The sequence below is a fragment of the Rutidosis leptorrhynchoides genome, chromosome 1, assembly GCF_046630445.1.
Source record: "Rutidosis leptorrhynchoides isolate AG116_Rl617_1_P2 chromosome 1, CSIRO_AGI_Rlap_v1, whole genome shotgun sequence".
Taxonomy (NCBI): domain Eukaryota; kingdom Viridiplantae; phylum Streptophyta; class Magnoliopsida; order Asterales; family Asteraceae; genus Rutidosis; species Rutidosis leptorrhynchoides.
In genome coordinates this window covers 370,425,215-370,497,303 of record NC_092333.1, presented here as the reverse complement: position 1 = coordinate 370,497,303, position 72,089 = coordinate 370,425,215, and the positions used below count along the sequence as shown (strand labels likewise).

At 35.4% G+C, this 72,089-nt stretch overlaps 1 protein-coding gene and 1 long non-coding RNA gene across 3 annotated transcripts; one reads left to right on the top strand and one right to left on the bottom strand.

Annotated features, from left to right (window-relative positions):
• Positions 1 to 38,437: 38,437 nt before the first annotated feature.
• Positions 38,438 to 61,550, bottom strand: LOC139870998 (sodium/calcium exchanger NCL1-like). The gene is made up of 7 exons (XM_071858758.1): positions 61,113 to 61,550; positions 41,141 to 41,353; positions 40,624 to 40,805; positions 40,417 to 40,535; positions 40,061 to 40,328; positions 39,325 to 39,630; positions 38,438 to 38,822 (listed from the first exon to the last, which is right to left on the bottom strand). The coding sequence occupies exons 1-7, from the start codon at positions 61,414 to 61,416 to the stop codon at positions 38,574 to 38,576; spliced, it is 1,641 nt and encodes a 546-aa protein (XP_071714859.1). The 5' UTR covers positions 61,417 to 61,550; the 3' UTR covers positions 38,438 to 38,573.
• Positions 41,925 to 46,092, top strand: LOC139870992 (uncharacterized). Of its 2 annotated transcripts, none has more exons than XR_011766628.1 (8): positions 41,925 to 42,220; positions 42,546 to 42,779; positions 42,907 to 43,039; positions 43,147 to 43,189; positions 43,398 to 43,524; positions 44,706 to 44,819; positions 44,921 to 44,982; positions 45,116 to 46,092. It is a non-coding gene; the product is annotated as an uncharacterized lncRNA (long non-coding RNA). The 2 variants fall into 2 exon arrangements; XR_011766627.1 differs by having other exon boundaries at positions 41,926 to 42,220; positions 43,137 to 43,189.
• Positions 61,551 to 72,089: the final 10,539 nt, after the last annotated feature.

Here is a 72,089-nt window from a genome sequence, read left to right as displayed (position 1 = left end):
TGATCAATGATCATCCACTCCTCCATTCGTTTGTAAGTTTTTCTAATGTCTTGCATTTCTCTTAATATTCGGGGCGTGGGACAATCGGGTAAAATTAAATGGCTTAAAAAAATATGTAACGAGGAAAATCCGGTTATCCTAGGACTACAAGAAACCAAATGTGCTCAAGCACCTGACTCTCTAATCGAATCCTTTTGGCATAGCTCAAACCTTATGTTCGTTCAAAAAGACGCAATAGGTGCATCAGGAGGCTTACTTTTAATTTGGGATCCTGCCACTTTTTTATTCGAACAAGCCTTAGAAGGGGAATTCTTTATTGCCATTAAAGGAAAATGGGCGGGTTACGATACTGACATGGCATTTGTAAATGTATATGGGCCACACTCTCACCAGAAAAAACTCAAGTTTTGGACTGAACTATCTACCCTAACCAACCACATTAATGTCCCCCACATAATCTTTGGCGATTTTAATGAAGTTAGATCCAAATCCGAACGCCTCAACTGTATCTTTAAACAAACCTGGGCTGACAATTTTAACAACTTCATAAATAGTGCTAATCTCATCGACCTCCCACTTGGTGGTAAAAAATTCACCCGCATTTGCATCAACAAATTGAAATTCAGCAAACTTGACCGTTTTCTTGTCTCCGAAAGTGTCCTTAAATTGTGGCCAGACATCTCCTCAAAAACCCTAGATAGAGACCTCTCCGACCACTGCCCGATTATTCTCAAAAACTCATTCGTTGATTTCGGTCCAAAACCTACGCGCGTCTTTAATACTTGGTTAAATCTAGAAAATGCTGACGAAATTGTAAAAACTACGTGGCTCCTCCCTGTAGCTGGTAACCGTCCTGACTGTATCTTTCGGAACAAACTAAAAAACGTTAAAATCGAACTTAAAAAATGTAGCCAACAGTTAAGCAACCTTGACAACGAAATTAAAATGCACTTGAACGCCTCCAATGATTGGGAAAAAATCGCGGAATCTAGACCACTTACGGAATCCGAAAGAAATACTTGGATAAATGATAAAATACAACACTTTGAAAAAGAAAAAAAGAAGACTAATATGCTTAAACAAAAGGCACGCATTAAATGGAACCTCGAAGGTGATGAAAATTCCAAATACTTCCATAATTATATTAAAAGACGTTCAAACAAAAACAACATCCGAGGTATATCACTAAATGGATCATGGTCGGAGGAACCCAACATAATAAAAAATGAAGCACTCAAATACTTTGAAACACTTTTCACATCTAAAAAACGAAAAGGAACCTGCCCTTTCGAAAATGATCCTCACCGCTCCTATATATCCCCCTCAGATAATCTCCTTCTTGAAGCTCGATTCTCCGAAAACGAAGTATGGGATGCACTTCATGATTGTGATAGCTCAAAGGCCCCCGGGCCTGATGGCTTCAACATGAAATTCTTCAAAAAATATTGGTGGTTGATTAAAGAGGACCTCATTAATGCTCTAGAATGGTTTTGGTGTAACACCGAAATATCTAAGGGATGCAACGCCTCTTTCTTCACACTAATCCCTAAGAAAGCCAACCCAATCGGATTTAATGAATATCGACCAATCTGTCTAATCGGAAGCTACTATAAAATCCTCACCAAAATTCTCGCAAACCGCATCTCAAAAGTAATACACAAGATAATTGGCATCGAACAAACCGCATTCCTAAAAGGACGAAATATCCTAGATAGTGTCTTGATCGCAAACGAAATAATTGACGAACTCAAAAGGAAAAAGCAAAAAGGTCTCGTTTTCAAAGTTGACTTCGAAAAAGCTTTTGATTGCATAGAATGGGACTTCCTTTTCGACACTATGAGGTACATGGGTTTCGGCACCAAATGGGTCAACTTTATCCGAGCTTGTCTCTCTTCTTCTTCCATCTCCATCCTTATTAATGGATCCCCGACTAGGGAATTCTTCCCCGGAAGGGGAATCCGCCAAGGAGACCCCATCTCTCCTTTTCTCTTCATCATTGCTGCTGAAGGTCTCAACATCCTCACCAAGCGGGCAATCGCAAATGATCAACTCCATGGTATTAGCGTTGGCCATGACAAGATTGTGGTATCCCATCTCCAATATGCGGATGACACGATCTTTTTTGGTGAATGGAGCAAACGAAACGCAAAGAACATCTCTAAATTACTAAAATGCTTCGAAAACATATCCGGTCTAAAAGTAAATCTTAAAAAAAGTAATCTCTATGGAATTGGGGTCCCAAAAAAGGATGTAGAGGATATGGCTAAGTGCATTGACTGCTCGCCCGGCTCAACTCCTTTCACATACCTGGGACTTCCCATCGGCACTCCTTCTACAAAAGCTTCCACATGGCAGCCTATCATCGAAAAATTCGATAAACGTCTCTCTGACTGGAAAGCGAAATCAGTTTCATTTGGTGGTCGTCTAACCTTAATCAAATCAGTTCTCACTAGTATTCCTTTGTATTATTTTTCCCTATTCCATGCACCCACTAAAATAATTAACACACTAGAAACAAAACGAAGAAATTTTTTTTGGGGAGGGTCGGAAGCGGATAATAAAATAAGTTGGATCAAATGGGAACATATCCTCTTACCATATGAAAAAGGCGGATTAAACATCGGGTCTCTAATTAATAAAAACACCTCCCTACTATGCAAATGGTGGTGGAGATTTTTTAATGAAAAGAATGCGCTGTGGGTTAAAATCATATCGAGCATTTATGGGGAAGGGGGGGTTAACTCTAACGTTTTATCTAGAAATGTTGCAGGTCGCACAATTTGGAATGAAATCATCAAGGCAGGTCAAATTGCAGATAATTGCGGAGCTAACTTCACCAACTCAATTTCTAAAGTCATTGGAGACGGATCCAGCACCAAATTTTGGCATGATAACTGGTGCGGAACAGATAAATTTTCTAATCAATTTCGAAGGTTATATATGCTCGAATCCAACAAAAGTGTCTCGGTAGCGGATCGACTCAAGCCAAACAACCCGGCATCAATCACTTCATGGAATTGGACTAGACCACCTAATGGACGTAATCTCACCGAATTAGAAGAACTACAGAATCTTGTTGCAACCATCACCCTCTCCGATAAGCCCGATACTTGGAAATGGAAATTAGATCAAACCGGAATTTTTACAACAAAAGCATTAGCCTCAATTCTCGATAACCTAAGACTCAACACACCGGCAACCATCATTAAAACACCTAGAAACAAACTCATACCCCAAAAAATTAACATCTTCATTTGGAGAGTTCTGCACGGAAGAATCCCGACCCGTGTAGAGCTTGACAAAAGAGGCGTCGATCTTGACTCAATCCTATGTCCACTATGCAACTTACACAGAGAATCTATCGAACACATACAATTCCATTGTTCGAAATCATCCAACGTTTGGAAAGCAATTCTACAATGGTGGAACCTCCCGGACAACACCTTCTCCAATCTTACAGACGTAACCTCAAACAATCAACCACTCAACACATCGAAAAATGGTTCTTACACTTGGCAAGCCATTAAATGGGCCTCCACTTACATCATCTGGAAATTCCGAAATCTCAAGGTCTTTAGTAAAAAAGAATGGTGTGTTGCCACAATACTATCCGAAATCCAGACTCAATCATTCGCATGGATATCCAAAAGATTCAAAAAGTCAATACTCATGTGGCAACAATGGCTAGTCAATCCTCTCTTTTACATCTCTCCAAACCACCAGAGATCTGGCATCGGTTAATCGATATCATAAGTCCTATCCGATAAAGCACTCATGGCTTGGTTCCCCCATTCACACTTGGTTAAATGGGTAGGGTCAGCCAACTTTGTCATCGCAATTGCGGTACTGTATGGATGCCTCTTCTCAGCTTGTCGTTTCAAGTTCTGTGGTGTTAATGGCCTCCTTGCCCATGAAATTGTATATATCTATTCGGTGCATTATAATATTTTGTATAGATTATAGGGCTTTTGTAAACTCTCCGTTATATTAATAAAATTTTTGCTTGCTTTTCAAAAAAAAAAAAAATAGTATTAATTAATAATAAGGTAATTATATGCAACATTATATTATTATGATGTGCAATTGTAATATCTCTGCGTAATGATTTTTTTCCCTAAAAACTAATAAGCTTTATAACAATATCGAGAAACTTCGTAATAAAAATGAAGCTAAAAATACAACCACCAACCACAAATACACCCGAGGTTAACTATAAAATGAAAAATACAAACTCGAATTCGAGAGATTACATTAGAAAAAAACAAACTAAACAACAAGAAACGTAAACCGAAAACATAAGAAAAAAACTGTAAATAGAGATCAAATGCACAATTTTTGATAGACGAATGAAGAACGAATTAGAACTCACGTTGTTTTGAAACTCTTCACGTTAATCATCAAAGTCGGCACCCCTAAATATTAGACACGTTGACTTGTATATACAATACAACTGGCATATCAATTTATTTATAGAGGATATTGTATTTGTAAATGTAATCCTAGTATAGTTGGGAATGTGTATCCATTCCATCTTTTTAGCCGTATTAGTTATTGATAGGCTGGCGAATTTCTGTATATATACACATGTAATCTTTCAATGAAAATCATCAAAGTTTATCAAACTTACATGGTATCAGGCCTTTCTCTGATCTCCATCGTATGGTATCAGGCCTTTCTCAGATCTCCATCGTACTTCTATACAATCTACTGTCTTCTTCTTCCCTCCTCTTTCAATGTCAGAAAACAAATATCACCCTGCCCTTACTATCTCTAACATCAAAAACCTAATCCTAATCACTCTATCACTCGAGACCAACCAATACAATTCGTGGTCAATACTTTTCAAAAATCATTGCCGAGCATATGATGTCCTCGATCATATCATCACCACACCTGCAGATTCATCATCCTCCACCACAACTACAACCAATACTACCCCCACTCATGATGCTCTCTGGTTTCGATTAGATGCACTCGTCCTTCAATGGATATATGGAACAATATCCACTGAATTACTCAACATCATTCTTGAAGATGAGACTACTGCAGCCGATGCTTGGACTCGTTTACAAAGCGTTTTTCAAGACAACAAAAACTCAAGGGCCCTTTATCTGTCTCGTCAATTCAACACCATTCGGTTGGACGATTTTCCCAATGTCTTGGCTTACTGTCAAGAAATAAAGGTAATGCTGATCAACTGGCTAATGTTGGTGACAAGGTGTCAGACGATAGAATGGTTTTGCAACTAATTGTCGGCCTAAATGACAATTTCGATACGGTTGGAACCTATTTCACACAATTAAGCAAGTCAACTTCCTTTTACGAAGCAAGATCCAAATTAATCCTGGAGGAGACTCGAAAACAGAAGCAAGCAGCACTCAATTCATCCAACCCTAGCGAATCGGCCATGCTCACAACCACCACTCCTGTCAATCGACAGCAACCATCTCATGATTCTACTCCCAATTCCGATCGATACGCGAACAATAACCGAACCAATTTCTCCAGAGGACGTGGCCGAGGTGACAGTTATCGAGGCAGGAATGGTCGAGGTCGTGGACGAGGATATACTTCACCCAATTGGAATCAAATGAACTGGAACGAGCCTCCTTGGACTCATTATGGGCCATCTAATTACCAGCAAGCCCAATGGACTCCCCCTCCTTGCCCTTTTCCTACTACACAATAGGCCAGGCCACATGTATCATCTTCTCAAGCTGGAATCCTTGGACCCAAACCCCAGGCCCACTTGTCGACTGCTGCTTCTACTACAGGATACTGTCCGACAGACATTGATAGCACAATGCATACTATGACTCTTAATCCACCAGATGATATTTGGTATATGGATACAGGGGCTACATCTCATATGGCTTCGAGTTCAGGTAATCTCAAGTACTATTATCCTTTAAGGCATTCTAAACAGATAATAGTCGGTAATGGCCATGGCATTCCAATTCAAGGTTTCGGTCATTCTATCTTAACTAATCCCTCTCATCCCTTATATCTACGAAATATTTTGCATGCTCCCCATTTAATTAAAATTTAATTTCTGTTCGGCGCCTAACCACTGATAATAATATATCGTTAGAATTTGATCCTTTTGGTTTTACTGTTAAAAATTTTCCACATGGCACTCCAATCCTGAGATGTAACAGTACCGGTGACCTATATCCTCTCACCACTTCCATGCTGCATCATATGTCTGCACCTTCCACTTTTGCTGCGTTATCTCCCTTATCAAACTTACACTAAATCCAAGTGGCTTGAGATCAAGAAGAGTTAGCAATGTGAATCACTTTATAGAAAGAGGAAGTGTAACGACCCAGGTTTTTCCAACGTTTTATTATTAATAATTTATTATTAATGTTTGCGTTTTAATAAACGTGTTCTTATACGTATTACTTGTTACCTTATTTAACTTTTCATGGCCCGACTTGTCTTTGTGACACACGTACTCTTCACGAATAATATTTTTGAATATTATTTACATTCATGATTAATTATTATTAGTCATTTTTAATTAACTAAGGTTACTAGTTAATTACTTGGGCTTTACTTGATTAATTGTTACATTTTTTGGACTTGGGCCTTTTATTAATGAACATGGACTTGGAAGCCCACCCTACTTTCTTAATGGATTAATTAGCCCATTATTATCATGCAAGTATTACATTAAAACAAAACTAGATTAGTTAGTTCATGAGGAATCTAATTACAAGTATCCTTACACCTTATTCCCATACCCTTTAGCTTTATTACCATTCCAAGCTCTCACCACCTCCCCATATATGAAAGTAGAAGCTTGACTTGCCTCTTTGGGCACCTCTTTTGGCTGTCGGCCTTGGTGTACATGGGGAAGGGTTTTGTTTCAATTTTTGGTTACTTATTCTCTCATTACACTTAATTCTTCACACACACAACTTACTTGAATTTCTTTTCTCTCATTTTCTCTCTAATATTGTAAGTAACAAGGCTTCATTTTTCTCTTCTTTTTCTTGTTTAAAACCGAAGCATATACATACATCATCATCATCAAATTACTTCTTACTTGTTTAGTTACTTGTTGTTGTTTGTAGTAGTTAAAGATCAAGTTATCTAGCTTGAATCTTCATGTAATCTTGGTTACTTTCATCTTATGTTGTAAAGAACCAAGAACAAGAACCTAAACTTTCTAGTTTATGGTTCTACACTTAATGTTTTAAAAGATTTAAAGTTCTTAAGTTTCATATTCATACTTGTGTTCATGTTTGTAGACTTAAATCCTAAGATTCAAACTTTGATTTGAATCTTCCTAAGTATGAAACAAAACATGAACATAATACTTGTACTTTAGTTTATTTCCTTCTTTTATAAGTACTTTAAAGTTTGTGATGTTGTTATTTTGGTCAAGTGTTACTAGTTAATCTTGATCTCATTTTTCTTGAACCAAAGTTAACTTTGTAAGTTCAAGAACATGGAAGTATAACTTTCTAGTTATAACTTCATATACTTGTGTTGGATCTAAGTTTCTATAGCTTATGGTCTTCTAATTTTGTTGTAAACAAGAGCTTATGAGCTTACATACACTTTTCAAGATGAAAATCTAAGTTTCATAACTTATGGTTTCATTAAAGTAAAGATCCAAGTATTATAACTTAGGATCTAACTTAAGAACTTTAGATCTAGACTTTTGGGTCTAGGATCTTCAAGATCTAACTAAGAACTATGTTCTACAACTTAAGATCTTGTTTATGTAGTTTACTTTCAAGTTTGAAGCTTAATATTACTAGTAGAACTCATGTAGGTGTCGGATCTAAGAACTTGATGTAACTTTGGTTCATCAAACTACATACAATTCTTAAGTGAGTTGTGCAACTTATCTTAGACTTACATTAGTGTTATGATGGTCAAACCTTGGTTAAGATGATGCAAACCCATCAACGAGTTGTACACTTGAAGCTATACGCATCAAGGATGAGAACCGTGATGAGCATCAAGCACCGAGAACCCACCGGAACACCCTTACTTACTCTTTTTGGAACTGTTCAGACTACCTGGGCTACTGGAAAGTTGATTTTCATTTATTTCGGTTCGAGTAGATGATTTTCCGTTTAGACCCCGTCTTAATCCGAGTTACGGTTTAGGATATATGGCCTCCCGAAAGTCACTACACCCTTTTAACGTTGTGCTGAAATTTCTGACCTACTCGTAATTAAACCGTCACCACGGTCAAACGAAGACGAGTTTGGTTCTGTAAATTGGTCAACCTCTAGGGGACTCATATACTGAGCCATGGCCACTGGTCTCACCTCATTTCAGTTTGTATAGAGGTCGTGGCGACTAAACGAAGTCAGCCTTTGTTTTAAACCCTAGTCTTGACTTAAAACTTACTTTACACTTTTTGTTTAATGATGAATGATGATGGTACTTAAGACATAATATACATACTTTTAAACCTTTGGGAACGATTTACTGACTTAGTAACTTTTGACTTAGGTTGAGGACCTTCCGGACCAAACTACTTGCTTACTATTCCCGCATATCGACTTTTACTACTTTCCACTGTGAGTTATAGCATCCCTTTTTACTTTAACTATTTTGGAAATTGAGAATACATGCACATTTTACGTTTTACATACTAGGCACGAGTACTTGAACTTTATATATGTGTGGGTTATACAACGGCATAAACTTTCCCCTTAGCTCGGTAACGTTTAGTCATCGGTCTTTGAACCGGTGAACGCGAATCTTAGATATGGATCCATAGAGTTTGACATCCCCACTCGGGCTAGTAGCGCTAGCATTTAACGGGTGTTTAATACTTCGTAAACATACGCACTCGCCAAGTGTACTTTTAGGGGGTGATAAACGTTAAGTTAGTTACCAAGTGCCCACGGTTATACATATACTTTTCATACTGTTTTGAAACGCTGTTGAAGCACTGAAATCTCGTGGCCTATCTTACATTACTGTTATACTTAAACTATAGCTCACCAACCTTTGTGTTGACTGTTTTAAGCATGTTTTTCTCGGGTGCTTAAGGTTTGCTTGCTTCCGCTGTACTAGTCATGCTTTGTAGACACCCGCTGCGCTTATTAGAAATGTCACCGTATGAAACGTTTATTTTGCATTAAAACTATATTACTTTTGAAACGATGTATTTGTAACGACCTATGGGTCACGTACTATTATTGCTTGCTATTCGTAGAAGCATACTTTTGGTTGTTAAACATTTGACGTTGGTTAAAACGTCACCTTTATTCATGAATGCAAACTTATTTTGAAACAGCATATAGTAGTTGACCTTGTAATGATCTTGTTGTTGATGATTCGTACACGATGGTTTTGTACGGGGCATCACATTTGGTATCAGAGCATTGGTTGTAGGGAATTAGGTTGCATTAGTGAGTCTGGACCAACCCGAGTAGGATTCAATAATAGGACTAATCTACAACTTGCTAGTTTACTTGTTTCTGCGGAACTTAATGCATGCTGCTGCTTGCTTTTACTGCTATATGTTATACACTGCTACTTGTTTTCACTACTGCATGATACTATCCACTTTCAATTGCATGCTACTTCTGTACGATTCGTTATTATTGCCATGCTATTTACCGCTATACATGATCTAGACTGTCCTAGTTACTTTGCCTAATACGTGCTTGCTTTATGACTTACTGACATGGAAAAAGTTATTTTTCCTTGTTCAGATGTCAGATATTCCACCTGTTATCATTTTGGAGAGCGACTCGGACTCATCAGCCACCTCGCCTGCCATTGTTGCCGATTCTCATATCCCGTCATCGACACCCTTCAGTGCCTCTGGTGCCTCGTCCTCTGGAGCCAGTAGCCATGCACCCGACCCAGTGGTCACCTCAGACGGAGCCGAGGACCTACAGGAGATTCCAGCTCCACTTGTCCCAGGACCCTCGGAGCCACAGCACCATTCCGGTGGTGCTGTGATTCCCGCGGAACTTGGGGAAGGTTCGGTCCGTAATGAGCATAACCATTGGTGCCGACACCTTCCTGATGGACGTCTCGTGCCGATCCCGCCTTTCAGATACCGACTGATGATAGCTGGCCGAGCAGAGCCACCCGTGCAGCCACCCCCCAGATGATTCTGATGACTCATCATGTAACGACCATACTTTTTCCGTTATCTTTTACCGTTAATTATTTAACGACCGTTAACTGTTATTCGTGTCACGTCATTTCTATGACCTATATTATTATTTTTGTAATAATATATTAATTATTATGTGTTATGTGAATATTCGTATTCATATTTTAAGTTATACGTTTCTACGTGTCGCGGATTTCTATCCGGCGAATCTTTTCGGTTTTCAAACCAACGGTCGAGCTTTTGGGATTTTTAAGTCCTAAATATTTTAAATATGATATTTTTATGTCATATGATTATATATAGTATTTATATATATCTTTCGTCGCGTATTTGTTATCTATCCGAATTTTCAATCGCGTAGACGTGTTTTCGCGTTTCGGGTTTCGTTCGGGCATTCGGGCCACAAGGAAATCTTAATTTATCAAATTAGGCCATGGGGCCCACCCCATAACCCACCATTCAGCCGAAACCACATGGGGGAGGGGTATAGCCTCACTTGTTTCTCCATTTTGGTTTTCATTCTCCATTTTACACTTCCACCCTAATTTTTATTTTTGAGAAAACTCTCCTCTCCCCTCCCATTTGGCCGTCACCCTACACACTCACCATCATCATCATTTTGCATCAACAACTTGCTTGGATCATCATATAATTAACATCAACGCGTTCCTCTCGATCCCCTCTACGCGATTACATCCTTCAATTATTGATTAGGGTATAAACCCTAACCCTAGATTTTTATTTTTTTTCTTCATTTTTCTGTATTTTGATGTTATAATGATAGTATGATTATAGTATGTTGTTGTATTGTTGATTGTATGCGTAGATTCACTCGATAATTCATGTTTTCGGTTTGATTGTTTTGGGACAGCAGCTTGTTTGATCTTTTCTGTAAACTTAACTGTTATAAAAGTGAAATTAAAGTGTCTAGATGAGTTCCTCTCATCAAGACATTAATTTTAGACTCCGGATTCATGTCATTTCGATTCCCGGAGCTCTAGTTATGATTAAAATGATGTTATATTGAGATTAAAATATAAAAACGTATTGTACCAGGTGTGATCCGACTTTGTGACCATTTTTAGAGTATTTAGGGTGTACTAGTGTGTTAGGATTGATGATGGGATGAAAATTCATGTTCGGGTCATCGAAATCCGAGCCACGGATCACCCGTTATGACTAAAACACGTTTTTGAGCGGATTAAAGATCCAAACTGATTAAGGGCTGAAACTCACTACTTGTTTGCTGTTCTTGGGGTGTTCTTGAGCACATTAATGTGTCGGGTGGGTCGGTTAGGCGAAGATATATATAAGACTCGCCGAAAACTGATTCCCGGGACTCAAGTTATGACCCGATGAACTTTTAATTAAAACTTATGGTTATTAAATAAGACTTATGATATAAATAATGAAAATCATTATTAATAAATTACTTGTGATATAAAAAGTAATTATTTTAATTTAAGACTTATGATATATATTTATTATATCATTTAATTATTACTTACGATTTAATTAACATTTTAATTAAACTTATGATTAATAATACTTTTATTATTAATGGAAAATACTTATGATAAGTATTAAACTTATATTTTGAGATTATTATTATAAGACTTATAATAAAGATTAATTAATTATTTAATTATTATAAGGCTTAGTTATTATTTAATTATAATTTAATTATTAAATACTTATGATTTAATGATTATAATTAGAAACGTATGATATGATTAATAATTCATTATTTATTAATAATACTTATGATATAATTTAAAATTTATTAGTAATTAATAATACTTATATTATGACTAATATTTAATTAATTAATTAAATACTTATGTTATATTAATTATATCATTTAAACTTATATTAACTTTAATAATTCATTTTAATTTAATTAAACTTATGTTATGACATAATTAGACATATTTAACTTTAATAAACGTTATAACTTACATTATTATTATAACTTATACTTTTAAAATTAATGTTGACTATGTTTGACTAAGGTTGACTTTTGAGTTGACTTTCGGTTGACTTTGACTTTCAGTTGACTTTTGTTGACTTTCTAAATAAGGAAACTTACCTAACTTAGAAACTTTCCAAAAATATAAACTTTCCTAAAATAGAAACTTTCCAAAAATAGAAACTTTCCTAAAATAGAAACTTTCCTAAAATAGAAACTTTCCAAAAATAGAAACTTTCCTAAAATAGAAACTTTCCTAAAATAGAAACTTTCCAAAAATGGAAACCTGCTAAAAATAGAAACTTTCTAAAAATAGAAAGTGTGTGTCCGTACGCTGTTCCGATCAAACCGATGCATGCTGAGTGTTGTTCTATGTCTACTTGCAACATGTACAATAGCTATCATACTAAGACTTGACCTAAGTTAGTTATTTATATCGACCTGCTTTATTTATAAGTCGGCGTTGTGATCATTCCTGATCACTTTACTTCATTTGCTGTTCGCATATTTGTGTGGTTACTTCGTTTGCTATTAAGGTGAGTTATAGTCCCATTTTTCTATTTAAATCTTTTGGGATGAGAATACATGCAATTTATTTTATATTTTGGACACAAGTGGAGGTTGGTTTAAAATTATTCATTGTGAGTTGAACAAAAATATTCCCTAGTCTGGTAACTGTAATCACTGGTTTCTACTGGTGAACGCGAATCCTATGGATAGATCTATCGGGTTTGACAACCCCATTTCGAGCTAGTCGCGCTAGCAATTTGTTATCGGAATGTTTAGTACTTCGTATTTTGTTGTAGATACACTTGTTCGGTGTATATTATTTATTGTGTTTGGCAAGGGTAAATAAAGGGTTAAGTGGTTACCAGGTGGCTCACGGAAAATGGAATAATGTTTTATTATATGTTTTCTAGCATATAATTTGGTGGTTTAAAAAGGACTTTTATGTTTTCAAACATAAATTTTTTTTATTGTTTAAATTAAATATTGTTTGCAATATTAAACCTATAATTCACTCAACATTTTTGTTGACAGTTACTCGCATGTTTTATTCTCAGGTTCATGATTGATTGCTTCCGCTGTGCTTAGAGAGTCTGCATATTTATGATGGCAGCTTTTGTTAAACATTAACTTGCATTCTATTTTGTTACATTAAATAGTGGTTGTTTGTTGACTTTGTTTTGGTCAACTTTTGGTTAAAGTATTATTGTATAGTTTTTCTAAACTTATACATTTTAGTAGATTTCCTTTATAGGAAATCATTTTTAAATAAAGAATGCAAGGTTGTTTTATTAAATTCATATAGAGTTTCGATCAAGCTGTGGGACCAAGATAACGATGGTCGTCAAGTGTACTTTGACGGGTCGTTAAAGTTGGTATCAGAGCCCAGGTTGTAGGGAATTAGGTTGCATTGATGTCGTTACCCGAGTCAATAGGGAGCATTAGTGAGTCTAGTCTACAGCCCGGCCTATTATATATTACTATATGTGATTATTTGTATCGTATTGGTATGTATATTGTTATCATACATACATTTCTATTATGTTCTGAATCCGGGAGGAACTCCCATTCCGATTTAAACGTATTCTCCGACTCATGTGAGTTCATCTTTTATGGGAACACCTCGGTTAGTGAAACCGAGGGGGGGTGACATTCTTGACTTCTGAAATTCTCGACATTTCTATGTCATAATTTGTGTTTATTGATATAACATTTGAGTTACATTAGGTGTTCTAAAATTCTCGGCATATCTATGTCATCTATTATGGTTATGTATATAACGTTTGAGTTATATTACGCGAGATGTCATTCTTGACTTCTAAAGGCTCGGCATTTCAATGTCAGCTATTGTGTTTGGGTATATAACATTTTTGTTACATTACATGCCATTGTGCCGTTGTGCCTATGTGCTTTGGTTTTTTTGAACCGAAAAACGTCATCCTTGACTTTTAGAGATTCTTGGTACTTCGAAGGCATTTTCATGTCACCATTACTCCTATTCATTACTTTCGATGTCTTTGTCTCTTGTGCTATCCTTAGCACATTGTTAAGAATTTGTTTTAGGGAAATTGTGTTGAAATTCGAGGTTGACCACGTGTCCTGACCTTATGTAGTGATATTGGAATGGAACTATGAGTTAGTGAAATATAATGGCGTCAGGCCAACGTGATTATATTACGTTAATTCATAAAAAGTCCCAATATTGTGACATGAGGAATAGAAAGCGAGTCAGAGAAAATTTATACACCACTCATTCGGAAATTCTAACGTTGTTACATGAGTAAGGAAGATACTCATTATCTTATTTGTTGATATACGAGAGACTCGTCTTAATCGAACTACTTACCCTATGTTTTATCATTCATAACTCGCTTGTTAGTGACAGCTTCGCACGTGAAGAGTTTTGGCCCAAGGACTTATGTCCTGATAATAGTCAAAACAATATTTAACTCATTGGTTTTCATGACCTCGTAGCATTTATTGATTAGATGTCGCAAGACGATTCAAGTCCATCACCCGAGCTTTAACGATCTTACTTCAACTCGTAACCTCTGTAATGCGGATACCCTGCTTTTCATTAAAATTTTTACACATTTGTGCAATTGGGCGGTTCTCACGAGATTTATGGGCGAATAGAAGTAATGAAATATTTTGTCATGTATACTATTTATAAAATCATATATGTACGTATGAATTCAAATGGACTAATTTACCCTTACCTATTTTGGCTATTATACACTAAATTATACCTTCAAAATTATTTTAAAAACCACTCTTGTTGAGTTGTTTAGTTAACTCAAATTGATTTACGTAAAATGGTACACGTTGTACATACTTCTAAATTTACTAAGAGCTTCGTTCCATTTATGGGGTTACATCAGACGTTTCAAGCTTTTTCAAAACTCCTTTGATTGATTACATTAGAATTTTCGCATTACTCTACCGAGTGTTTGGATCACAGTTCTCCTCATCCTCCGTTTAAGGATGAAACTTACCATTAAGTTCATTGATAGAAACTCATACACCACTTTGGGGGCCGGCTTTGTAAATTTGTTGGAGAGTCTTTGCGCTCATTAGATTTTATCTCTTATGGTTGGACATGGCCGAAACGCGGACCGATAAATCAATTTTCTGGGGTACCCTCGATGGTCACCTTATTGTAGAAAAGGCGCTAGGTGGGTTTCTACCCCAACTGTTGTTATAATGGGTATCATGGATATATATTACTCTAGACCGTTTGAGGAGTTTCTACTCTCAATTTTCGCTGTCAACCGCAACACCCTTGTAAACATCAATCCTAGGATTCGATACTTTAGGGTGCACGAAATTATTTTTGGAGATTCATCTAACCTGGAGTCGGCCATTCTTTATAACCCATAATTCGCGTTCTTTTCATCCGCACATAAATTTAAGAATATGGATGAATCCTAGATTGCCTCGCTCATTGTACAAGGAAGTTCACTCTCGTTGAAATATCACACCTTTCGTACGTCTTCCTTTCGGAAATGTAATCAAAATTTACTTTGAAGTCCATGATCCTCGTTATCTCCTTCGAGAGAATTGCCTTAAATATCTATGCCACCGAAGTGACTACTTCATATATTTCTTCCCTCATTGTTGCAACTACATTTCATTCATCCCAGTTCGTCCCCTTGGGGAGCTCCTGTTTTGTTTGTTAAGAAGAAGGGTGGTTCGTTCCGATGGTATAGTGATTATCGCGAGTTGAACAAGCTTACAGTTAAGAACCGTTACCCTCTTCCGAGAATTGATGATCTGTTCGATCAACTTCAAGGTTTGTCCGTTTATTCTGAAATCGATCTTCGTTCCGGTTATCATCAGTTGCGTGTTAAAGAATCTGATGTTTCAAAAACTGCTTTTCGCACCCGTTACGGTCACTTTGAGTTTCTTGTTATGCTGTTCGGATTGACAAATGCATTTGCTGTGTTCATGGACCTCATGAACCATGTGTGCAGACCTTATTTAGACAAGTTCGTTATTGTTTTCATTGACGACATCCTTATTTATTCTAAGAGTGATGAAGAGCACGAAGAACACTTGAAGTTAGTGCTTGATCTATTGAGAAAAGAAGAGTTGTACGCTAAGTTCTCTAAGTGTGCTTTCTGGTTAAGAAAAGTTCAATTCCTTGGTCACATTGTTAGTAAACAGGGAATACAAGTTGATCCTACTAAGATTGAGGCGATCGAAAAGTGGGAAACTCCGAAAACTCCTACTCAGATCCGTCAGTTTCTAGGATTGGTAGGATATTATAGAAGGTTCATTCAAGATTTCTCTCGTATAGCGACACCTCTGACTGCTTTAACGCATAAGGGGGAGAAGTATGAGTGGAAGGATGAACAAGAGACTGCTTCTCAAATTTTGAAGAAGAAGTTGACTACCGCTCCGATATTGTCACTACCTAAGGGTAATTATGATTTTGTTGTTTATTGTGATACTTCGCGTCAAGGCTTTGGGTGTGTTTTGATGCAATGAAAGAAGGTTATTGCATATGCGTCATGTCAGTTGAAGATCCACGAGCAGAATTATACAACCCATGATTTAGAATTGGGAGTTGTTATATACGCACTCAAGAATTGGAGACATTACTTATATGGGGTCAAATGTGCAGTGTACACTGATCACAAAAGTCTTCAACATATTCTTGATCAAAAACAGCTAAATATGAGACAGCGAAGATGGGTTGAGACGTTGAACGATTATGATTTTGAACTTCTATATCATCCTGGAAAGGCCAATGTTGTAGCTGATGCTTTGAGTCGAAAAGAGAGAGTTGAACCTCGTAAGTTTAGGGCCTTGAATATGACCATACGAACAAACCTCGCAAGGCAGATTCTTGCAGCTCAACAAGAAGCCTTGAAGGAGGAAAATTTCGTAACGGGAAGGTCAAAGGCCTAAGTAGACAGTTGAAGTACAAACCGATGGCACTTGGCATTTTGCGGGACGCCTTTGGGTTCCGAAATTTGGTGAAATGCAACAACTTGTGTTAGATGTGGGCATGAGGCTCATAAGTCTAGCTACTCTATTCATCCTGGTTCGGGAAAGATGTATCACGATCTTAAGGAGCTCTATTGGTGGCCTAATTTGAAAGCTGATGTGGCTACGTATGTGGCTAAGTGTTTGACCTGTGCTAAGGTTAAAGCTGAACATCAGAAACCGTCTGGACTTTTGGTGCAACCTGAGATTCCCGAGTGGAAGTGGGAAGGTATTACAATGGATTTTATTACGAAGTTACTGAGAGTTGTGGGTGGTTATGATACCATTTGGGTGATTGTTTACCAACTCACTAAGTCAGCTCATTTTTTTTCCGATTAAGGAAACAGATTCAATGGAGAAGCTTACTCGTTTGTATTTGAAGGAGATTGTTTCGAGACATGGTGTTCCCGTATCAATTATTTCGGACCGAGACAGTTGATTTACATCGAGGTTTTGGCAGTCCTTACAAGATGCTCTGGGAAATAAATTGGATATGAACACTGCTTATCATCCATGGTCAGATGGACAGAGTGAGAGAACCATTTAAACGTTGGAAGACATGTTACGAGCATGCATCATTGATTTTGGTAATGGTTGGGATAAGTACTTGCCGCTAGCTGAATTTTTTTATAACAACAGTTATCATGCAAGTATTAAGGCCGCACCATTTGAAGCTCTCTATGGTAGAAAATGTAGGTCTCCTATTTGTTGGAATGAGGTTAGGGATGCTCAACTCACAGGTCCAGAAATTAAACACGAGACTACTGAGAAGATTGTACAGATTAAAGAAAGATTGAGAACCGCCAGAAGTAGGCAAAAGAGTTACGCTGATAAGAGAAGGAACGATATCGAATTTCAGGTCGGTGATCGTGTTATGTTGAAGGTATCACCTTGGAAAGGAGTGGTGCGTTTTGGTAAAAGGGGAAAGTTGAATCCTCGTTTTGTGGGACCGTTTGAGATTATTGAGAGAGTTGGACCAGTGGCTTATCGTTTGAAATTGCCACAAGAACTCAGTGCTGTTCACGATGTTTTCCATGTATCGAATTTAAAGAAGTGTTTGGCCGAGGCCGATCAGACTATTCCTTTGGAGGAACTTCATGTTGATAAGCAACTTCATTTTATTGAGGAGCCTGTTGAAATTATGGACTGAGAGGTTAAGACTCTGAAGCAGAGTAGGATTCCTATTGTCCGGGTTATATGGAACGCTAGGCGCGGTCCCGAGTTCACTTGGGAGCGTGAAGATCAGATGAAGCAGAAGTACCCGCATTTGTTCCCAGATGCCGAGTCAACCCCTGCACATGCTTAAATTTCGGGACGAAATTTCCGTAACGGGAAGGTACTGTAACGACCATACTTTTTCCGTTATCTTTTACCGTTAATTATTTAACGACCGTTAACTGTTATTCGTGTCACGTCATTTCTATGACCTATATTATTATTTTTGTAATAATATATTAATTATTATGTGTTATGTGAATATTCGTATTCATATTTTAAGTTATACGTTTCTACGTGTCGCGGATTTCTATCCGGCGAATCTTTTCGGTTTTCAAACCAACGGTCGAGCTTTTGGGATTTTTAAGTCCTAAATATTTTAAATATGATATTTTTATGTCATATGATTATATATAGTATTTATATATATCTTTCGTCGCGTATTTGTTATCTATCCGAATTTTCAATCGCGTAGACGTGTTTTCGCGTTTCGGGTTTCGTTCGGGCATTCGGGCCACAAGGAAATCTTAATTTATCAAATTAGGCCATGGGGCCCACCCCATAACCCACCATTCAGCCGAAACCACATGGGGGAGGGGTATAGCCTCACTTGTTTCTCCATTTTGGTTTTCATTCTCCATTTTACACTTCCACCCTAATTTTTATTTTTGAGAAAACTCTCCTCTCCCCTCCCATTTGGCCGTCACCCTACACACTCACCATCATCATCATTTTGCATCAACAACTTGCTTGGATCATCATATAATTAACATCAACGCGTTCCTCTCGATCCCCTCTACGCGATTACATCCTTCAATTATTGATTAGGGTATAAACCCTAACCCTAGATTTTTATTTTTTTTCTTCATTTTTCTGTATTTTGATGTTATAATGATAGTATGATTATAGTATGTTGTTGTATTGTTGATTGTATGCGTAGATTCACTCGATAATTCATGTTTTCGGTTTGATTGTTTTGGGACAGCAGCTTGTTTGATCTTTTCTGTAAACTTAACTGTTATAAAAGTGAAATTAAAGTGTCTAGATGAGTTCCTCTCATCAAGACATTAATTTTAGACTCCGGATTCATGTCATTTCGATTTCCGGAGCTCTAGTTATGATTAAAATGATGTTATATTGAGATTAAAATATAAAAACGTATTGTACCAGGTGTGATCCGACTTTGTGACCATTTTTAGAGTATTTAGGGTGTACTAGTGTGTTAGGATTGATGATGGGATGAACATTCATGTTCGGGTCATCGAAATCCGAGCCACGGATCACCCGTTATGACTAAAACACGTTTTTGAGCGGATTAAAGATCCAAACTGATTAAGGGCTGAAACTCACTACTTGTTTGCTGTTCTTGGGGTGTTCTTGAGCACATTAATGTGTCGGGTGGGTCGGTTAGGCGAAGATATATATAAGACTCGCCGAAAACTGATTCCCGGGACTCAAGTTATGACCCGATGAACTTTTAATTAAAACTTATGGTTATTAAATAAGACTTATGATATAAATAATGAAAATCATTATTAATAAATTACTTGTGATATAAAAAGTAATTATTTTAATTTAAGACTTATGATATATATTTATTATATCATTTAATTATTACTTACGATTTAATTAACATTTTAATTAAACTTATGATTAATAATACTTTTATTATTAATGGAAAATACTTATGATAAGTATTAAACTTATATTTTGAGATTATTATTATAAGACTTATAATAAAGATTAATTAATTATTTAATTATTATAAGGCTTAGTTATTATTTAATTATAATTTAATTATTAAATACTTATGATTTAATGATTATAATTAGAAACGTATGATATGATTAATAATTCATTATTTATTAATAATACTTATGATATAATTTAAAATTTATTATTAATTAATAATACTTATATTATGACTAATATTTAATTAATTAATTAAATACTTATGTTATATTAATTATATCATTTAAACTTATATTAACTTTAATAATTCATTTTAATTTAATTAAACTTATGTTATGACATATTTAGACATATTTAACTTTAATAAACGTTATAACTTACATTATTATTATAACTTATACTTTTAAAATTAATCTTGACTATGTTTGACTAAGGTTGACTTTTGAGTTGACTTTCGGTTGACTTTGACTTTCAGTTGACTTTTGTTGACTTTCTAAATAAGGAAACTTTCCTAACTTAGAAACTTTCCAAAAATAGAAACTTTCCTAAAATAGAAACTTTCCAAAAATAGAAACTTTCCTAAAATAGAAACTTTCCTAAAATAGAAACTTTCCAAAAATAGAAACTTTCCTAAAATAGAAACTTTCCTAAAATAGAAACTTTCCAAAAATGGAAACCTGCTAAAAATAGAAACTTTCTAAAAATAGAAAGTGTGTGTCCGTACGCTGTTCCGATCAAACCGATGCATGCTGAGTATTGTTCTATGTCTACTTGCAACATGTACAATAGCTATCATACTAAGACTTGACCTAAGTTAGTTATTTATATCGACCTGCTTTATTTATAGGTCGGCGTTGTGATCATTCCTGATCACTTTACTTCATTTGCTGTTCGCATATTTGTGTGGTTACTTCGTTTGCTATTAAGGTGAGTTATAGTCCCATTTTTCTATTTAAATCTTTTGGGATGAGAATACATGCAATTTATTTTATATTTTGGACACAAGTGGAGGTTGGTTTAAAATTATTCATTGTGAGTTGAACAAAAATATTCCCTAGTCTGGTAACTGTAATCACTGGTTTCTACTGGTGAACGCGAATCCTATGGATAGATCTATCGGGTTTGACAACCCCATTTCGAGCTAGTCGCGCTAGCAATTTGTTATCGGAATGTTTAGTACTTCGTATTTTGTTGTAGATACACTTGTTCGGTGTATATTATTTATTGTGTTTGGCAAGGGTAAATAAAGGGTTAAGTGGTTACCAGGTGGCTCACGGAAAATTGAATAATGTTTTATTATATGTTTTCTAGCATATAATTTGGTGGTTTAAAAAGGACTTTTATGTTTTCAAACATAAATTTTTTTTATTGTTTAAATTAAATATTGTTTGCAATATTAAACCTATAATTCACTCAACATTTTTGTTGACAGTTACTCGCATGTTTTATTCTCAGGTTCATGATTGATTGCTTCCGCTGTGCTTAGAGAGTCTGCATATTTATGATGGCAGCTTTTGTTAAACATTAACTTGCATTCTATTTTGTTACATTAAATAGTGGTTGTTTGTTGACTTTGTTTTGGTCAACTTTTGGTTAAAGTATTATTGTATAGTTTTTCTAAACTTATACATTTTAGTAGATTTCCTTTATAGGAAATCATTTTTAAATAAAGAATGCAAGGTTGTTTTATTAAATTCATATAGAGTTTCGATCAAGCTGTGGGACCAAGATAACGATGGTCGTCAAGTGTACTTTGACGGGTCGTTAAACATCATCCGACGACTCATCCTCTGACGACTCCAGCGACGAGGATTCCGATGAGGACCCTGATGAGGCACCCGTGTAGCCACCCTCTACCCCGCCGAAGAAGCAGTATCGTTTTGATGGTATCATTATTCCAGGGATTAACGGAGGTAGAGCGTTCATTGACGCACATGGTCAGCGGGTTAGGGTTACCGCCCGTAAGTGGCTTGTGCCGTATCCTGCTGATCCCTTCATCCGTAAGCCTTACCGCTATGCACCATCTACTTCTGGATCCGGACCATCTGCACCACCGGCACCACCCGTACCGACTGCATCGCCTGCCCCACCATCTCCCTCTATCGAGGAACTGACGAGGGAAGTGGAGATCCTCCGTGCTCGGGTTACTAAGCTCGAGGACCAGATGTCCCACGTAATGGACATCCTACAGCCACCATCACCATAGGACATTTGTATTAGATTTCATTATGTAATCTCATTTGTAGTTTCATGTATTACTTATGTACTGTACGAACATATGCGGATGTATGCAACTTATTATTAATGAATGGAACTTTGTGTTGTTTAATTCTTGCACAGTGTTCTATTTACGTTACTGTATGATGACTTTGTGGTATCTGTATCTATTTGCATTACTTAATTAGCATGTGTTGTGTTGATTCCATGCTAGATACCATATACTGTATTATTACTACTTGAATACTGGATTTTGACTTGAGTCAAATTTTTTGTTTAGAACATCAATGGCCAACGGAAGATCAACGCCAACCGCAGCACAGATCGAGGAAATGATCGCTGAACGTGTGGCCGCAGCTTTAGCGGAAAGGAACCCCCAAGCTCCACCAGTTAACCAGCCCATTCGTAATGGGTGCACATACAAAGAGTTTCAAAGCTGCAAGCCCCACAACTTTAGTGGTACTGAGGGGCCGGTTGGTCTCACTAGGTGGTTTGAGAAATTAGAATCTGTGTTCCGTGTTAGTAACTGCTCAGAGACGGACAAAACCAAGTATGCCTCGTGTACACTGTCAGACGGCGCACTAATCTGATGGAACACACTGGCTCAAGCAAAGGGTATTGACGAGGCGTATGCTACCCCTGGGAAGATTTCAAAGGGGCCATGATTGAAGAGTATTGCCCTAGGACAGAGATCCAAAAAATGGAGATTGAGTTTGGGCAGTTGAAGGTTATGGGAAACGATCTCGATGGTTACAACCGTAGGTATCTGGAATTAGCTCTAATGTGTCCAACGATGGTTACCCCGGAGTTTAAGTGGATAGAAAGGTACTTGTGGGGACTTCCTAAGTCCATTAAGGGAAATGTCACCTCATCTAAGCCACCAAACGTCCCGGAAGCAATGCACATGGCGCACACCTTAATGAACCAAATTATCAGCGATGAACTGGAGAAGGCAACATCCGAAGCGGGTAGTAGTGATAAGCGTAAGTGGGACAACAACAAGGGGAGAGCCTATGATCAAACCCCTGCTAAGAGGCACAACAACGGTGGGAATCCCAATCCGAACACCAACTCAAATCCCAACTACAAGGGAAGTCTGCCACAGTGCAAGAGGTGCTACAAGCACCATACCGGGTACTATAATGTTGTCTGTGAAAAGTACAAAAGGACCAGGCATATTGGCAAGGACTGCAAGATCACCACCATGACTGGGAAGCCGAACCCCAATGGACCGAGAAAGTGTTATGAATGCGGACAGACGGGCCACTTCAGAAATGAGTGTCCCAACAAGCGAAAGGACGGCGGACCACCGCGTGGAAGAGCATTCAATGTAAACGCAAGGGATGCCCGTGAGAACCCAGACTTGGTCACAGGTATATTCACTATCAACAATTTATTAGCTTATGTCCTATTTGATACTGGTGCCGACAGAAGTTATGTATGTAGACACTTTTGCTCTAAGATAAATTGGTCGTTAGTTCCTTTAAAGGAGAGTATGCTTGTAGAGGTAGCCAATGGAAAACTAAAGAAAGTTGACCAAATCAGTCGAGGAACTATTATCAACATAGCTGGTGTGGATTTCGAGATTGACTTGATACCCATTAAGATGGGAAGCTTTGATGTTATTGTCGGTATGGACTGGTTGACCAAGATAAGGGCTGACATTATCTGTGGAGATAAAGCTCTTCGCATACCCCACGGAGACGGTAAGCCACTGATTATTTACGGAGAGAGATGTAGCTCGAAACTGAATCTCATTAGTTGCATGAAAGCGCAAAAGATCATGAAGAAAGGACGTCTTGCTGTTTTGGCACATGTGAAAACGTTAGAAACCGAAGAGAAAGCGTGGATGAAGTACGAATTGTGAACAAATTTCCTGACGTCTTTCCAGAGGAATTGCCTGGATTACCTCCACCGAGAGCAGTGGAGTTTCAGATCGATTTAGTGCCAGGAGCTGCACCTGTAGCTCGCGCACCTTATCGACTCGCACCTTCCGAGATGCAAGAGTTGCAGAGCCAATTACAAGAACTACTAGACCGTGGATTTATCCAACAAAGTTTCTCGCCTTGGGGCGCACCTGTTTTATTTGTGAAGAAGAAGGACGGATCCTTCCGCATGTGTATCGACTACCGTGAACTCAACAAATTATCGATCAAGAATAGGTATCCTCTTCCCCAAATTGACGATCTTTTTGATCAACTACAACGATCGAGCGTTTACTCTAAGATCGATTTGCGATCCGGTTATCACCAGTTGAGGGTGAAAGAGAGCGATGTGATGAAGACTGCATTCAGAACTCGTTATGGTCATTATGAGTTTCTCGTAATGCCATTCGGTTTAACCAACACACATGCCGTGTTTATGGATCTCATGAATCGTGTCTGCAAGCCATACCTGGATAAGTTCGTTATCGTCTTCATAGATGATATCCTCATCTACTCCAAAAGCAAAGAAGAACATGAACAACATCTTCGTCTAGCGTTGGAACTCTTGAGACAAGAGCAACTTTATGCAAAATTCTCCAAGTGTGAATTTTGGTTGAAGGAAGTCCAATTTCTAGGTCACGTTGTGAGTGATCAAGGTATCAAAGTTGATCCCGCAAAGATTGAAGCTATCAGCAAGTGGGAAACCCCCACTACTCCGACTCATATCCGTCAATTTCTAGGTCTCGCCGGTTACTACCGAAGATTTATTGAAGGTTTCTCTCTGCTTGCGCGTCCTTTGACCGCGCTGACTCACAAAGGGAAGAAGTTCATTTGGGAACCCGAACAGGAATCTGCATTTCAAACTTTGAAAAAGAAGTTAACCACCGCACCTATCTTATCACTTCCTGAAGGCAGTGACGATTTCGTCGTTTATTGCGATTCTTCGAAAAGTGGTTTTGGATGTGTACTGATGCAACGCACAAAGGTTATCGCTTACGCCTCTCGTCAACTGAAGATTCACGAGCGAAATTACACAATGCACGATCTCGAGCTTGGAGCCGTTGTCTTTGCATTAAAACTGTGGAGACACTATCTTTATGGAACTAAGAGAACTATTTTCACCGATCATAAAAGTCTCCAACACATCTTTGATCAGAAGCAACTGAATATGAGACAGCGTCGATGGATCGAGACATTGAACGACTATGATTGTGAACTTCGTTATCACCCTGGCAAGGCCAATGTTGTAGCTGACGCTTTGAGCCGAAAGGAGAGGATGGCACCTCTTCGTGTTCGGGCACTGAACATCACCATTCATTTGAACCTCAATAGCCAGATCTGAGCAGCCCAAGATGAGGCTCTCAAGGAGGAGAATATATCTCATGAATACTTGAACATTCTCTTCTCTCGATTCGAAGTTAAGGAGACTGGACTCCGATGCTATGCCGGAAAAATTTGGGTACCTCGATATGGAGATCTACGGAGTCTTATACTTGATGAAGCCCACAAGTCGAGATATTCGATTCATCCTGGATCGGGCAAAATGTACCACGATCTCAAGGAACAGTACTAGTGGCCCAATCTTAAGAAGGACGTTGCAACGTATGTTGGTAAGTGTTTGACTTGCTCGAAAGTTAAGGCCGAACATCAGAAGCCCTCTGGGTTACTTCAGCAACCGAAAATCCCGCAATGGAAGTGGGAAAGGATAACAATAGATTTCATTACGAAGTTACCAAAGACGGTGGGCGGATACGATACCATCTGGGTTATCGTTGACCTTCTTACCAAATCTGCACACTTTTTAGCCATGAAGGAAACTGATACGATGGAGAGACTCGCTCAACTATACATAAAAGAGGTTGTATCTCGTCATGTTGTGCCCTTATCGATCATCTCAGATCGCGATCCCCGTTTTGCTTCCAGATTTTGGCGTTCTTTGCAAGAAGCCTTGGGAACCCGTCTCGACATGAGTACTGCGTATCACCCGCAGACCGACGGACAAAGCGAACGCACGATTCGAACTTTGGAGGACATGCTGCGTGCTTGCGTTATTGATTTCGGAAAAGCTTGGGAAAGGCATTTGCCGTTAGCCGAATTCTCTTACAACAACAGCTGTCATTCGAGTATTAATGCCGCACCTTTTGAAGCATTGTATGGCCGCAAGTGCCGATCTCCTATTTGTTGGGCCGAAGTAGGCGAAACGCAAATCACCGGACCCGAGATAGTCCATGAAACAACTGAGAAGATTGTCCAAATTCAAGTGAGACTCAAGACGGCCCGTGATCGCCAAAAGAGTTATGCCGACCTTAAACGTAAGGACTTTGAATTCAACGTGGGTGACCGTGTAATGTTGAAAGTCGCGCCTTGGAAAGGTGTGATCCGTTTTGGAAAACGTGGGAAGTTGAACCCGCGATACATTGGTCCTTTCGAAATCTTGGAGCGTGTTGGACCCGTTGCTTACCGTTTGGATCTTCCAACTCAATTGAGCTCAGTTCATCCTACCTTTCATATATCGAATTTGAAGAAGTGTCTTGCTGAACCGGAACATGTCATACCATTGGAGGAACTTACAATTGACGACAAACTCTACTTCGTGGAAGAGCCTGTCAAAATTATGGATCGTGAGGTCAAAACTTTGAAATGCAACAAGATTCTGATCGTCCGAGTACGATGGAATGCCAAACGAGGACATGAGTTTACCTAGGAACTAGAGGATCAAATGATGCAGAAGTATCCTCACCTTTTCCCGACTCCTCCATCTACCTCAGCTTAAAATTTCGGGACGAAATTTTCTTTAACAGGTGGGTAATGTAACGACCCTGGTTTTTCCAACGTTTTATTATTAATAATTAATAATTTATTATTAATTCTTGCGTTTTAATAAACGTGTTCTTATACGTGTTACTTGTTACCGTATTTAACTTTTCATGGCTCGACTTGTCTTTGTGACGCACGTACTTTTCACGAATAATATTTTCGAATATTATTTACATTCATGATTAATTATTATTAGTCATTTTTAATTAACTAAGGTTACTAGTTAATTACTTGGGCTTTACTTGATTAATTGTTACATTTTTTGGACTTGGGCCTTTTATTAATGAACATGGACTTGGAAGCCCACCCTACTTTCTTAATGGATTAATTAGCCCATTATTATCATGCAAATATTACATTAAAACAAAACTAGATTAGTTAGTTCATGAGAAATCTAGTTACAAGTATCCTTACACCTTATTCCCATACCCTTTAGCTTTATTACCATTCCAAGCTCTCACCACCTCCCCATATATGAAAGTAGAAGCTTGACTTGCCTCTTTGGGCACCTCTTTTGGCCGTCGGCCTTGGTGTACATGGGGAAGGGTTTTGTTTCAATTTTTGGTTACTTATTCTCTCATTACACTTCATTCTTCACACACACAACTTACTTGCATTTCTTTTCTCTCATTTTCTCTCTAATATTGTAAGTAACAAGGCTTCATTTTTCTATTCTATTTTTTGTTTAAAACCGAAGCATATATATACATCATCATCATCAAATTACTTCTTACTTGTTTAGTTACTTGTTGTTGTTTGTAGTAGTTAAAGATCAAGTTATATAGCTTGAATCTTCGTGTAATCTTGGTTACTTTCATCTTATGTTGTAAAGAACCAAGAACAAGAACCTAAACTTTCTAGTTTATGGTTCTACACTTAATGTTTTAAAAGATTTAAAGTTCATAAGTTTCATATTCATACTTGTGTTCATGTTTGTAGACTTAAATCCTAAGATTCAAACTTTGATTTGAATCTTCCTAAGTATGAAACAAAACATGAACATAATACTTGTACTTTAGTTTATTTCCTTCTTTTGTAAGTACTTTAAAGTTTGTGATGTTGTTATTTTGGTCAAGTGTTACTAGTTAATCTAGATCTCATTTTTCTTGAACCAAAGTTAACTTTGTAAGTTCAAGAACATGGAAGTATAACTTTCTAGTTATAACTTCATATACTTGTGTTGGATCTAAGTTTCTATAGCTTATGGTCTTCTAATTTTGTTGTAAACAAGAGCTTATGAGCTTACATACACTTTTCAAGATGAAAATATAAGTTTCATAACTTATGGTTTCATTAAAGTAAAGATCCAAGTATTATAACTTAGGATCTAACTTAAGAACTTTAGATCTAGACTTTTGGGTCTAGGATCTTCAATATCTAACTAAGAATTATGTTCTACAACTTAAGATCTTGTTTATTTAGTTTACTTTCAAGTTTGTAGCTTAATATTACTAGTAGAACTCATGTAGGTGTCGGATCTAAGAACTTGATGTAACTTTGGTTCATCAAACTACATACTGTAACATCCCGCCTTTTTCCGTTAAATTTATTTTTAACACCGTCTTTTTTTTAAAATAATACCTTTCGTTATTTAAATTCGTATTTTCCATTGACTAACGTTCATAATATTCCCGTTATTTAATTATAACATCACTCGTTTACTCGAGCGTTTTTAAAATATTCGTTTGGTTAATTCCCGTACCCGCTTTGAAACTTGAGGGACCGAACTTGCCAAGGGATCAAACTAGTTGACTAGGTCAACTAGTCAATCCCACCACCACCATTCATTATCCACCACTTTCTTTTTCCATTTTCTTAACACTTTCACCATTTTCTCTCAAATCCTCTCAACAAAGATCATCATCCAAATCAAGAAGCAAACATCAAAACAAATTACATATTCGTGATCCTCTCTTCATCCTCTACATTTTGGTACCAATTTCATCTCGTTTGGGTAATATTTCTAAAACACTAAATTTCTCTAAATTCGTTCTATATACTTGAAATGGTGTTAGTTAGTGTCTATGGCTCGTGTATAACATGAATATATGTTTTGTTTGCTCGATTTGTTATTTTGAGTAACTAGTTTGAACATTTTAAATGGGTTTGCTTAATCTTGCATTTTGGATGAGTTAATGTTGTTAAATTGTTAAAGTTCATGTTTTAATTATGTTACTAGTATCGCTAGCTTCGTTTTGATGCGTAGGTTGATTAAGAAAACTTCAAAAACATGATTATTGATTTTTGTGAATTTTGGTTAGGGTTTGATAGACTTTGAAATGAACTTTTGATGCGTTGAATGCTTGTTAATGTTGTTAGTAAGTGTTTAGATGCATTGTATGCTTAATTACCTTCGAAACGGCATATCGTATGTGTAAATTGGATTCCCGAATCATAAAATACGTTTTACGAACTTGAAACTTTGAAAATAAACCTTTCTTGATCAATTGACGAGTTTTCGGTTATTGTAATTGATGTTTTTGCTTGTGAAAGGTAGTTAATTGTATTCCTTGTCAAAAGAGCTTTCCAATGATATAAGATGCGTATTCTAAGTGTTTACGGTTTGCGTTTTGTGCTAAATTGAATTTTGGATCAAGACTTGAACTTTTGAAACTGACCAGGTACCAGGCCACGCCTAATGTCGCGGCGCGACACCTCTGGCCGCGGCGCGGCAATAGCCGTGTTTGGATTCTGACCTACTTTGTCAAATTTCGAAAAATGTTTGCTATGCTACGCACCTCTGATTCACATGTAACTTGTTCTAACATGCTTATATATGAATAAAAACCTCAGAAAAATAGTTCGGGACCCGACCCAACCCCGTTGACTTTTTCGTTGACTTTGACCAAGTTTGACTTTTAGTCAAACTTAACAAAACACTTATACAATCGTTCTAATCTTATTTTATACTTGATTCTTGCATGAAACTTGACAACGTGATTCACATGCTATATAATCGAGTCGTAATGAGCCATAGGACTAATTGAACACATTTCGCCCGATCTTGTGTCGTAACCGGTTAATTGATACAACTTACTTGTTTAGGTCAAGGCTAAGCAACATTCATGCACACGTTTACTTTGTGAAGTACATTTATACTCGTGCACTCGAGGTGAGATCATAGTCCCATCTTTCAACAACTTTTATGCTTTAAACTATGGGATGAGAAACATATACGTATCATAATTTTACACTTGAACACAAGTACGAAAACGAACATTCCACGTACGGATTTGAACAAAAAGCCTCAATTCAATTATCATTAGTTACAGTTGCAGGGTGTAAACGTGAACTTATATTATGTGATCACATGGGCTTGACGAGCCTCATTCGGACGGTTCGCTACCGTTAGCGGATGAAATATATTTTCAGGTCTAGTGTATGTTCTAACACTACGCAAAGGGTGCAAAATAGTTAAGTTTGATAATTGGGTGCCCGCGATACAAACAACAACTTTGGAATGCAAATGATTTTGATAATCATCTTATATTAAATCTTGTGGTTCAAATACAACGTTTACTAAAACACCTATGATTTCACCAACGTTTTTCGTTGACAGTTTTCTATATGTTTCTCAGGTTCATACTTGGCTATTTGTTACATGCTTCCGCTTACACTCATACTTGCTTGGAGTCAAGCATACATGCATACACTTTGATTTCGTGCTTGGAGTCAAGCATACATGCATACACTTTGATTTCGTGCTTGGAGTCAAGCATACATACATACATACGCTAGTGATAGCACCTTTGGATTCAAACTTTTATCTACAGACTTACGCTATTTATAGAAACCGTGATTTTCAACTTACTTTATGTCGCAAGTTTATTTCATTTATACATTACTTTTGTAAACTTAAACTTGTAGTCAATCCGTTTGGTAAACTAAACTTTGCAAGTCTTGTACTTTTCAAATGAATGCGACGTAATTTTGGTCAAACGAGTCTCATATAAGGACTACGACCACGTAACGGGACCTAAGTTAGCGGCGCCGTCAATGACGATTTTGTCGGGTCGTTACAGATGGTATCAGAGCGTTGGTTGTAGGGAACTAGGATGTGCATTAGTGTGTCTGACAGAGTCGTTAGGACGCATTAGTGAATCTAGACTACAACCGGATAGTTAATCATTGCATCCTGACTTGCATTTGCTATAGATAGCACTTACTTGACTATTTGTGCATATATACTTGAATCTTTCTTAGGGGAACTCCATAATGGTACCAAACTTTCATCATACGAATCCGTATTCTGCCACTTCCTGGTAACACACGTAAATTCGAGATTCATGCGCGTAAGGATGACAACGACTTCATTGGTCACACTTGTCCGGGAACCCTGTCTCCCAGATTATGATTCGCCACCGTTTCAACTTACTATCGGTGTCACACCGGTGTTCCTTACTATCTACCACTTCTTGTTACTACCATCACTACTCTAGGTGAGTATCATCATCGCTAATTATCACTACGGTTGCGTACTTTTTGTTATCATGATTCGTTACTCTTTTCGTGCCTAAGGGCATTATCGCTTGACTTGAACCGCAATGACGTGAACAATCATTTATACACTTCCCTCGGGGAACGCTTCTTTATAGTTGCACTAATTCTTTCGATTCAATACGAGTCACGTTAGAGACGTCGTTACACTTTGTTTATTTTAAACTTCACGATTACACGAACTTGAATCTATAGAGTGATGTGGGAATGGAGGTATGAGTTAGCGTAATATAACGACACTCGATCAACGTGGTTATATTACGGTAAGTCATATCAAAGTTCTAATGACACATGATGGTGGTTGGACTCGATCAACCTAATCACCACCATGTGCCATGTACATGACTTTATTTTTCTTGTTTGAACATCCGAAAACTCTGAGAATATTGATAACAACCATACCCGGGACACATCTTCGATTATTATCGAACCATATTTATGCTTCCGAATGAATGACAAATTCTTCCGACTTCAAACATATGTTATACGCGTATACTATCTCGTTTTCTTACAGTTTATCGACGAACTACAATATGCTTGTTATGCTCACATCGAGGCGGAAACTTCTCTCGCCTTACACTCGTACTTCCGTTTAAGGAAATATTTTATCTAAATTCTCAATGGAGAGAGAGACTCTTCACACTATACTAGTATTCGCCTCGAGGGTGAATAGTCCTATCGAACGTTTTCGGAAACCGATAAATCTTTCGCGGCGCGAAATTCTTGAGAAACAGAAACTTGTTCCAACAAACGTTTTCACGTCCTAACAAACTCTTTCAAATATACTTAAAGAGATGTACCTCGTTTCGGATCGAGATCCTCGTTTCACTTCTAGATTTTGGAGTGCCTCTCAAAAAGTCTCGGGACCACGTTTAGACATGAGTACCGCACATCAACCACAACCCGACGGACCGAGCAAACATACGATTCAAACCTTGGAAACCGTAATACGAATTTGTGTTCTCAACTTCAAATTTACTTGAGAAAAGTTTTTGCCTTTAACCAAATTCTCTTACAACGATGGTTATCATTCAAGTCTTAACGTCACACTTTCGAGGACCCGTATAGCCGTAATTGTCGTTTTCTTAAATTGTTGAACCGAAGTAGGTGACAAGCGAACCACCGGACCCGAAATCATTCATGAAACAACCGGAAAATTTTTCAATTCCAAGAAAGGCTCAAGGCGGATCGTAGTCGCCAAAAGAACTATGCCGATGTTAGACGTGAACCTCTCGAATTCCAAGTGGGTAACCACGTAACGTTAAAGTCGCACCTTGAAAAGGTGTAATCCGTTTCGAGAAACGTAGATAGCTAAATCCGCGATATTTTTAGTCCTTTTAAAATCCTGGGGCGTTTTGGACCCGTTACTAGCCGTTTAGATTTTTCAACTCATTCGAGTCTCCGTTCATCCTAAATTCTACGTATCAAACTTAAAGGCGTGTCTTGCGAAACAAGAACTTGTTATCCTCTTCGATGAACTTACTATCAACGATAAACTCCACCTCATAGGAGGACCGATTGAAACTATAAATCGTGAAACCAAACTTTAAACCAACGTAAAAACCCCGACTGTCAAAGTTCGTTGAAATGCCCAAGGAAGTACCTTCACTTATTCGTAGAATTGGCAACACAAGATCTCGAGGAAGAAACAACGACTACTACTTCCAACTAAATTTCGGGACGAAATTTCTTTTAAGGTGTAGGTAATGTAACATCCCGCCTTTTTTCGTTAAATTTATTTTTAACACCGTCTTTTTTTTTTAAATAATACCTTTCGTTATTTAAATTAGTATTTTCCGTTGACTAACGTTCATAATATTCCCGTTATTTAATTATAACATCACTCGTTTACTCGAGCGTTTTTAAAATATTCGTTTGGTTAATTCCCGTACCCGCTTTGAAACTTGAGGGACCGAACTTGCCAAGGGATCAAACTAGTTGACTAGGTCAACTAGTCAATCCCACCACCACCATTCATTATCCACCACTTTCTTTTTCCATTTTCTTAACACTTTCACCATTTTCTCTCAAATCCTCTCAACAAAGATCATCATCCAAATCCGAATCAAGAAGCAAACATCAAAACAAATTACATATTCGTGATCCTCTCTTCATCCTCTACATTTTGGTACCAATTTCATCTCGTTTGGGTAACATTTCTAAAACACTAAATTTCTCTAAATTCGTTTTATATACTTGAAATGGTGTTAGTTAGTGTCTATGGCTCGTGTATAACATGAATATATGTTTTGTTTGCTCGATTTGTTATTTTGAGTAACTAGTTTGAATATTTTAAATGGGTTTGCTTAATCTTGCATTTTGGATGAGTTAATGTTGTTAAATTGTTAAAGTTCATGTTTTAATTGTGTTACTAGTATCGCTAGCTTCGTTTTGATGCGTAGGTTGATTAAGAAAACTTCAAAAACATGATTATTGATTTTTGTGAATTTTGGTTAGGGTTTGATAGACTTTGAAATGAACTTTTGATGCGTTGAATGCTTGTTAATGTTGTTAGTAAGTGTTTAGATGCATTGTATGCTTAATTACCTTCGAAACGGCATATCGTATGTGTAAATTGGATTCCCGAATCATAAAATACGTTTTACGAACTTGAAACTTTGAAAATAAACCTTTCTTGATCAATTGACGAGTTTTCGGTTATTGTAATTGATGTTTTTGCTTGTGAAAGGTAGTTAATTGTATTCCTTGTCAAAAGAGCTTTCCAATGATATAAGATGCGTATTCTAAGTGTTTACGGTTTACGTTTTGTGCTAAATTGAATTTTGGATCAAGACTTGAACTTTTGAAACTGACCAGGTACCAGGCCACGCCTAATGTCGCGGCGCGACACCTCTGGCCGCGGCGCGGCAATAGCCGTGTTTGGGTTCTGACCTATTTTGTCAAATTTCGAAAAATGTTTGCTATGCTACGCACCTCTGATTCACATGTAACTTGTTCTAACATGCTTATATATGAATAAAAACCTCAGAAAAATAGTTCGGGACCCGACCCGACCCCGTTGACTTTTTCATTGACTTTGACCAAGTTTGACTTTTAGTCAAACTTAACAAAACACTTATACAATCGTTCTAATCTTATTTTATACTTGATTCTTGCATGAAACTTGACAACGTGATTCACATGCTATATAATCGAGTCGTAATGAGCCATAGGACTAATTGAACACATTTCGCCCGACCTTATGTCGTAACCGGTTAATTGATACAACTTACTTGTTTAGGTCAAGGCTAAGCAACATTCATGCACACGTTTACTTTGTGAAGTACATTTATACTCGTGCACTCGAGGTGAGATCATAGTCCCATCTTTCAACAACTTTTATGCTTTAAACTATGGGATGAGAAACATATACGTATCATACTTTTACACTTGAACACAAGTACGAAAATGAACATTCCACGTACGGGTTTGAACAAAAAGCCTCAATTCAATTATCATTAGTTACACTTGCAGGGTGTAAACGTGAACTTATATTATGTGATCACATGGGCTTGACGAGCCTCATTCGGACGGTTCGCTACCGTTAGCGGATGAAATATATTTTCGGGTCTAGTGTATGTTCTAACACTACGCAAAGCGTGCAAAACAGTTAAGTTTGATAATTGGGTGCCCGCGATACAAACAACAACTTTGGAATGCAAATGATTTTGATAATCATCTTATATTAAATCTTGTGGTTCAAATACAACGTTTACTAAAACACCTATGATTTCACCAACGTTTTTCGTTGACAGTTTTCTATATGTTTCTCAGGTTCATACTTGGCTATTTGTTACATGCTTCCGCGTACACTCATACTTGCTTGGAGTCAAGCATACATGCATACACTTTGATTTCGTGCTTGGAGTCAAGCATACATGCATACACTTTGATTTCGTACTTGGAGTCAAGCATACATACATACATACGCTAGTGATAGCACCTTTGGATTCAAACTTTTGTCTACAGACTTACGCTATTTATAGCAACCGTGATTTTCAACTTACTTTATGTCGCAAGTTTATTTCATTTATACATTACTTTTGTAAACTTAAACTTGTAGTCAATCCGTTTGGTAAACTAAACTTTGCAAGTCTTGTACTTTTCAAATGAATGCGACGTAATTTTGGTCAAACGAGTCTCATATAGGGACTACGACCACGTAACGGGACCTAAGTTAGCGGCGCCGTCAATGACGATTTTGTCGGGTCGTTACACATACAACTCTTAAGTGAGTTTTGCAACTTATCTTAGACTTACATTAGTGTTATGATGGTCAAACCTTGGTTAATATGATGTAAATCCATCAACGAGTTGCACACTTGAAGCTATACGCATCAAGGATGAGAACCGTGATGAGCATCAAGCACCGAGAACCCACCGGAACACCCTTATTTACTGTTTCTGGAACTGATCAGACTACCTGGGCTACTGGAAAGTTGATTTTCAGTTAGTTCGGTTTGATTAGATGATTTTCCGTTTAGACCTCGTCTTAATCCGAGTTACGGTTTAGGATCTATGGCCTCCCGAAAGTCACTACACCCTTTTAACGTTGTGCTGAAATTTCTGACCTACTCGCACTTAAACCGTCACCACGGTCAAACGAAGACGAGTTTGGTTCTGGAAATTGGTCAACCTCTAGGGGACTCATATACTGAGCCATAGCCACTGGTCTCACCTCATTTCAGTTTGTATAGAGGTCGTGGCGACTGAACGAAGTCAGCCTTTGTTTTAAACCCTAGTCTTGACTTAAAACTTACTTTACACTTTTTGTTTAATGATGAATGATGATGGTACTTAAGACCTAATTTACATACTTTTAAACCTTTGGGAACGATTTACTGACTTAGTAACTTTTGACTTAGGTTGAGGACCTTCCGGACCAAACTACTTGCTTACTATTCCCGCGTATCGACTTTTACTACTTTCCACTGTGAGTTATAGCATCCCTTTTTACTTTAACTATTTTGGGAACTGAGAATACATGCGCATTTTACGTTTTACATACTAGGCACGTGTACTTAAACTTTATATATGTGTGGGTTATACAACGGCATAAACTTTCCCCTTAGCTCGGTAAAGTTTAGTCATTGGTCTTTGAACCGGTGAACGCGAATCTTAGATATGGATCCATAGGGTTTGACATCCCCACTCGGGCTAGTAGCGCTAGCATTTAACGGGTGTTTAATACTTCGTAAACATACGGACTTGCCAAGTGTACTTTTAGGGGGTGATAAACGTTAAGTTAGTTACCAAGTGCCCACGGTTATACATATACTTTTCATACTGTTTTGAAACGCTGTTGAAGCACTGAAATCTCGTGGCCTACCTTACATTACTGTTATACTTAAACTATCCACCAACCTTTGTGTTGACATTTTTAAGCATGTTTTCTCTCAGGTGCTTAAGGTTTGCTTGCTTCCGCTGTACTAGTCATGCTTTGTAGACACCCGCTGCGCTTATTAGAAATGTCACCGCATGAAACGTTTATTTTGCATTCAAACTATATTACTTTTGAAACGATGTATTTGTAACGACCTATGGGTCACGTACTATTATTGCTTGCTATTCGTAGAAGCATACTTTTGGTTGTTAAACATTTGACGTTGGTTAAAACGTCACCTTTATTCATGAATGCAAACTTATTTTGAAACAGCATATAGTAGTTGACCTTGTAATGATCCTGTTGTTGATGATTCGTACACGATGGTTTTGTACGGGGCATCACAGGAAGTTAACTCTTTAATATTGCTCACTGAACCTTTTGTTGAAACTCATGTGGTAGTGGCATGTCTTTTAGCGAGAGGTCAGGAGTTCGACTCCCCTAGGGTGCAGCATTGGACACAAGGTTGCTTCGTAACCCTTGAATTTCACTCAAGGGTGCCTTCCGCACATCGCGTTGTGGGGGCAGTGGGGGAGGGGGTTTTACCGCCCATGCCTTCGATTTGGGTCGGGTTTCCTCCTTGACATCCCTTGGGAGCGGGTTATGCATTTGCGGAAGATGAACGCGTGGGTGGTTTAGTCCCCCTGGGTGATCCCGAACTACTGTTAAAAAAAATATTGCCCACCGGAAAGGAATTTATGCCCCGTTTGGAATTGAATTGAATTTAGACACGTGTCATAATTTGTTTTCTATTTAACGAAGATATCGCCATCAAATACTCTCATTTGTCACCACACACGCATTAAGAGGAAACCCAAATCTCAACGATGTTGGTAGTGCCATCGAAGGTTGGAAACCCCCCCCCCCCCCCCTAAGAGACCTTCCCAAATCACATTGATGTTGGCGGTACCATTAAAGGTTGGAAACTCCCTGCTTGGAGTGAGAATCGAACCCGAGCTGACAGTACCACAAGTTGAATCTCACCTTCATACCACTCAAGACAAGCTTCGGTGGTACAGACGTCGTAATTGGTACTCGAAGACACCGTCAAAACATGTGTACGAGATCCACCAGCAGATTTGGGTCTAAATGGGGTACGAGATTTCGAAGCCCAACTAGCTAAAATACACAACTATCCATGACTCTAACGACCTCAACAACCACCATGTGATCAGAAGCGAATTTAATGAAGGCATACCTACTTCCAGGCCAGCATTTGAGTTCTAGGATGGATCCAAACTTACTAAAAGTTGCTTGGCGTCCGTGATGCTTTGTTTCTGTTTTATTGCGGTGGTGGTCGGCGTTCTCCCGGCCATGGTCAATGTTTCTTTATTTGTAGTTATTGTTTATGGTTGGCAGTATATTTAGTTTTCGTATGTTATGACTTTAGTCGTTCTCTATTTCCTAGTTTAAACGTGTGCTTAGATATGTTTAGTTTGGCTAGAATTTGTTGTGGATTCTTTGTATCACTTGTACTTGTTGATATTCGGATCCTTTTGAATGTTCCTCTTAAAAAAAAAAAAAAAAAAAAAGGCTGATAGATGACCCAAGATAAAAAAAATAAATTACGGAGGATATACGTAATATTAATATTTCAATTAAAAACATAGATCCATCACTTGATACGTTACATAACAAAAAAATATATAGAAAAACATAAATACACATCCATTGTCGTAAATGACTAAATCATACCTTAAAAGCTGTATAAAACATTATTAATATTAGACAATTTGTAGCGTCCAATGATCTGACCTAGGACCAACCCCAAACGACAGTAAGAAGATACAACATGAGTATCGATATAGGGTAAAACAAGTACCCAACGTAGCCGGTCCAAAGCGGGAAAACTGTCCTTGTACTTGTAATAATCCCGAGTGCGACACAAATTATAAACACAACCAGAACTTCAGCAGATACATCCCACGGAACATCTTTTATATATATCGTTAATAGAAATGTTGACAAGCTACTCATATTACTCATGAACACTCCGGAGTAAATCTGCATTTACAATTTTAATTAGGCCAACGTTTTAAACATTCGCTTATAGTGGCGACTCCACCTTATAGGCTGGTTTGGAATTTTTTTACAAATTACTTTTCAAATTGTATAGTAGACTCCTATATTTAACTATCAGACCACATATATTTTTAATATTTATGCTTTTTTTTAGGTAAACGCTGCTACTAAAGTACCATTCAAATATAATTAGTTTTGAAGTTGTTGGGGCTCTAAGTTCCTTTCAAGACGTCTCAGGTTTGAATCCCTCTAGGACGATTATTTAGTGGTGGCCAGGAATGGGTTGGAAACAGCCAGTGAGTAATCCTGTTGGGCTGCATACATCAAAGTATGTGGCGAATTAATCGCCCTCCCGGGTAGCCCGAACAGGAAAACCTTTTGACCTTTTACCCTTTTTTACTCTTTTGATCCTAAACTCGTCATTGTCTGATAGTAACTTACTAGTAATTGGATTAATTGACCAAGATTGAGTAGCAAATAGTACCTGTGAAAGAGTTAAAGATGCGGCGCGTTGAGTCTTTTGGCTTGCTGAGGAAATTGTCGATATGAGACGTGGTATGCCAATGGCACATGGTATTACAAAGTACGGAATCAGGAAAGAAGGAACGTTCGCAAGAGTAGCAAAATTCGCAACATTCATTATAAGCGGTCGTGCAATAAGAACTGCAATAACGATCCCAACAGCTATCATAGCCAAAGCCTCCAAATAGTCCCAAATCGAACTTACAACAGTAACAGTACTTGTAGTTGTCTTTGGTATTAAAGACTGTTGCTGTTCTTCATCGGCAGCCTGTATATAATATAAATACATATTAATTAGGTTCCCGATATTTAAACAAGATTAAACTAGCCCTTGATCTTTTGATTATTAACGAGCTACCTTGGTTGCTTTTATTTACACTACAAGAAAAAAAGACTTTAGTGACAAGGGCTATTCGTTAGTACTGTAATATCACGTAATTGGTCACTAACTCAAGTTAATGACTGAATTAGGTTGATCACTTCTCGTTACTATAGATCCGTCAAAAAAGATTATTAGAGACCAACATGCTAAAATTGGTCACTATAGTGACGATTTGTCTATTCACTAATATCGTATAACGATCAAAAATTTAGTGACGACTTCTTAATAGTAACTAAATGACATTATTAGTGACCAAATACCAATAATCGTTGCAGATGACCATTTTTCTTATGGTGTTAATAAAATAGAAAGTTACCGGTACAGGTTTGACGAAGAAACTTAGAGGGTTATAATCGTTCTTAGAGAGTGATTTTCTTGCATCCTGTAGCCATTTTTTTAGTACTTTAACAAATTCATCTTCTAGAATTATTTCATCCCCTGTGACATCAATTTGATCCATGATTCTGTTAACGAGATCATCGCTTAGTTGTCCATCTGCTTGCACTTGTATTCCTAGCAGTAAAGTTTTCAACTCGGCGCTGGTTACTTTACTATCATGATTTTTATCGAGTCCCTTATATAAACTGCACGTCGATAAATTTATCAGTTGTAAGGATTTTGTTTAACTATAATGGAAAAAATAGTGAAAACTGATTTTCGATCAGTACTAACTCTTTAATAAGTTGCACATTTGGTTTTCCTTTAGTAGAGAGTAGGTTCAATAACTTGTTCTTGACGAATTTTTGTGTCTCGTAGTCGAATATTCTGTTTTGAATCCATGGTTGGAAGATCTACGTTTGCATTTAAAAACAGTTATCGTTACATAAGGAACTAAAACGGATCTACTTTCACAATATTTGATACATAAAAAAGGCTAACCTGATAAACAATGTAGGCAAAGAAGAAACTAAGCGAAATAATGAGGGCGATTATAACAATAACTCGAGTTACTGAATCCGAGTTGATGATTTTGGGAAGCTGAAGAATGAAAAACGGGATCATTGAAATGAGCAAAAGTCTTGCAGTGTAGCTTGTCTCAATATCGGTTGTAACACCATATGCTACAAAAGTTTAACAAAAATAATATACATAAGAGACTAAAACCAAAATGACAATGTATACCAACACTTATAAAGAGCTTGTAAAATATTTTCAAATAATATAGCCTAGTAGTTGGGTCCTGATATCCTCACATAAGGTCTAAGGTTCTTACTTCACTAAAAGTAAATATTGAGTTGGCTGGAGAAAGGGTCGAAAATGATCACAGAATAATCCGGTTAGGCCACGTACATCAAAGTCAAAATCAATACTTCCCACTTCAGATATCCGGTTAGACATAACCACGTTTTATTTGTCCTAATATACTTTATGTATACATTGTTGAATAATGTAATACCTGTTAATTTGGCTAGAAATGATGGTTCTTCTTCTTCAGGAACCTCGGTTATGATGGTGTCATCATCATTATCATCTGCGAGATCATAGCTTCCAAAAACTATTACAGAAGGCCAAACAAGTGTTAAGCTCATGACAGCTGAACCTGCTAGCACACTCATTCCCATTGCAGCACTAGCAGCTGCGCCTGTGTCATCGCTCGATAATCTTGATTCTGAAAACATATCAAACAATATTAATATCATCATGTTACTTGTATAATCTATTAATCTACTTCAATTCCTAATACAGTATACGAATTTTAATTATCCATATTAGTTTGTAACAATATAACGGTTATATAATCTTGTTATTTCTATTCTTATTTTCTTTTATGATATCGTTATCGTGATGTGCAAGATAAAAAAAGCATGTATAACATGTAATCTTCAAATCAAATTTATAATTATAGCATGTATAAAAAGGGTAAATATTACTATCACTATCACTATCACTATATACATTAAAAGAGAGTCTCGATTAGCTAATAATTGTTTTCAAAATCCTCTTAATTACCGTTAGATTAGAAAATTACATTACAATACCCTTTAATCCAACGATCCTTAATCATCTCCTTAAGATATTAGATAATAAATCATTCTTAACCAACATTGTACCCTTAATACACTTAAAAAAAAAAAAAAAAAAAAAAAAAAAAAAGACGCGGATCTAAAACCCTTAAAAATAAACTACCCGGACCTAAAATTTCTATTCGGATCCTACTTATACACATTAGCTAAAGTAAATGCAGATGATATCGTCTTCTTCATCCATCCAAATACCCTTTTCTAATCAAGAACGATTATAATCCGTGCTAACAAAAAATTATCGCTGTGTTTTCTCTTTCAACGTTAGGGTTACCACAGTCTTGATCTTCAAAGAAATCACGCATCAAATATCGCTATGTTTTCTGTTAAACATGTATCAAATTGTATTATAACAACGGGCGTTGTCGATTGCTTCAGATTCTTGTTTATCTTCAGAGTCAATCGTAAATTCTCGATTTGGAATCAACCCCAGAAAGCAATCGCTCCAATTCAAGGTAAATTTCTTATATAAGTCTTGTCTTTTCAATTAGTTGCAAGTCTTATCTGGAATTTTGAAGGGGTTTCTTGAATTGATGAAACTGAATTAGAAATTCGATTTGAGGTTTTTTTTCAAATTGGGTAGATTTTTTATCTTTCAATTTGTGTTACGATTGTGAGTGGGCCACTCCATGTAAACCATTGTTTAAATTCTAAAGCTTTTTACAGAACTTTGAAACAAGGTCTTTATAATATTTTAGGACAATAATTCATAGTCACGTACTACGTAGTTACACATTTAGTAAATATTGGCTCTAACCATACAAACACTGTTTTATGCAGGTACTATGGGATAGAGGTTAGTTATTATACCTACAAAATACTATATATACGAGCCAGGGCCTTGGGATACTCATCATCAGTTTAGTTTGAGTATCAGTTTAGTTCGATCATCAGTTTAGTTTGAGTCAGGGCCTTGGTTATTTGAAGTAACATAGTTTTGTTGTTAATTGGAGACATGGCGGAACTTGAACCCAACTACAGATAGGGTGGGTGCCACTACCTAAAAAATATAAGGTGTTTGATTAAATGTGTATATTTCAATATCGCACAGTCCGTTATATCCTTTGTTGCTATTGTGTTATTAACTTTGGCTGCTCTTTGTTACTGATTTTGTGTTTCTTTTATTATGTTTTTGTGAAAGTTCACTATTGTTTCTGCACAAGTAACACATGTCCAGGTTGGTGTAACTTATAATCGCCGAATTTTAGCGCCTAGGATGATTATTTGTTTCACAATGATCTGATGTGCCGTGTATGAGCTGCTCTATAAATTTGGTAATTGTATTATTGTTAAACTATATACTACCGTCACTGAAATCATTGATAATTATTACTGAAGGAACAATATTAAATCTTTTTTTTTTTTTGCTAGGTATCTATAGATAGCTGGGAGAAGTCTTTATATAAGTACTACCATAAAGCGTTGTAAGTTGTAACAGCCTTAAATTCTCTTAAGTTCAATACCAAAGTGACTATGAAGTAATTGCTTATCTTCTTAGTACCTTCAGTAAAATAATGTTTATGTCGTGGTTGATTACATTTCTTTTTTGCCATTGTCTTTGTTGGCTTTTGTCCTTAAATCTTATATGCCAGTGTCTTGGATATTCCCTACTAAACTTGGGATTTCTTGTAGCTTGCAAGTTGCAGGGCTATTTGAAATCAAAAGTTCAACAAAATGAAACTCCATACATTTACAACTGAATTTTATGAGAAGTCTGCTACAAAATCATTATGAAAAAGAAGTCTTCCATGGTAACATGGTAAGGTTACCGATTTTTCTTTATTTTTGTTATTCCTTCTAATGATGGTCATTTTGATGAATGTGAGTAGAGAGTACTTCTACTCTGATTGATATCTTGGTAATGATAACCTCGAGTCAATAAGGAATCACTCCACTTAGGTTTGTCATGAATCCTATTTATTTCTTACAACTGCTTTTATTTCTTTAATAATTAAGAAAGTGTTATACCGGAATTCTCGGATGTGTGAGTGTAATTGACGACAATGGATTTAGTAAGGTCATCATATTGTAAAATATAAATAGACATGCTTTTATACGTAGGTATTAATTTGGTTCGGTAGATTTTACATGCATTCAAGGATTTCGTTAAAATTCTCATTATAGGGTTTAGATTTAGGGTTTAGGGTTTATATTTTAGGGTTAGAGTTTAGGTTTAGGGTTTTGGGTTTAGATTTAGGGTTTATATTCTAGAGTGTATGGTTTTGGGTTTAGATTTAGGGTTTAGGGTTTATATTCTAGAGTGTATGGTTTTGGGTTTAGATTTAGGGTTTAATGTTTAGGTTTAGGGTTTAGATTCTAGGGTTTATGGTTTATATTTCAGGGTTTAGGGTTTAGGGTTAGGGTTTAGAGTTTTTAGGTTAGGGTGTAGGGTTTAGAGTTTAACGTTTAGGGTATAGATTTAGGGTTTAGGGTTTATATTTTAGGGTTTAGAGTTTAGGTTTAGGGTTTTTGGTTTAGATTTAGGGTTTATGTTAAGGTTTAGGGTTTAGATTTTAGAGTTTAGGGTTAGGATTTAGATTTAGTATAGTTATTTATGAGTTGAGTGGGTTTGACTTGGTTACATTCTTTGTTGTGATTCGTTGATGTACGCTCAACATTGTGTATGTGTATCTGCACGATCAGGGACATCATCTCAAGAAGCCAGCAAGTCTCCATTACAGTTTAAGGTGAAAAAGAGTCTGAAAATTAAATCAAACAAAGCAATCAAGCGAATTACCCCTTGGAGCCTTATCATGAAATTCGTAAATTACCATTGGAATGATAAAAAAAAAAGTTATTAGTCTTATTTGTCATATGAATTAGTTATAAACATGTTAAATATAGACTGTTAACTTGTGAATTCGTATCTATTTATATTGGTATGATTTTGTTTTGTTAGTTGTTATTAATTAAATGTATAAATGTTGCGTGTTTCTGCAGTTTAATCAGTTTCATTTGTTCGGAAGATCATTATCAACGGAATCAGTTGAGTATGCTAAGATTTATAGTATGAAGCTTGGGCTACCAATGAATAAGTTCAGATAGGAGGTTTTGGTGTGTTACATTCATAGTTTTTTTTATTGTTGTTTTGTTTTTGTATTTGTAATTTGTAATTGTTTGAAAATTACAAATTAATATTTAAATTTTGGTTGTAGGTGATGAAACTGAGTACTTTCTAAGGAAGTCTCAGCATGGTTAGATGCTTCTCGTCTTTGAGGTAATACTCTTCTTTTTATTCGATGAATCTTTTAAATATCACAGCTTAGCATCTTTGATCCAGTTTGCTTAATCTTTTATTCGATTGAATCTAATATGTCTTTCTTAATTCATTCGTTTTGATTGTGAAACAGTTTAATGAGTGATTGAAGTTGATCTGATATGGTTTGGCATTTGAAGAATTTTATCTCATTAAGCAAAATGGATGAATTCAACATGGAACGTATGCAAAAGTGATTTCTTTTATCTGCTATACTTTAATTCCATATCTATATGTATTGTTGAATAATGATGTGATGCAAACATCTTGCTTTAAATTTCTTTGTCTTCATGTGTATACGAATGATTTTCACGAAGGATAATAAATCTAATATCAACTTCGTGTGTAATTCTATATCTATATGTACCGTTTTATCTTGGAAATTCCCTAATTTTGAGAGTTTTGCAAGTTTAGATGTTTGACTGGAATTGAAATGGTATTAGATGTATTCTGCGGAGGATTTTGCTGAAGTGGGTTTACGAAAGGGGCAAAAGTTGAAAGATTTAGATATCGTGGCTGTAGAGATGAATATGTGTCTTGACTTACATCCGATTACTAATACATCATCATACATCGTTGTGGAGTCCATGACTTTGGCGAAAGTTGCTGTTGCATTCAGGAAACCCGAGCTTAGGCACCCGTGTGTATTGCTAAAGACACTTGGAGTAAGTACAATTTATTACTCTACAAATTAAATAAGTCGATCATTTGCAATTGTAAAGTGCACTATAGGTTTCAAAATGGGTCGGTCAATGGGTGAGGAGCAGTTGCATAGAATGTGAGTGCTTTTTTGTTATATGTCTAAGTGGATCGGGTCAGCCTAGGTTTTCTTGATAAACATCTAAAAAGTATGAGTCTATTTTTTTGTTCATTAAATTCTGTCAGAAGCACGCATTGCAGTTACAGCTCGTATCCTACTAGGAGCTTCAATAGCTAATACAAATTGGCTTAGTTCAGTTTCTATCTTGGGTGATCCAGAATTCAAAGTAAGTTTCCCTTTACACTATTTTCATTTTTATATGCTATGTTTGAAATAGAGGTTTGATTAGATAAGTTTTGTATTAATAAAAAGTTGGCTTACGTTGTTTGAAAGTACTTTAGTAACTTGTATTTTTGTAATTATTACTTCTGTTTTCCTATTCTTATATATGAAATACCATTTCACGAAGGCAATTGCCGAAGTGTTAACAATTGATAAGGGAGCCCAACGCCATCTGACACTCGCATTATAGATTGATCTTGCGTATAAGTTTCAGTGGATACTGATTATATGTGATCAAAAAGAAAGTTTTTTTTTGTTTTTGTTTTAGCTCATGTATTATGTACGCACACATCTAAGACATTTGTGAATTATTAAGGTGCTGTAATTATGATTTAAATGTGCCCTTGGTGTTTAGAGTTTGAAGTGTGATGTTTGAATACAGGTTATTATGTCGGTCATATTTGCTTACTTTTTGCTACTTTTTTTATGGTTTATATTTCAGGGCTTAGGGTTTAGAGTTTTTAGGGGTTAGGTTAGGGATTAGAGTTTAGGGTTTAGATTTAGGGTTTATAGTTTAGGGTTTAGATTTTGGGTTTAGGGTTTAGATTTGGGGTTCAGGGTTTAGATTTTAGGGTTTAGGGTTTAGATTTGGGGTTCAGGGTTTAGATTTTAGGGTTTAGGATTTTGGGTTTAGATTTAGGGTTTATGGTTTAGATTTTAGGGCTTAGGGTTATAGTTTAGATTTAGGGTTTAGAGTTTAGGTTTAGGGTTTAGGGTTTAGATTTTAGGGTTTAGGTTCAGGGTTTAGATTTTAGGGTTTAGGTTCAGGGTTTTGAGTTTAGATTTAGGGTTTAGATTGTGGTTTGAATTTTAGGGTTTGGATTTTAGGACTTAAGGTTTAAGGTTTAGGGTATAAATTTAGTTTTAAAAACAAACGATTTAATAGCTTTACCAATACTAATACTACTTCTACTATTATTATAAGTTGTAGTATTTCATTATATTCTAAAAAATATTTCATATTTTAATTTGTATTTCTGAGATAATGAATGACGATTTGGATATTTACCAGTGGGTGTGATAGTTAATCACTATAGCAACAAAGACTTAAAGGATATGTTCGTGTTTTTGTGGGTAAATCAGAACAAAGACGTTGCTTCTTATTTACGTTTATAAAACTGTTTGTAACCCAAATGGGTTTGAAATATAACTTGATTTGCACTGAAATTATAAAACACACATGAAATGTCACCATAGACTATTTGTGATAATGAAGTGCTACTTGAAATATTCTTAAACAATTTATTTCAAACCTACTAGTGAAATGCTTTTATTACACCACTCGATTTAAATACATCAATATTAGGATTTTAATTTCTTAATTCTGAGAATTCGCGGTATTAAACATACTGATATGCATGTTAATTTGTAGACATGATTATCTAAATTGGAATACAAAGTGACACAACTTAACAAGGAAAAACAACTAAAAAATTAAGTTTCTAAAGAGATACTTTGTAACTATATATTTTATGTAATATATAAGTAAATAACTAACTATATGACATCGTGTATTTGATTATTGAGTTGTATTAAGTCCGTTACTTTGATTTGAACATCATTTTTTATACATTTGAACATTCTAAATATTATATTGTTTATTTGTGTTATCATGATTAAAGATTGTCTTATAATATATCATTTCATAAAATCCGCGAAAACGCGGGTCTTTAACTAGTTAAATTGAATTGACGAGTTTTAAATGCAAATATTAGTATTTAAGGAATTTTCAATTTAATTAAATATAATTTAATTTTGCAATAGAGGTACATATTAGCAAAATCATAAATCATAAATCATAAATATAACTCAGATCATGGTTATTGACCTAATTGTGGCGATCTTTTCGGCAAGTTGAGGATAGGGGCTGATTAATCTAAAAAACAAAACTTTACACCCCATCTAAAACTCCTCAAGATTTGTATCAAGATTTAATTTATCTTCAATTTTTTGTTCAACAATCTAAAAGGTGTGCCGCTTGTTCATCTCTGCCATCCACAAATCGTGGGAGGATGTGATGTCTCAATGTTCAAGAGGAAGAGTGAGAAGGGACTCTCCATGTCGAAGTCGAAAGAATACTCATGTGACAAGTTGAGTGATGGTCGTATATCATCGTTTCTGATTTTCAACTTCCCGGATACGTGGTCTCGTGTCGATTTTTGGAAAGTGTTCGAGAATTATGGTACTCTTAACGATGTGTATCTAGCCCGAAAAAAACTGTCGAGTGGCCAACGCTTTGGGTTTGTAAGATTTGAGGGCATTAAGGATGAAGATTGCTTCGCTAAAGTTCTTAACACCATTCAAATCAATGGAAGGTGGATTCGAGCTTTTAAAGCAATGGAGCCAGAAAAAAGGATGTTGCATATTATATAAGGAAAAACGTGGGCAGGGACCTGCTGAAGGATAATGATTTCCCAACTACATATTGGAACCACATTCCACCTAAACCACCAGATAGCGAATGATCTACGGTTTCTGGTAAACAACCCTATTGAAATAAAGGTAGGTGGTAAATGTTTCGAGTTTAACCTTCCTGAATCGGTAAGCAATCACAATCATGTGTTTAGCTATAACAATGAATGATTTTATTGGTCATTAGTCGAAGTAAGCAACACGCCGTTTGTTGTCGTTGACGATATGAATAATGAGGATGTCGAGGCTGTTTTTGACTCCAAGGATATCCCAAAACAATCTTTTGGCGCTGCAGATTCATCTGGTGCTTCCGATCATAATGAGTGTTATTTGGATATTGCCAGTAGTCCTGACTATGAATCGTCTAATTCGGTTGGGAGAAAGAAACCTGTGATGAAGGGAAAAATAAGAAGTTACCTGCTCAATCGATGGACCTATATTCGCCAATAGATATTGAAGAAGGTGAGATTATTCAGCTTAAGGCTCAAGGTGTTAATGTATCGGTAGAGGAAAATATTGAGTCTCTTGGCTCTAATCTTGACGCAGAGGTTAACGCCAATCGATAAAATTTCTTGTCTGGTGTCGATAATAAGAATATGGACCATTGTTATGCTCCGATAGCTGGTTCTCCGGCAACGCTTTCTGCTCCGGTAATTGACTCCGATTTGGTTCCGAGGATGGAGGAAATTCAAGCGTCGTAGTGACATTAACTCCAACATTAATTTCGTGAATTCCAAAAGTAACAATATCGTTTTCAAGAAAAAAAGTTCTCGAAATAATGGATAGCGTGTTGCACCTTCTAAGGAAATAATGGAGGCACATATCTTAGGGTTGATGCCCGATCCTCCTATGTCTCTCAATGGGCAGAATATTTTAATTGAAGAAGGATCCAGTAGCCCAAATGAGTTAATATTTGGTCTTAGAAATGCGTTAAAGCCAAAAATAGGCTACAAACTTACACAAATGTACCGATGTCGCCCACAAACTCATTTCCGTCCTACTGTTGCCTACAAACTTATAAAAAATGTGCTAATATAAACAAAATACCTTTTTTTAACCGTCAACCAAAATGGTTGATTATGTGGCTTTTAAGTAGTCATGACACGTCAGTGATACATCGGAACAGTTTGAAAGTATATGAGCGACATCGGAACACAACTGAAAGTATATGGGTGACATCGGGACACAACTGAAAGTATATGGGCGACATCGGGACAAATAAAATGAATAAAAAAAGTTAAATAATTAACTTTACCGGTTCAGCAGGTAACGGGTAACGAAATGTTAACATTGGCACATTTTTTTATAGGTTTGTAGGCGACAGTAGGACGAAAATGAGTTTGTGGGCGACATCGGTACATTTGTGTAAATTTGTAGCCTATTTTTGGCTTTAACCCCTTAAAAATACATGTAATACTTTTGGGCCTAGCATGGGTTTACATGATGAATATCATAGAGGTAGATAGCACGCTAATGCTTAACGGCTCGTTTTCACCATAAAAAAGGATTAAGAAAACCAAGGTTGCAAAAGACGCGAGACGGGGTCGAGACGGTCGGGTCCTAAAAGGGTCGAGACGGTCGAGACGGGGTCGAGACGGAGGTCTAGACGGATGTTGACTAACGTTGACTTTTAAATAAAAATGTTATATATATATATATATATATATATATATATATATATATATATATATATATATATATTGTACATTACATTATTCCAAACATAAGCATTTCACACATGTTTAAATACTTCAACATTTCAAACATAAAAAAAGAAACCCTAAGTAATAGCACAACGTTTAATTTTTTTTTTTATATAAATAAAAAAAAAAAACTTGAAAAAAAATCAGAAAACCCCGTTTTTTCCCGTCTCGGACCGTGTTTGACCGTCTTTTGACCGTTTTTTGGCCGATTTCCGTTTTTTCAAACGTTTTATGTATAAACGGGACGGGGCACCCCAAAATCCGTCTACACCTCCGTCTACACCCCCGTTTTTTCCGTTTTTTACAACACTGAAGAAAACAATATATAAGCATCATTTTTTATATTCATTCAAGGTAAAAAAACAATGGAAGCCTAACGAATACTGTAACAGATTTAAATGGTGTTCTCGGGCGGTGGACACGATGAAGATCATTGGAGAAGAAGACGATGATTTCTCATCCTCGGATTCGGATTCAGTTTCAGATTCGTAGCAGGGTCTATCTATTTCGATGTTATCGTGGCAATCGAGTTTTGCTACACGGGTTTGAATTGTAGCATGTTTATGAAGGTATTTCGTATGCCCGAGAGACATATTAAATTAATGTGGTTAATATGTTTTGATCCAAGTCGGGTCATACCCAATAACAAGCTTACCGACACCTTAATCGTATTTTGATCTTAACGATTGGATCGTTGATTGAATTACACAACACTTGAGATTTAAGAAAAATGGTTTTCTTAAATAATATTACTTGATGTGTATATAAATTATGGTATAATTTATATAACAAGAATTTAATTATTTATAGGTTAAATAATTAATAAAGTTATGTTACATTTTATAAAATTGGTTTTATAAAATAATATAAACATAACTTATAATATGGATTTAATTATTTATAGGTTAAATAATTAATTAAGTTATGTTACATTTTGTAAAGTTGGTTTTATAAAATATATAATGTGCAAGTTTATAAAAATGTATTTTATAAAATCTAGTTTTATAAAAACTAGTTTTATAAAAACTAGTTTTATAAAAACTAGTTTTATAAAATCTAGTCTTATAAAATAAGTTTATAAAAGAATTGGGAGTGGCATGGGAGTATGTAGAAGGCATGCTCTTTTGACTTGCTTTTACCTTGTTACTTGCATTCTAAGTGCACATTAACCATTAGATTTTGCAAGATCAAGACATACATGCATTACACATCAAAAGAACTTGAAAAAAAAATTATGCACTCTCCCATTCTTATAGCTGCTGCCGTGAGCTTTTGAAGCAAGAAGAGAGTCCAATTTTATTTTTTTTAAGCTACATTCAAGTGTTAGAAAAATCCTAACCAAAAGCTAGGTGTTGGTGCACAAGTTTGGGGTATATCTACTTGAGGTTTCATCCATTTGGAGCTCTATTCTTCATCATCATCTTCATCACTCACTACCTAGCTTGGAGAAGGTATAAACACTTTACTTGCTTGTAGTTTGTAAGCATATTTCATAACTTGATCCTAATTGGGATTTTAACTTTAATTGGTTAAATATTAACAAGTTAATAAATGGTTATTTACATGCTTCCGCTTTGAATGATTCTTAAAAGGTTTTAAGTATTATGAAACTTGTTAAATCCCAACAATGGTATCTAGAGCCGAAGTTGTTGAAATATGCTTCGAGATGAATTTTTAAACCCACTATATCTTTGAATTTTATGAACATGCATGCAAGTAAAATGCAAAAAAAAAAAAAAAAAAAAAAAAAAAAAAAAAAAATCTAAGGGTTTGGGTGGGATTCCTTTTTGGTTGATTTTGTATGGACCCAAAATGGGTTTTTGGTTGCTCCATTTTGTTCAAAATTGTTGTAAGTTAATGTTCACAATCAAGCCTTGACCTTGTGTTTGAATGGTTGCATGTTTGGTTGAATTAATTCATTCATTTGGTATGTAATATTAATTCATTCATGTGGTTGTAATATTCATGCAATTTGGTTTGTAATAATATTTTTTTTTGTTATGTAATTTATTTTATATTTGGTATATAAAATAGATTAGGTTGTATTTTCATTTTTTAGAAAAATGTATTAGGATATATTTTTTGTAAAAATGAAGATGCAAGATGAAGACAAGGAAGATGCAAGGTTAAGTGGGAGATTTGAAATCTCATACTTTGTGTTATTACCCTTTACCGGTGGCATTTGTTTTCGGCTAAACAAATGTCTACCAAAATGGCTTGATTGTGAACATATCGTTTTGCATGCTTGGTTGTTTATTGTATGATTGTGGATTGTATGTTTGTATGCTACAAGTTAATCACACAAGTTAACAACAAACAAAACTAAAATTTAATTGGTTAAATTAGACGTTATTAAACACATGCATAACGACATTTTAAATGGTTAAATTGAAATGACAAAAGGACATTAATAAATGGTTATTAACAACACCAAAAGGATTATGATAATTGGTTATTAAAACATAATAAAATGGTTTATTCCAAAGTAATAAAATTGACTTTATTACATCACATGAAAAATGTATTTTCAAATAAACCATATACTAAATGCATGTTGGTGTATGGTACAATAGTTTTCTTAAACTAGAATTATTGAAAACTTAAAATCCCTTATTAACAAGGCAAACAAGTTAATCGCCATCCTTTTGTGTGACACTTAAAAATATTAGGGAACTCATAATGGGATAAAGGTCACCTAACCGTTATGAGCAAACTAATACAATTAAGGTAAATTTCGCACACTTGTGGGATAAAGGTCACATAACCACTTGTATGTTGAATTTACACGTTTACACAAGTAGGACGACTTGATTTGGGAATCATGAACTTAGGGTCACCGAAGCATGAGGAACAAATAGGCGTTGATGGGATAAATATGCCATGCAAAAGGATTGCATGATCCCATAACTTAGAAGTTGCAAAAGGATTGCAATTGTCATATAATGACTACCTAGCTAAATCAAATGACGGGATAAAGGTCACCTAACCGAAATTTGGTTTACCGTTGGATTCTAAAATTTAATAAATATCAATTGGATTTAAAGGGTATTGATTGTTAAATTAAAATTGATGCTTAAACAACTTTGTTAAATTTTGTAGATGGCCGCCAATAACAACAACATTCCAAACGCACCAATAAACTTTAACAACCTATCGTTGAGGTCAATCCTCGAAAAGGAAAAACTCAACCATACAAACTTCATGGATTGGTTCCACAATCTAAGAATTGTCCTCAAACTAGAGGACAGGGCGTATGTGTTGGAAGACCCCATTCCCGATCAACCGGACGAGGATGATACGGAAGGCATGGCTTATTGGGAGAATTATTGCACCGATTCGTTGCAAGTTTCTTGTCTCATGCTTGGGACTATGATACCCGAACTCCAAAAGGATTTTGAGCATCATAGTGCATATGACATGATCACACAGTTGAAGGAGATGTTCCTTCAACAAGCTCGTGTCGAGCGCTTCGAAACGGTTCGAGCGCTTCATGCATGTCGGATGGACGACTCCCAATCTGTTTCATCTTATGTCCTTAAGATGAAAAGCCTTATTGATCGAGCGAATCGTCTAAATTGCAACGTGTCTAATGAATTAGCCACGGACCTCATTCTCAACTCATTGTCAAAAAAGTTTGACACATTTGTAATGAATTACAATATGAATGATTGGGATAAAAGCATTGGCGAATTACATGCCATGCTTAAGACGGCAGAAGCAAGCATGGGTAAAAGGGCTTCACCCGTGTTTACGATCAATGAAGGCGGGTCCAAAAACAATAACACTTCTAAGCCGAAGGCGGCTAAGAGGAAAGGATCCGCCTACCAAGGCAAGGGCAAGGGAAAGTGGAAGATGGTTACCCCAACCAACAACAACAAGAAGCAAAAGGTTGCCGGTAAAGCTAACCTCAAGGAAGATCCGTGCTTCGGTTGCGGTGAAATGGGTCACTAAAAACGCAACTGCCCGGTCTACCGTAAGGAGTTGAAGGAAAAGAGGGATGCAGGGCAAACCTCAGGTAATGTATATATGGTTTACATTGAGCTTAGTATTACTTCTTCTAATACATGGGTATTAGACACAGGATGTGGAACTCATATTTGCAATTCTATGCAGGGGTTCAAAAGAAGTAAACAAGAAGCGAGAACATCAAGCGTCTACATGGGTAATGGAGCTAAGGTGCACGTAGTAGCTCAAGGAGACTTTATTCTAAAGCTTCCAAGTGGTTTGGAACTTATTTTGAAAAATGTTTTGTATGCACCCGATTTATCTCGAAACATTATTTCTGTATCCCGTTTGAAACAATATGGTTTTAATCTTAATTTCATTAATGATGATATCCATGTTACTTTAGATAATGTGTTCTATTTTAAGGCTTCGCCTTCGAATGGTATTTATGAATTGGTTCATGATGACACATCATACAATAGCTCAATATACCATGCAAACACCAAGAAACTCAAAAGGGATTTGAGTGATTCCTACTTATGGCATTGTCGCCTTGGTCACATAAACAAGAATCGAATGCATACACTTTAAAAGAATGGCCTTTTGAAATCAAATGAACTAGACTCGTTTGATGTATGTGAATCTTGTTTACAAGGCAAAATGACTAAAGCACCTTTCAAAGGGACCTATGAAAGGGCTAAGGACTTATTGGGATTAATACATTCGGATGTATGTGGGCCCTTTAAGCCCATAACTAGGAATGGTGAAAGGTACTTCGTTACTTTCATTGACGACTTTAATCGTTTCGGATATGTCTATTTATTAAGGCACAAGGACGAAACTTTTGAAGCGTTCAAAGAATATCAAAATGAGGTACAAAATCAACTCAACAAGACAATCAAGGTACTTCGTACCGATAGAGGAGGTGAATACCTAAGTGATGCTTTCCAAGATCATCTTAAAAGTTGTGGGATTATCTCGCAGCTTACTCCTCCTGGAACACCCCAACTAAATGGAGTTTCCGAAAGGAGGAACCGAACCCTAATGGATATGGTTCGATCTATGATGGCAAGAAGCTCGTTACCTCTATCATTTTGGGGTTATTGTCTATGCTCCGCGGCTCGTATTTTAAATATGGCCCCGACCAAGAAAGTGGAACGAACTCCTCATGAGATGTGGTTTGGAAAACCTCCATCTCTATCATACTTAAAGGTATGGGGATGTGAAGCTTATCCTAAGCGTTATGTCCCTAATAAGTTGAATGCTCGATCCACGAAGTGTATCTTCATAGGATATCCCAAGGATGATATGGGATACTATTTCTATGATCCAACCGAACAAAATGTATTTGTTGCTCGAAAGGCCGAATTCCTTGAAACTAAGTTCCTAATGGAAGGAAATAGTGAAAGGAAGATAGATCTTGAAGAGGTTCAAGATCAAGTAGATGATACACAATTGGTTGACACTAGCACTCAACATGAAAATGTTGAGAGTGATCAAATGGATGATCAAAATACACAAGACGTTCGCAGATCTGGTAGGATTAGTAATCCTCCTGAGAGATATGGGTTTCTCATGGATGGTTGCTATGTGGTTGATTTGGATGAACCAGCAAACTACCAAGATGCTTTATCAAGGATTGATAAGGATAAATGGCAGGAAGCCATGAACGCTGAGATGCAATCCATGTATGACAACCAAGTTTGGGAACTTGTTGAACAACCTACTGGCTCAAGGCTGGTTGATTGTAAATGGCTTTTCAAAATGAAAACCGACATACATGAAAACTTGGATACATATAAAGCTAGACTTGTAGCAAAAGGTTTCACTCAAACTCAAAGGGTTGACTATGATGAAAATTTTTCGCCTGTGGCAATGCTAAAGTCTATTAGGATATTACTTGCCATTGCTGCTCATTATGATTATGAAATATGGCAAATGGATGTCAAGACTGCCATCCTAAATGGACATCTTGAGGAAGATGTCTTTATGGTTCAGCCTGAAGGTTTTGTTGATCCTAAATATCCTAAAAAGGTATGCAAGTTAAAGAAGTCAATCTACGGATTGAAACAAGCATCTAGAATGTGGAATCATCGTTTTAATGAGGAGGCCAAGAAATTTGGCTTCATTAAAAATGGTTATGAAGCTTGTGTATACAAGAAATCTAGTGAGAGCACTATCATGTTCCTTGTACTATATGTGGAAGATATATTGTTATTTGGAAATGATATTCCGGCAATGGAAGGTGTTAAAACTTGGCTAAGTAAATGCTTCTCTATTAAGGATTTTGGAGAAGCACAATACGTTTTGGGGATTGGGATCTACAGGGACACACCCAAGAAACTGATAGGTTTGAATCAAAGTGCATACATTGAAAAGATCTTGAAAAGGTTCAAGATGGAGAACTCTAAGAAAGGTTTGGTACCTATTCAAAAGGGAACACTTCTCAGTTCATCTCAGTGCCCCACCACGAAAGATGAACAGGAGAGAATGAAGAAAGTCCCATATGCGTCTACCATTGGGTCAATCATGTATGCAATGATATGCACTAGACCAGATGTGTCATGCGCTCTTAGCCTGACAAGTAGATACCAGAATAACCCAGGAAACAGTCATTGGATTGCTGTCAAAAGTATATTGAAATACCTTAGGAGGACTAAGGATATGTTTCTGATATATGGGTCTGGTGAGGAGGAACTCGCTGTAAAAAGTTACGTAGATGCGAGTTTCCAAACTGATCGAGATGATTCTCAATCACAATCCGGTTATGTCTTCACGTTAAATGGAGGTGCGGTCTCTTGGAAGAGTTCAAAACAGGATGTTGTTGCATTATCCACTACAGAGTCGGAGTACATTGCCACCTCATTGGTAGCTCAGGAAGCTGCATGGATGAAGAAATTCATAGACGACTTAGGAGTGGTCCCTTCCATTCAGGACCCTCTTGAGATCTTTTGTGACAATGAGGGTGCGATTGCTCAAATCAAGGAACCTCGTACTCACCAAAAGACACGTCACATTGAGCGGAGATTCAACTACATAAGGGATGAAGTTGAAAAAGGAAAGATATGTATTCGCAAAGTTCACACAGATCTTAATATAGCGAATCCTCTCACGAAGCTCTTACATGGAGCAAAACATGCAGGACATGTTTGTGCATTAAGGCTTCGATATTCTAGTGATTGGTCATGATCTGTTTTAAGTATTGTAACAGAACGAAATTGTTCAAACTCATTAATATAATTATGGTATTAATTTATTTTGAGTTATGTTCCTATTTTGCATATTTTATCCATGAATAAGTAATTATTCTAAATTCCGTAGTCGATTACATTTGTGGGAACAAGTGTGAGGTTTAGACTATTATGAACTCGGATTGGTATACGTTCACGGGTTGAATGTAGGGCAAGGTTGCAACCAAGGTTCATAGATATTTGTGGGATACAAATATTGGAAGACCCGCCCTCAAGATTTACTAAATGGAGCCTTTGTGGTTGATCACATGTAATCTTGAGTAAAGGCGAATATCATTGTATCCTCTGACCTGAGATGCATATTGGGTTCGGATATTCACTAAGGATTGTACCTTGATTCTTTCCTTCGCTATTCTGAAATATGGTAGTTCATAAGGAAGAGCTCAGGTATAATGCAAGGTATATATTTAGGACGTATGTAGTCAAGATGGAATTTGTCCCTTTTATTCGTTGAGAGTCAGATGTCTAAGGCCTGATAAAGTTAAATCTAAAAGGGAGTGATCACTCTGTATCTCTTGGATTTAACATGACATCTAGGACGAAAGAATATAATGAGAGATTCACCTATTCATATTTGAGATGGGAACTCGAAAGGGATGATGTTATTGAATGGCACAAAGTCATAACATATTAGGGGTGATGGACGGTCGTTAGGTGGTATCCATCACTTGCATTAATTTCTTATGTTTCTCGTGCAAGTGGGAGATTGAAGGTATTTCGTATGCCCGAGAGACATATTAAATTAATGTGACTAATATGTTTTGATCCAAGTTGGGTCATACCCAATAACAAGCTTACCGACACCTTAATCGTATTTTGATCTTAACGATTGGATCGTTGATTGAATTACACAACACTTGAGATTTAAGAAAAATGGTTTTCTTAAATAATATTACTTGATGTGTATATAAATTATGGTATAATTTATATAACAAGAATTTAATTATTTATAGGTTAAATAATTAATAAAGTTAAGTTACATTTTATAAATTTGGTTTTATAAAATAATATAAACATAACTTATAATATAGATTTAATTATTTATAGGTTAAATAATTAATTAAGTTATGTTACATTTTGTAAAGTTGGTTTTGTAAAATATATAATGTGCAAGCAAGGGCGGACCTTTATTGAGACAAAAGAGGGCACCCGCCACCCTACAACTTTGAGTCATAAGTGTAATATTTTTATATTTTAGGGGTACAAAAATAGGTATACTTTGTTAGCCCTCCTAAAAGTGTATGTATGATTTTTCCAATTCTAAAAACTGAACCGTCCTTTTGTTTTCCCTCTCTTTAAAATTTCCCTTTCTTTGTTTACTTTCCCTGCTCCAAAAACAAAAGTAAACAAATGGTTTGCAAAAATAAACAAGTAGATGTACTGTGGTACTGATGCAGCCTACTCGCCTGCAAAAATAAACAAGTGATGTCCCCTAGTTGTTGTCAAGTGGAAGAAAGTCAAGAAACCCCCAAATAAATCAAGGTAATAACTGAATAACTCTAAAATATTCCATAAATTGACATATAAACCTTTATGTAAATAATTTTATCTAGTTATTTGAATATATTTTGTCTCTTGTGTAGTTGTGTTTATTAGTTTATAGATTTTTGTTTATCATCACTAATTCATTAGTAATTTATTATATAATTGTAGACGTATGTAGTAATTTTATAAATGAATTTTGGCAAGGATGTAATGGTAACTGAAGTAAATATACTAGATGCTGACAATTTGAAGTAAATATACTAGATGTATTATATTATCATTGTATCTTGTTGCTGTACTGTAAATTTGGAATACTGTAAATCCATATAAGTAGAATATTAGATGTTTTTGATTTAGATATCTATGAATGCTTTAATTTTCAGAGTTCTCATGGATAAACAAAAATCTATACTTCATTTTTTTAAGAGAACCTTAGATAATACAACAAATATCGATATTCAAAATAGTAAACGATGCAAACTTTCAACAAGTTGGAATGATTTTTATTATTGTATATGTATGTCTATTGACGCTTATTTTGTTAAGTACTACACTTAAAAAAAAATTGGTGTTCGCCCTCCTAGTCTAAAACTTCAAGTTCCGCCACTGTGTGCAAGTTTATAAAAATATATTTTATAAAATCTAGTTTTATAAAAACTAGTTTTAGTCTTATAAAATAAGTTTATAAAAGAATTGGGAGTGGCATGGGAGTATGTAGAAGGCATGCTCTTTTGACTTGCTTTTACCTTGTTACTTGCATTCTAAGTGCACATTAACCATTAGATTTTGCAAGACCAAGACATACATGCATTACACATCAAAAGAACTTGAAAAAAAAATTCTGCACTCTCCCATTCTTATAGCTGCTGCCGTGAGCTTTTGAAGCAAGAAGAGAGTCTAATTTTATTTTTTTTAAGCTACATTCAAGTGTTAGAAAAATCCTAACCAAAAGCTAGGTGTTGGTGCACAAGTTTGGGGTATATCTACTTGAGGTTTCATCCATTTGGAGCTCTATTCTTCATCATCATCTTCATCACTCACTACCTAGCTTGGAGAAGGTATAAACACTTTACTTGCTTGTAGTTTGTAAGCATATTTCATAACTTGATCCTAATTGGGATTTTAACTTTAATTGGTTAAATATTAACAAGTTAATAAATGGTTATTTACATGCTTCCGCTTTGAATGATTCTTAAAAGGTTTTAAGTATTATGAAACTTGTTAAATCCCAACAGTTTATGCGGTTTGTGTTGTGCGCTTATTTGGTGTCGGTTATCTATTAGTCGGTGTATTGAGGTAGTCGGATGTCGTTCTTGCTAGCTTCAAGCTAGTTTTTTTTTTTTTTGTTTTAATTTATAAAATTGCTTGCTTTTAAAAAAAAATTACGTTTAAACATATTCGTGTTCGTGAGTTAGTGTATATATATTCCTAAAATTAGTTAAAGTATTACTTATTAGGTTGATTTTTAGATATTTTAATAAAAGCCTATGAAATGGTTTATCAAGAAAATAAATAAGACCGTATGCACAGGTTAAATATCTTAAACCTTAAAATTATCATTTTATAATATATAATAATAAAATATATTAATTACTACTAAATATTTCATCCGTCTTATATTGATGGTCCAAAAAAATTCCTTTATATCCTTAATAATTAAGGAAAAAATGCATTCTAATGATAAGATTTTTCTTAAAATGTGTATTTTTTTTCTACATTGATTATTAATATGATAGGAATGAATTATTTTTTTGTAATTTGTCATTGACATTTTCTGAAAAGGCATCAATATTCTTATTCTATTGTTATATGTGATATCAAACATGTCAAATTGATTTTAACAATCTAATTTAATCCTAACTTTTTTATTTTCTAAAAATAAAACCCAGATTGACACCTAATCCCAATAGATTAGTATACCAGATCATCCTTTCATGACCCTTTCCATGAATCAAGGATTCAAACATACGTATTACTATTATTTTATTATATTATTATTATGTAATTTATATACTCATAAATAGTAAATAAAACTGTAATACTTTATATAAAGTTCCAACAATACCTACGTAACTACACATATTGACAATTTTCTTCGACATTCTAATATATGACCCATTTTTAGTTTTACTAATAATAATTACAATTGATATTATAAAAACAAAAAATATATTTTTTTGTATGAATGTAAGAAACAAAATAGTGAGAAATAAAGGGCTAGCTTAAATATGTGAAGTTCGAAATAAAGCTTACCAAGAACAATGTAAAGCGTAGGGAAATTTCCAAAAATATGGAACAAACTAGCACCAAAGATACCCGGTCCAAGTAGACCGAAAAATTTATTAGACCCATCGGCAATATAACCTTGACCAATAGACATCAAATATTGATAAACCACAACCAAGAAAAGGGTTCCCCAAATACCACTTGTGCATGGCAAGAAACCATATTGTGGTACACATGTTTCTGTCGTTGCACCTTCTATTTTCTCACAAACCACTATCAAAATTGCCAACAAAACGATAATAAAGCTCCAATTTTTCCCGAATATTTTCATATTTCTTTCTTTCGATATCGGCTAAGCGTTCGAGCACTCACGATTGATTAACGAGATCGTTCAGAAATGAAGATTATTGAACTTGAAGTTGTTTTAGTCGATCAGATGTGATGAAAATGAAGATGAAGGTTAGGTAGTTTTTAAAAGGTTTAAGAATCTTGAAGAAAGGTCAAGATTGAAATGAAAATGATTGTGGAAATATCCTAAAGATTTATGGGGTATTTAAATGAACATGTTGCTGCTAGTTTGTAGGAAGTGGTTTGACTTGAAAGAATACGGAGAATATATATTTTTTGATTATTTGATAGAATAAAATAATAATTAAATAAAATTATTTATTAAATACAAGAAATCGTAGTCACTCCGTCCCAAAATTATTGTCTTTATTGACTTTTTATTAAATTTAAGATATTTTTGTTAGTTGCATGTTATGTATTCGATTGAATGAGTTATTTTAGGTAAAAAAATAATTATTGTAAATAGTAAATTTGTTTCCATTTTAAATGTTACATTTTCAAATTAAAAAAAAGTTTTAGTTGAAAATTAAGTGGTTATTTATTGTTATTTAAAGTAAGGGATAATATTTTTAGAAAAAATTAAAATGATAAGGTAGACAAATGTTTTTCGGACGGAGGACTACATATTAAAACCGGCCAGAACCTAGCAAAAACTCCGTAGAATGACATCAAATGACCTCGAACCTCGACTTTAATTGTTTTTTTTTGGTAAAAGGTTATACCCGGTGAAATTTTATTAATAACTCAAATGATAATCGTTATGTACAAAATGAAACTGTTTGGTGGCAAGAGACTACAAAACAAACAACCCGGCACTCTAAAGGGCATGCAAGCTCAGACCAAACCAAACACTACATTATGGCTTCCCAGCATCTTTAAACAATCTTACTCACCTCGTGTGCTTCCACTTAATAGATAAGAGCTTTAAACGAACCGTTGAATAAATGACCGAAACCAGCTTATCATGAGTACGAAACTCCTTAAACAAATGAAGATTCCGTTCTTGCCAAATGAAATACACCGCAACAGCAAAAAGTAGTTTTGCGGTTTACTCAAAGTAGTTTGTTTGTTCGGTCACAAACAAGCATTGTCGACTTTAATGTTAGCATTACAACGAAACTAAACAACCCTTACAAGTAACACAGAAACTCGCGAATTACGAACTCGACAAACACACTCTAAAAACTAACTAAACTTGACTAGGATATCACGAAAAGAGAAACACGAATGAATAAAATGTTTGGATGAAGAACATAGGAAGTCATCTAATATTCAGCATCATGAGATGAAAAATCTTGATTAGGCAGTTAAAAAAGACATTATTTTATAGTGACTGATAATGATAAAATCATTATAAATATGTAAATATGCTTTAAATAATTAATAAGTGTAAATTGTAATACATTTATGACTGATTTTGAAAAAAAAAATAATTGTGAAAAATAATAGCACCGTTTCGTAACACTATCATAAGCTAAGATTTAGAGCATAAAAATCAAATATAGTGCGCACTAAAACAAATTTACCTATTAATCACGTATATTTTTACAAACTTTGGGAAAGTGCGAGCTTTTTATTAAATTCTTCACACTGTTAAATCGTTCAACATTGAAGATTAATCCATTCATCATTAGATATTGTTGAATTTATCAGTAATCAGTTCATTTGTTCGTAATGTCTAATTAACAATTGAAGTTGAACCGCTCATCACTCTATGCTTAATCGTACTGAAATACTAGCTTAGTCATTCAAAATCTCCATTTTATTTCATATTCGTTTTTAATTTATATCGAAGACATTTATCAAACAATTAAATTCTTTTATTTATTCAATTTTAAGTTTAATACCTTGACTTTACATCAATAATAATGCTCAATTAGAAATTATTATCAAAATGTTATTACCGCTTAGAACTAAACTTAACTTAATTTTGAGTTTATTATCGCTTGATCCGAAACTTATTGTGGATCCAGGTTAGAAGGCACAGACTAATGGGAGCTGAGCTTGTACAGTGAGTGTAATAGGGGTTATGTGTACATATAAGATCTGCGAGTTTTTTCATCTTGCTGCTAGCTTGGTGTATAGTGCTTAGCCTCTTGTGTTTATTTTGTACAATGAGTTACTGAATGTTTGGGTCTGCATTTGGACTCATCCATTCTCTCCTTGTAATTTCTCCTTTTATTTTTATATCATATATCATATGTTGGCTTTTCAAAAAAAAAAAAAAAAACTCAACTTAATTTTGGAATTATTTATATTTTGAATAAAACATTTAATAGTATCGTTTTATCAAGTTCACCTTCACTTGAGAGTGGAATTAACTATGATTACTCTTCAACCTTCATTTCAATAAAAGGTTAAGGTAGTCATGAATTACCCATCTTTGAATGTTAATTAGCAACACAATATTGACACGAGACTTATTATTAATTGTAAAAAAAAAAATTAATATAAAAATCACTCTGTTATACGGAGTAGTAGTGAGCAGGTGAGACGGATGACAACATTGTCAACCAGGGCTGCTAATACTTCACGGTTGACTATACTACAATTACTTTTCCATTTTATTTTCTGGTAATTGATTATTTTTTATTACCAGTTTTCTTTATATATATATATATATATATATATATATATATATATATATATATATATATATATATATATATATATATATATATATATATATATATATAGGTGCAAGATCAATGGGGAAGTAACCAATCGGGGGAAGTGGGGGGAAGCAAATTTTTTTTTTTTTCGTTTTTTTTGGAATTATTTTTTTTCGGCATCAAGATCACACGAAAATATAAACATTTAGAAAAGACACTTCGTGATGAATATTATTATTTAGGCGGGAAAACGATCGACAAAAATAACTTTCAAGATAATATTGTTCGTGAAGAATATGAACGTTTTTTTCTTCATGTTTTGTGAAGTAAAATTTAGCCCGATTTAGAGTTTAGGGTTTAGGGTTTGGTGTTTTGGGTTTATTCCATAAACCCAAAACACCAAACCATAAACCCCTAAACTCTAAACCGTTCGTGTTAAAAACTCAATCTAAATCCTAAATTTAAACCCTAAACCCTAAATTTCTAAACCTTAATATCTAAACCCTATAAACTCTAATATCTAAACCCTAATATCTAAACCCCAATAGCTAAAACCTCAACATACGCTCGAAAAACACGATAATTGTTATATATTGCTTCTTCGAGCGTTTTCCCGCCAAAATAAAAACATTTATCACAAAGTGTCTTTATTAAATATTCATATTTTCATCACATCTATAATGTTCGTGAACAAAATTTTTTCAAAAAACGAAGAAAATAAAAAGTTTTTGCTTCCCCCCGATTAGTTACTTCCCTATTGATTCTACCAATATATATATATATATATATATATATATTATAAGAAGGCTTGTTAAATGGCAGGTTTAGACTTCATATGCTTAAACCTTTTTTTAAAGAAAAAATTTATTAACCAACTACCAAGACGTTAGAGGCAACAAAAACAACTTACAACGACATAGATAGTCAATTGTTCCACTAAACCCTAAACCCTAACCCTAAACCCTAAACTCTAATTTTATAAGAAGGCTTGTTAAATGGCAAACCTTTTTTAAGAAAAAATTTATTAACCTACTAGCAAGACGTTAGAGGCAACAAAAACAATTTATAACGGCATAGATAGTCAATTGTTCCACAAAATTACATTTTTAAGTTGAACTTGAAACCATCTGCATTATTAATGGAGTAGTAGTATCCCGACTAGTCTAGGTTTCGGGGGGGTGTCAAGTTCGATTTCCGCAGGAGGCATCTTAAATTACATTCTAGTGGTGGTTTAATTCAGGTTTGCTCCTAGGGGTTTTCTCTAGTGTTGGTTTAATTTGAGGTTTCCTCCTAACACGTGCCTAAAATATGATTGAGTGGTGGAACCTCATATGGTGGTCCCCCATCAGTGACTCCCAACTCACTGTTTAAAAGAAAAAGTTAAACTTGAAATGAATTTTTTTTTAAAGTCAAAATAATACAGTAATATTGAAACGTATGAAGTATAATATAGTAATAAAAGATATATAGAGTAAATCCAACCATGATTTTTTTTGAAAAAAAAAACGTAATTACACATAACATATTCGAAGATCAACATGTACAACCAATACAAAGGAAATCCAAAGCTAGGCAAAATAAGCGACTAAACAACGAAACCTAAACAAACGAGCCCACTAACAGGGTGAAACACACTTTGCTAGGAATCAAGGCAAGTCAAACGCGCCAAACAAAGGACTCCTAACTCCCGCTTGCACTATTAAAAAAGAAAAATAATATCGTGACGATCGGGAGAACGCCGACAGCCACCACAACTAAACAAACAGACAAGCAAACAAACCATTCACGGCGAACCAACGAACCTTTAGGAGAACGCCAAAAGTCGCCGAAAACACCGAGAATGAGGAATGGAGAAAACTCCGACTGCGGCGAGCTGCCACAAACAGCCCAAAGAATAATCCGTCCACAAAACTAGAGTCTGAACTCCGAAGAAGAAATTTACCAAGCAACCGTTAAGAAAAAGTAATTGAATAGTTTTTTAATATAAAATTTTCACTAGTTGATTGTTGTGTTTATGTCATGCTTGAAAAGTAAATGAACTTTAATAAACAAATCATTGTATACATCACTATTAATAAAAGTACAACTGGTGGCTACTATTAAAAATCGTCTTGAATGAATATAAGATACATATACATATAAGATATCATGAAAACACGTCGTAAAACGTCACTTAATTACCTAATGCCATTAGGTAATTATATACTAGTATCTCTATATACATTTTAACGAAGACTAGACTCTTAATCAGCGCCGTCTCAACAATTTAAAGGCCCTAAACGAAAATGAAAATGGGCACACATACACGTTAAATTTTTTTACTAAGCATGAAAAAATAATAATTCAATTTATCTATTTATTTACTTACATTGTATTTAACTATTAAAAGACAAGTTATTTTTAACTTTAATTGACAATTTTTTATTTGATTTAATTAAATACATTGTTAAATAAATTTACATATTCATAAGTTTAGGCCCTTCTAAATTTGTGAGCCCTAGGCGGTTGCCTATCTTGCCTATGCTCAAAGACATCTCTGCTCTTAATGGCAGGATTCTAAGCATGCAATCAAGCAATCTTCATATAGATTTAAATAAATTAACTAATAACCACGCAGGCTTGCCTGAGTGGCCACCGAGTTTCCCAATGAAGCACACAACCCGAGTTCAATCCTTGGCAATGCCAAATTGTTCAAAAAAAGGAGTGTGACTAAAGGGTGCGCATAATGCGCAATTCACCTGGTACCAGGTCTCGCGCCCGGGAGGCTTGATTACCCGAGCTTTTACCTTCTATGAGGGACCCAATGTGCTCGTTCATAGGAGGGGTTCCTTGCTTAAAAAAAAATTAATTAATAACGACAAATGATAACATATTGAGCTTGTATTTAACTCGTACGTATTTAAAGTTTCGCCTTTCAACAGGGTCGTCCTATCAATTTTATGGGTCATGTTAGAAAACTAAAAGTGGACCCTTTTTATATACATGTAACTGTAATTTTTAAATTATTACCTATAAGTTTATGGAATCGACGTCGGAGAATTGGAGCCAAACGGGAGTATTGGATTACGGAGTATTCGATATTGATTACATGTACTATCTTTTCTAATTATTAGTTAATAAATGGACCTATGTATGTAAAATGAGCCTAAGTGTGTAGTATTAAGATATCATTTCTGGGCCCTTATAGATATTGGGCCCTGTGCGGCTGCACGCCTTGCACGTCCCAGTATCCGGCCCTTCATTTCAACTAAACTCTCCCGTTCCATTTTTGATCCTTTAGGATCTAAGAGGCATCTAAATACTGGGTGGCAGTGCACCTTGTAAATAGTTTTAAGATAATGGGTTTAACTAAGTTGATTATCCATTGGTATCTGAATGAGTTGAGCTACTCGCAAGTTACTTGTGTTCGACTTATTAAAAACTCGATTCAAGTCAAGATTATACCAGTTCGTGCCTGAATTTGAACATATTTTAATATAAAGCTTGTATAGTAAATAAAACTCGAGCTCAAGCTTCTTATCTCGAGCTTAAAAACAAAAACGAGCCTAAACAAGTTTTTCATTATATACACTAATTAATTAATATTTTCATAATATTATATAGTATAGTATAATATATAATTACATAATAACTACTAGTTAAAGACCCGCGAATTCACGGGATTAACATTATAAAGTTGAAATATTAACATTATTAAATTGAATGATCTAATAAATCATTTCACAAAGTTTAAAATTAATCTGTAATCAAATGTAAATAAAATATCAAGATTAAGCAAGTTTATATAAATATAAATAAAAAAGAAGTAAAAGAAAGATAGAAATAAGAGAGTTCGCTTGAAAATATAGAAAGAAAAAAAAAAAAATTGAGCCATGGATCAATTTAAAATGTAACATGATGAATAGCTTAAACAAAAAAGTGAACTTTCATCTTGAAAGAGTACTACACTATAAATCTATAATTAGGGAGGTCCCAACGGTTCGCCCAGGAGCTCCGTCCAGCCTGGGCGCCGATAGCACGTAGGCCGCCCAGGTGCCGCCCAGCCACCTCCGTCCTTCCTCTCGCCTATTTGAATCAGATGTGTGGACGGACTTTGCTAATTTATGACCTTTTTCAATTTTTTATTTCTTTTTTTGTTTCTAAATTTTGAGATGGTAGGGTGATTCTGATGAAAAAATGGAAGGAGGAAGATGTTGAAAAAAAGTTTGAGATGGTGAAGGTAGACGATGAAGATGATAATTAAATAGAGATTTTTTTAATTAAGTATTATTATTGTGGGTCCTACATATGTGTGGTCAATATTATTTATGAAATACTTTATTACATTTTTATTTATTTTATCTTTTCCTATTTGATTAATTTTTAAGTGTTAATTAAATGTAATTTAATAATTAATATTAATAATTCTTTTAATATTATTAGTAAATAATAGTTTAGTTTTATATAAATAATTGTAATTATTTGATAATATAAAAAAAATTTAAAAAGAAAATAAAAATATAGAAGGAGGAGTGTCATTGTTGAGAGTGTTTAGTCCTGGGTTTAGTCCTGAAAAAGAAATGAGATGGAAGTGATGATGTGCCGCTAAATGGTTGGCTAGTCCTAGAAGAAATCATGTCTTGATTGGGAGCACTCTTAGACGTATTTAAGTGATAGTATAGCGGCTAAGCTTTCATGCCCTTCTCCCGGAGCAATTAAAACCTGTCCATGTTTCAAATTATAATTCCATCAACTTCTGCCCTGTTTATGATGCACGTTGTTAAAGCCGTAATGCTTCCAGCAAAACTTACGTGTTCGGAACTCTTAACCCGCATGTGGTTCGCAAGGATCATTCTCCTGCTGTAATATTATAAACCACAAATTGTCATCAACAATCTCACAAAGTCTACTTCGAAAATATTTTAATGTTGATTTGATCAACTTCAAGATACTTATGAAATCTATCTATATCTATAATCAAACCAATATCGCCTATTTAGCATCACTGTAGATAGTAACTTAGACCCATTTACTCATAATGGGTGTATTTGGGTAGCTTTAACGGACAAATACAACTAAAAATTATTTGGTAACACCCACTGTTTTATTCGAGTTTTTCGTTAGAAATATAATAATTCAAAACAGATTAGTATAAATATAAGGTTTTACATTCTACAATCGCAAATGAAATGATTATTGTATGAACAATTCCAAACTTGGACACGTTTTCAGGTAATCCGAACCCAACCCATTACCTATTACCTATTACCTATAATTATAAAACTAAATCCTTAATTTTTCATCATTGAGGGGTATCTTAGACATTTGACTAAGAGTCAAATACTTTGCTAAATAGCGAGTTCGAGTTATGCCCAACGCACACAAACACTGTAAATACAGTCAAAAATACCGTAAGAATATAAAGTTAGTGTATACTACACGTCTGGACATAAATTTAGTGGGCGACGTTTTACAATTGAAATATTGCCTATAACTGATTTTGAAATGCAAAATAGTGACAGACTGACAACATTGTAAAACAAGAAGAACAAATGGTGGAGGACAAGTAGAACGACAATGCATACCAAACAATGAGGGATGATAAGGATGAAAGGCAAGAGGTGACTGAGGTATTGATATACGATTCTTTAATATCTCCAAAAAATATTGTTGTGGTAGACACTGGAAATGATGAGTCGGAAGTGGTAGACACTGGAAATGATGAGTTGGTTACGGTTGCACTGAAACCGTTGATGACGTTTTATATCGCGCTATTTATATATATATTTTATTTCGCGATATCTACCTCACTTTGCTCGGTTTTTGACTATCTCGGAGCCTATTTAGTGTGTTATTGAGCTAATTGGTAAATTAAGGGCTAAGGAGTTGATTTGGTGTAAAATTGACCAAATCATGGGCAAAACTGGCTAAGAAAATGACAAGCGCCGCTCCTGTATAGGAGCGCCGCACCTGAAGGTCCAAAAGCGACGTTCCAGAAGGAAAAGCGGCGCTATGATGCACGATTTGTCTTCATTTTTTATCAGTGAGCAGAAGCGCCGTTCTACATGTCAAAAGCGTCGCTCCTTATCAGCCAAAAGCGTCACTCCTCAACAAAAGCGTCGCCCCTGTTCTGAACTAAAAGCGGCGTTCCAAAGTCAAAAGCGCCACTCCTCACCAAGCCAAAAGTGCCGCTCCTGAAGTAAAAGCGGCGCTTCTGACGCTGTTTAGCCAAGATTTTAAGCACTATAAAAGGAACGAGATTAGGTCATTTTTGATATGCATCTTTGGAGCAGCTGCTAAAGGTCCGAATTTCACACACTAAACCCTAATTTTATCATCCATTGGTGTTTAAGGGTGGATTCAAGGAAGCTAGCTCAAGATTCATCATTGTTTAGCTTAGATCTTCATCTTCTTTACATTTTGGGTTGTAATCTTCACTTTACTTTTCATATTTAGCATTAATTACTTGTAATAACTTGAAGATGATGATGATTTACATTTCTATGCTTATTATTAGTTTAATTTTAGCCATGATTGATTAAATCTCTTGTATTTGCTTATCTATGAATCTCTAATGCTAGTGTTTGCCCCAAATCAATTGATTATTGTTGTTTGAATGAATTACATGATCATGTGTTGTTAAATTGGCTAAATATCCATTACTATGAGTTTGTTTTAGGCGTGACTTTGATTACATATTTTGTGTAGCTCTCTTAGTGATTTGAGAAGTGAATCAATATGTGCTTCAACACCTTAGGTGATCTAAACAACTAGCTTAGGAATTATAAGTGATTGTGTTCTTGATCAAGGTTGGTTTTCAATTGGCCTCTAGTCAACATAGTAGTGCCGATTATCTTAAGTGATTTTGATAGTTGGAGGTTTTAAGTGATTTTAACCTAAGCTCAATCTCGATGACCAAATCATTCTTAACTCGATCTTAAGATATAAAACTTATGTGAATTCGTGGAGTATCATTCGATTTGAGGTTTAGTAATGATGCTAAACATTTAATAGTTCAACGACTAATGAGATAGCAATATAGGCAAAATGGGGTAAGCCAAAGCATAGAGAGGATTAGATAAGTGGACACGTCTTAGTTAATTTGTTTTAAGTCTTAATACTTCGCTACTTGTTTTTCGTTACTAGTTTAATTGATAAAAATAGGTTTGTTTAATTGTGCAAGTTTTAGTTGTTAGTTAATATCAATCGTGTAGTGACCCAAACTTTTCCATGTTTATATATATTAATTGAGATTGATATTTACATGATTAAATGTTTCCAACATGTTAAGCAATCAAACTTGTTAAGACTTGATTAATTGAAATATGTTTCATATAGATAATTGACCACCCAAGTTGACCGGTGATTCACGAACGTTAAAACTTGTAAAAACTATATGATGACATATATATGGATATATATATAGTTAACATGATACTATGATAAGTAAACATATCATTAAGTATATTAACAATGAACTACATATGTAAAAACAAGACTACTAACTTAATGATTTTTTAAACGAGACACATATGTAACGATTATCGTTGTAAAGACATTTAATGTATATATATCATATTAAGAGATATTCATACATGATAATATAATGATAATATAATAATTTAAAATCTCATTTGATATTATAAACATTGGGTTAACAACATTTAACAAGATCGTTAACCTAAAGGTTTCAAAACAACACTTACATGTAACGACTAACGATGACTTAACGACTCAGTTAAAATGTATATACATGTAGTGTTTTAATATGTATTTATACACTTTGAAAGACTTCAATACACTTATCAAAATACTTCTACTTAACAAAAATGCTTACAATTACATCCTCGTTCAGTTTCATCAACAATTCTACTCGTATGCACCCGTATTCGTACTCGTACAATACACAGCTTTTAGATGTATGTACTATTGGTATATACACTCCAATGATCAGCTCTTAGCAGCCCATGTGAGTCACCTAACACATGTGGGAACCATCATTTGGCAACTAGCATGAAATATCTCATAAAATTACAAAAATATGAGTAATCATTCATGACTTATT

What these genes read in the sequence shown, in the direction of transcription:
- LOC139870998 (XM_071858758.1), bottom strand. Translation starts at nt 61,416, where the DNA reads ATGAAAATATTCGGGAAAAATTGGAGCTTTATTATCGTTTTGTTGGCA. An exon ending in ATTTCTAGCCAAATTAACAG is followed by an intron (nt 40,806 to 41,140) that starts GTATTACATTAT and finishes AAACTTTTGTAG; the next exon opens with CATATGGTGTTACAACCGAT. An exon ending in CATCTTTAACTCTTTCACAG is followed by an intron (nt 38,823 to 39,324) that starts GTACTATTTGCT and finishes TTGTAAATGCAG; the next exon opens with ATTTACTCCGGAGTGTTCAT.